Source organism: Mytilus edulis, chromosome 11 (assembly GCF_963676685.1).
Source record: "Mytilus edulis chromosome 11, xbMytEdul2.2, whole genome shotgun sequence".
NCBI lineage: Eukaryota > Metazoa > Mollusca > Bivalvia > Mytilida > Mytilidae > Mytilus > Mytilus edulis.
In genome coordinates, this window is record NC_092354.1 from 6,789,782 (window position 1) to 6,861,870 (window position 72,089).

Consider the following 72,089-nt stretch of genomic DNA (forward strand, 5'->3'; position numbering starts at 1 on the left):
GAAGCAGCTAAGAAGGAAAGACGCATTCTTAGTGAGCAAATAAATAAGAAGGAATTATTTCCGAATCTACATGGAGCTGTTATCGTTCCAAGAGACCATGAAGCATATATTTTCCAGATGCCGAATATGAAGGGAGGGCAGGTATTGCAGTTAAAAACGAAACCTGGATGGTGAAAGACATTTTGGACTGTTATTGTTTTGGACATTTTGCAATTTATTTTGGACTTTAAAAAAAAACGAATTTTATTTATTTTAACAATGTATATATATATATATAGAGAGAGAGAGAGAGAGAGAGAGAGAGAGAGAGAGAGAGAGAGAGAGAGAGAGAGAGAGAGAGAGAGAGAGAGAGAGAGATAAGTAGAGAGAGAGAGAGAGAGAGAGATATAAGGGAAGTTGTTAACACCCATTCTGCTGTGATTAAACAATTCCTAAATTGAATTGAATAGTAATCATAGGTGTTTACTGAATTGTCTAGTAATTATGTGCAATTCCTAATTTCACCCATTTACTGTGTCATAATGGTAAGAGCAAAATATTTGTTCCAAAAATAGGTGTTTCATATATGATACAGTGGGAATTTATATTTTATCATCAAGGCGGGTAATCACACTTTTTATAATTTATGCAAAAAATGCATACATTTGCGATTAAAAAACTGTTAGTTGATTTTAAAACAATAAATTACTTTCATAAAGGTAACTTTTTTCTTTCTAGAAAGATAGAAAGCTATGTATAAAATGTATTGAAGAGATAAAAGGAAACAGCAGTGACATAGACAGAAATATAGAAAGTTCTGGTGATGAATACGACATAACAAACGATGATGATGAAAATAGAAACTTTCTGATGAATATAGTTTCTATAATGGACCACTTGTTAACCTTAAAAACTAAATAATTTATAAGGACCAATGGTGAGGCTGTTAATGTTTTGATATTGAGTGGCCGAAAGAACGCAGTGCATATTTCCAGATGGTTTTACTTTATTTAGTCCTCAGATTCATTCCATGACCTTCAGACAAATAGTATTGAGATTAATTAAAGTCCAATGTTCCACAATTACCCATTTACAAAGACGATAAAGATATAGATATGTTGACTCATAACCTTGCAGCAGACATACAGGCAATATATTGTATGCCTAGAGACGGACTTGCATTATTCAGCTCAATGTTACCAGTTTATGTTGTTGGAGATGGAAAATGCCTCCCTAGGTCTGATAGTGTCGCCTGCTTTGGCAATGAAACTGCCCACAAAGAAATAAGAGCGCGTTCCGTGGTGGAAATATGTTTGTATAAGCACCAATATGTTGCAGTCAGTTACAAGATGGAAAACCACCCGAACTCCAAAATCTGCTGTTCGGAAGGAAAATCCATCCAAAGCAAAATGAATTGTAACCCCATCCACTGACGAATTGGATGGACATGCCATTCATTACCAAATGGATGAAAATCCCTTCCAAAATTCAAGTGCTCTTTTTGGGAGGAATTTCCATCCAGTTCTTGGAGATTTCACATGTGTAAGTCCATATTTTACATTAACTAACTTTAACTTCATTTGTGATAATTCTTTAATGTTGTGGAACCTGACATTACTGAAAGGATAATTAAAATTAAATGGTCAGTAAAAGGGTACCATGCTTTTCGTCTAAAACCACATTCAGACATATACCTAAAGGTTATTGAGGAACCAAATATCCCATACAGTACAGATGCTATGAGTGTTGTAATGCCATCATAAGTAAATATTCCAGCATATCTACATAATTGTGAGAGTGATTTTGCAGGTCAACATGGTGGACAACAAATGAGAAATATTGCAGGTTATCTTGTTCTAAGTGATATATAAATATATAAATAAGAAAATGGGGTAAACTACCAATTAGACAATGCTCCTACAAAGAAAAAAATGACGTAGAAGTTAATCAACAGTCACCGTATAGTTCCAACAATAACATAACCCATACCGCATACTGTAAACCAACTTATTTTCGCGACTTTCGCGAGTAGGAAAATAACGCGAATATAAATCGTCGCGAATAAGCTTTATCTTAGATCTTTCCTTATTAAACTATATCCAGAAATTAGAATATCGCGAAATTAAATAGCCGCGAAATAGCGAGAAAGGATAAAACGCGAGTGAATAAACTCATCATAGATACCAGGACCAAATTTAGAATATACGCCAGACGCGAGTTTCGTCTACAAAAGACTCATCAGTGACGCTCGAATCCAAAAAAGTTAAAAAGGCAAAATAAAGGAATGACAAATTTTCCCCTTAAATTGTTTTGAATTACTATGAACAAACATATTCAGTAAATGGCACTGTCAAGCATTTAATCATCATGAATACTAGCTTGGATTACTTTATTTATCAACAAACATATTCATGATGTTATAATATTCAATTTGCAGTTGTCAGCTGATAATACTTTTTTTAAACAGAAAGACAGATTGGTAGGGTCCAAGCAAATTTGTGTTCAAGTTATAAAAATATACTCCAGAGAAACCTAGTTATTAGGATGTTATGCAAGATTACAGGTCCACCACAACTCTTTTCAAATCCACCGTCACATCAAAGATTTCAGCAAAGGAACAATCCTCGTGTACGAGATAGGCCTTGTGGTGGAGCTGAACTCCAATGTTCATATTATATGTACATAAAGAAAGAAAGATTTGAAGATGCTATGGAGGCTTGTGTGTCCTTTGCTGAACTAGATGCAAGAGTCCATACATAAATATGTAACAAGAGTGCACACGCTGAAATGTCTCTCCTTCAATACTAATCATTGATATTATGTTGATAGTCTTAAGTATAAAGCTAAGCTTTAATACAACTATCACATAAACTTAACATTAACCAAGATAACTAAACAAAGACCAATGAATCTTGAAAATGACGTCACGGTCAGATGAACCATGCCAGGCAGACATTTACAGCTAACAATGCTTCTATACAACATATATAGTTGACCTATTACTTACAGTTTAAGAAAAATAGACCAAAACACAAAAACTTAACACTGTACAATGGACCGTGAAAATGAGGTCACGGTCAAATAAAACCTGCGCGACTGACATAAAGATCATAAAATATTTCCATACAATAAATATAGATGACCTATGGCATATAGTTTTAGATAAAAAGACCAAAACTCAAAAACTTAACTTTGACCACTGAACCATGAAAATTAGGTCAAGGTCACATGACATCTGCCCGCTAGATAGGTACACGTTACAATCATTCCATACAACAAATATAGTAGACTTATTGCATATAGTATGAGAAAAACAGACCAAAACACAAAAATTTAACTATAACAACTGAACCATGAAAATGAGGTCAAGGTCAGATGACACCTGCCAGTTGGACATGTACACCTTACAGTCCTTCCATACACCGAATATACTAGCCCTATTGCTTGTAGTATCTGAGATATGGACTTGACCACCAAAACTTAACCTTGTTCACTGATCCATGAAATGAGGTCGAGGCCAAGTGAAAACTGTCTAACAGACATGAGGACCTTTCAAGGTACACACATATCAAATATAGTTATCCTATTACTTATAATAAGAGAGAATTCAACATTACAAAAAATCTGAACTTTTTTTTCAAGTGGTCACTGAACCATGAAAATGAGGTCAAGGACATTGGACATGTGACTGACGGAAACTTCGTAACATGAGGCATCTATATACAAAGTATGAAGCATCCAGGTCTTCCCCCTTCTAAAATATAAAGCTTTTAAGAAGTTAGCTAACACCGCCGCCGGATCACTATCCCTATGTCGAGCTTTCTGCAACAAAAGTTGCAGGCTCGACAATAAACCGAAAAAAATCAGTGCACAACCCTTTATTTCAGCAACATTGTAATATATGTACAAATTGATATAAAAAAAAGATCAAAGAACTAGTGTTTTTGCTTAATTTAAAAGAATTATTGCATAACGTTAAAAATGCACAAGTTGGGCATAGTTTTAACGATGACAGGATGCACTTTCAGGAATGAAGTCGTAAAACAGTGGCGATCCAGGATACAGGCCAAATACCTAAATACGGCTTTCAAATTTCAACGACAATATTATTTTTTATAACATGGATTACATATATACAGCTAATCTTATGTTAGTGGTGGACATTGGATCCATACAAGTGAGACTATTCGAGCTGTAAAACAAGGTTCAATCTACCATTTTCTGTACCAAGTCAGGAATTTGACAGTTATTGTCCATTCGTGTTGTGAGTTTTACCGATGATATCAATTTAAGATTTACAATGTTTCTTCAATAGAACCCATAGTATATTATATATATAGAGAGGTAAGAGTTGAAAGAAGAACGGAAATGCAAACATAATCACTTCGTGGTAAATATATCACAGCCAAACTAATCATTTTGTCTCTTGTTAAAATGTAATAGTTAAATGGAAATTCATAATCACCAGAGCTACTTTTTAAAAAGAAAGAAAATGTTGACTTATTAATATCAGATCTATTTAACGCTATATAATTGTATGATACTTTCTTTAAATGAATAATTGATTGATCGATTTCTTGTTAAATTCAACTTGGGCAATGATAAAAGAGTAAAGCAATGAACATCTTACATTTGGACAAATTTTTCAATATTATTTTTGTAGAGCTTGCTGCAAAGGAAATATCGGAAGAAATATCAGAAACTAATGGAAATCGTCGAAAAGGTTAGTTAATTCAATGAAGGTGTGGATGAAAATTCCAGCAAAGAGAATAATGGGCAAATATATAAAGAATAGACAATTATGGACCAATAAAAAACAGTTATTTCAGTCGGTTATATTCCTAGACCGACAGATTTCAAGAGAAGCATAAGAAATAACTTACATCACTATTGAAAAAGATTGGATTGCCATGTATTTCATACTTTAAAAGTATGATTATATACAGGGGCTATGTTTTTTTTGGGGGGGGGGGAAGTTTGTTTCCAGTGTTTGGAGAAAAAAAATTTGTTTTTGATTCTGAGAAAAAATTGTTTGTTTCACCCTCAGCTGCCACTATATGTAATGCTAAAATTGAAAGAAAAAATTGTTTTCGACTTGTCGCCAAAAAAATGTGTCCAGAAAAAAAAACCATAGCACGTTGTGGTGAAGTAAAATAACGTTTCTACAACGTTATTCCTGACATTACAACAACGTTTATATCCCGTTATCACAACATCATACATTAAAGTTGTGGTGACGTAAAATTACGTTTCTACAACGTTATTCCTGACATTACAACGTTAATATCACATCAGGGATGGGGTCGATTACTTTAAAATGTAATCGATTAAATTACAATTACTTTGCTAATAAAATGTAATCGATTACATTATAATTACATCCTATTTTATATGTAATTGATTACATTAGATTACTTTTCTTCAAAGTAATCATGATTACTTTAGATTACTTACGATTACATTGTATATTGCAATATCAAAGTCTTTTTTATAACTTTATCCTCACAAAAAGCTAATTTTGGTGATTTTTTTTCAAGCCTTAATTAATCCATCTTATTCAAAAGAATTTATAGACAAGTACAATACAACATGTGTAATTTGATAAAATAGCTATAGACAAGTGTCCTTTCTCTATGTAAAAGATACAACTTTATTTTTTTCTACAAATTTTAACCAACTGCCTAATTAACAAAAAACCTAAACAAATAAGGAAAAATTAATTAAATATAGTTTTATTGTCTGTTGGGATATAATTGACACATCCATTGTTGTTTTTACAGGTATTAATCACTAATTCCATTTTTTTTAAACAAACAATAGGTGAGCTTGGGTATTAAAATTTTATTGTCTTAATAACAATATCAATTAAGTTATAAGTGGTTGATTGTCATTATTTGTTTGAAAATTTGTAATACTTGATCTAATTAATAATTAATAGAATTATTGCCAGGTGAAAACACAAAACAACTTTGTAACTTAGGAAAGTATATACATTTCTCTTTAAATTAAGTAACAGTTTATTGTAATAAAAGATATTTTGTATTGATGAAATTTCTGACATCACTTATTGTTTACTATGCACATTGTTTGTAATATTATGCGATATGTATACCATGTATACACTGCACATGTACTTGTTAATAGTGATGAGCCGTAAGTCTCAAAGTTAATAAAGAATAAAAATTAGAAAGAACATATTATACACAAATTTATGGGAAACAAAATTTATTAAATTTGTCAATAAATGAAATCTGGTTTGAACTTCCATTTTGAATTAAGTGGGCTCATATATTTATGTTGACTATCAAAGTAGTTATGTAAAAATATTGGGTAAACTTATATGAAATTGGAGTAAATATCAGAAGTTTTCAATCAAGGGGGGAAAATGCAATCAAGGCATATTCTTGTATCATAAGAGCTCAATCTCACAATAAAATATTGGAGAGGCAATTTCCTTCAGTAAACTGGTTATACAAATTTGTTATATAGATGATACAATTTATCCATTAAACAAGGTCCCATCACTGTGAATACTAGTTTCATGATTTTTCATTCAAGCTTTACATTTTTTTATTTTCATCTTGTCTATCAAAAACTATTTTCATATATATATACAAGATTTGTAATCAGCAAGTAATCATATAAATGTAATCTTAAAGTAACCATGATTACACCTGTTAATTGCAATGTAATCGATTACATTACGATTACTTGTAATAAGAAATGGCATGATTACTGATTACAAAGAATTACACTACAAAATGTAATCGATTACATCTGATTACGATTACGATTACCCCATGCCTGTATCACATTATGTCGACGTAATATACTTGCACTTTAATATTATGCTATATGATTGGCCCAAAAATTATCATATATATATATATATATATATATATATAAGTACGTCTGAGTCAGTGACAACCCTACAACAGATGTATCCATCGGATCGCCATCAATGATGGTGATACATGGCTGTGTACATAATGTATATACAACTCGTCTAAACATCAACCCAACAATGTTAGATCTGTAAATTTGCTTTCGCAAATTTTTGGTTCTTCCCTCGCCGGGATTCGAACCATATATATATATACATAGTATCAACTGTGTTTGAGACCATGAGGTGACCTCTAGATGATACATTTTGGTGTTATTCTCTGAAGGAATTCGTATATTCGGCATCATCATCATGTTATTTTGTTTGAAGCTTCAATCAAATTACCGATTCAGTAATTGTGATATAACAGAAAGGAATCCTAGAGCCATCCATAGCTGAGTCGCTGCCTATTCGTATGCAGTTCTTGATAGTTAGTGCTTGTAAAAATAATGTGAATTTATCGTATATAATACTTTATAAGGGAGATGTTGCCCCTGTCTCTTTTAACCAGTCTTTATTGCTGCCTATATGATATGGGATTTTCCCATTGTTGAGGGCCGTACAGTGATTTCTTTAGTTAATTTCTGTGCCGTTTGGTCTCTTGTGGAGAGTCTCATTGGCAATCATACTCAGTACAGTAGATACTGCGATCAACTGCTAAAAAAAATTGTTAAGCATTTTTCTCAGATTTATGGAAACGATACCATCGTATTTAATGTACATGGACTTACACATCTGGCAAATGATGCAAAAAACTTCAGATCACTGGATAACATTTCTGTAATTCCTTTTGAAAATAATTTGATGAGAATTAAAAAAAATGGTTCGAAAACCTTCATTTCCATTACAACAGATAATCCGTAGACTTTCAGAGAGATTAAACAAGTCTAAAACAAATGAGGCTTCATTATTGTGCCCCGAACTGAAAAAAAGAACATCAATCTGGTCCAGTCCCTGCAGGTTTCAATGGTTGCACTGAGTGAAACTATTCAATTTGATAAATGGGTCCCAAGTTTGAAGCCACATGATAGGTTTTCCCGTGTAAACAATCAGATATGTCAGTCAGAAAACATCCTTTTTAAAGATAAAAATATTTATCTTGTTTACAAAAGATTTATATCTATGCAGAAGTTTTTTGACACACCATTAGATTCTGACTTGCTTGGTATCTATTTCGTTTGTGACATTAGTGAGGATATTTTGTGAGCAAACTGATATTGATATCCAATCTAAGTATATAGTTATACCGTTCAGGGATGAAACTATTGCTATGCCTTTCACAGATGGTGTTTGGTAATTCGTATAGGGAGGATTAATTTCATCTATCAAGGACAAATATCTTGCCAAAATTAAAATAGAATAATGAATTTTAAAAGTACTTAATTTGAGACTTTGTTTTCCTGTAGGGATGACAGTTACAACTTTTATATGGTGGAGTTTCTAGAACTGGGAGAAGTAGCCATAATACCATTAAATTGGCTCAGAGGGAAACATTTCTGTGTTTGGCCTCTATTGAAATCATCAGCAAGGCTGGAAAAGGGAGTAAAGAACATGGCAGATGATTCTTTCGAGATGTACAAGTTGACGAAAATCATGTATAAGACAGGTAAATATAAGTACCATGATATAAACAAAATATTGAAGAAGCTAATATCAATTTTGCATTGTACAATATATTAGGTATATATTTCTGTTTTAAATGTAAGAAAATTACTCAATTTATAAATAATGTTTACATGTATGTCATACATTCATTTCTTGTATGCAGTCTTTTAAGCTATATTTAAAAGTAGAGACCGAGTATGATTGCCAATTGTACAACTCTCCACAAGACCAAATACACAGAAATATCCACAAGACCAAATACACAGAAATCTCCACAAGACCAAATACACAGAAATAAATAAGATATGCCTATTTCAAAAATGAAAAAGGACAGCTGCAGTGGAATAAGAAGAAAAATAAAATATTCGAATAAAATATAATTAAAAGAAAAAAACAATTGTAGGATAAAAAACACAATAAAATATCCATTCTAGAATATATTTACCAAATCCAAGTGAAGATATTATTAAACAGATAATGAACTTATGTATAAGTTTATTTGGAACTAACCAGTTCATAAAGTGAAAAGTGATTAATTTACATGCTTTTATAAATGCTTTGAAATGTACTTGGTTAAGAAGAATTTTTAAAAACGATTGTAAATGGCGAAATATAATTTTGTCATGTGTTGATAAAGATAGATTCTTTAGTTGTGGTTATAGCTATGTAAAGCAACTACAGCAATATATTAATAATAAATTTTGGAAAGATTACTGGGTGCTTGGCAAATGGTAATTGAAAAAGAAATGAATTTGCACGACTGGGAATATTTTCTTTCCAGTCCAGTTTGAATGAATAACCTATTCCAAATTGACAACAAACCAGTGTTTTTCAAAGACTGGCATATTAAGGGTATTCTATATGTAAATGATATTGTTGGGGAGAATGGTACCTTTCTAAATTTTTATCAATTTCAGGAGTGTTTTCAGATGGATAAAGACATCATGAAATATAATAGCATAATTTCAATGATAACTAAGACTTTCAAAAAAATTAATAGGTGAGATTATAAATTAGTATCTCCTTTCATACCATCAGTTATACAGACCATTCTCACAAGCAAAAAGGGATCTAAAGATATGTATGTGTACTCAATGACACTTCCAGATTCTATCCTTTACAAAGATTTTAATAGTGGAACTGAATTTGTTGACTCTAAAATGGAAAATATAGAAGTGTATTTAAAACCAATGGTTCTAGGTTCGGATGCAAAATATTTGTACAAGGAAAAGTTATTAAGATATATTCGTCTTGCCAAATATGATAATACATTCTTTGTTAAATCTGAATGCCGAGCTCAAGGACAGTGTCCTACAAAATAGATGTTGCCATAAATGAAAATGGGAGTGTAGATGAGTATCAATGTGAATGTGCAGTGGAAAATGGGACCTAGTGCACACTGCAAGCATGTATGCTGCCTTCTTTTAGCACTGCATAATTTTTCAAGCAACGGTGACATTGTATCCGAGGAAACATGCACACAGAGGCTACAGACATTCCACCACAGTAAACCGTATAAAAGCTCCCCTATAAAAGCAAACAGTCTGCCCCTGGCAAACAAAAAGGGAAGTGAAGTTCAGTTTGATCAAACCGCTGGATCTATATTTACGTCGACACCTTAACTAAACATTTCAAAGTACACTATACAACAGTAAAGATTTTACAGAGATTTTAAACTAATATATTTCATGTATTTGTAGATTGATGGAGCTGGCATGTCAGTTAACTGCTAGTAGTCTGTTGTTATTTATGTATTATTGTCATTTTGTTTATTTTTCTTTGGTTACATCTTCTGACATCAGACTCGGACTTCTCTTGAATTGAATTTTAAATGTGCGTATTGTTATGCATTAACTTTTCTACATTGGCTAGAGGTATAGGGGGAGGGTTGAGATCTCATAAACATGTTTTTTGCGCCTGTCCCAAGATAGGAGCCTCTGGCCTTTGTTAGTCTTGTATTTTTTAAATTTTAGTTTCTTGTGTACAATTCGGAAATAATTATGGCGTTCATTATCACTGAACTAGTATATATTTGTTTAGGGGCCAGCTGAAGGACGCCTCCGGGTGCGGGAATGTCTCGCTACATTGAAGACCTGTTAGTGACCTTCTGCTGTTATTTATCTATGGTCGGGTTGTTGTCTCTTTGTCACATTCCCCATTTCCATTCTGAATATTATAATTTGAATTAATGAGGTTCTTTGTTATGTATAATATAAGGTACATTCTAAGGGACCCTTTTCAGTGTATATTTGGGGTTTAATATTATAGATTAGAACTAACTCTTAGTTTGGGACTTAATCCAAGATTTACCGACTAACAGCTAGTCACAGGCAATAGGTAACAAATATTTTTTTAAGTACGTCACACAGGTAAATGGAAATAAATTTGTCGTTTACAGTATAAAGATAACAATTAAACGACTTGTAACACTGGTTTTCTATTTAAAGATCAGAACGAGACGCATTTTGACCAAAATATGTTCTATATGCACTAATTTAAGTATGTTAGAATTTATCAGTTTCTAAGCACAAGGTGCAGATGTGATATATATCAAAATATGGTAATGCATGTAGGCAAATAGTATTGCAACAGGGTGACTGGGGAAACAAAATATGGTCACTTGATCTTTTCCCGACCGACAGTAACCGCTTGCCGAAGTTGGGCGTTCGTTTATCTGTGCGGGATGTATAGAGTTCACAGTCACGTCCGGTCAGAATTGGGACGTAGAATCCGATGCCTCGTGTAATGAGAGTGCTACACTCTTTGAACGTCAAGAACCCTTGCAACAATTCTTTGAGAGGTTCGTATGTGGCCGGTTGCAAGGTATAATTCATGTCCTATCCAATATACCCTCATTTTCCAGTGGCAGTCCTAGTTTCCCTGACCATCACCCCGGATGTCCTCTTTGATGGCAAGACCTACCTATTGTATTTATCGTTAACTTGTTTTCGTCCTGAACATGGATGAAATATTTGCCACTGGACGTTAAGCAACCAACAATCAATCATAAAGTATTTAAATACGACAATGTTTGTAAAACAAGTAAAAAAACATTTATATTAAAACAAAGATAAAATTTCAAAAGACAAAAATTTGACGCTACGTTACAGTACCCGAAAATAACTACCCTGTTACAAAGATATTATTTGTTTGTATTTACATGCAATATATTTTGATTTTGTCAAACACAAACCTAAGGTTTCAATTGAAGACCTATTGCAAACAGTTGTTCTGCTACACTTAAAAAAAGTCGTAGCTGTATTCTGCAGACAAACTGATATCACATTGTTCTAGTGCAATGTTTGACTCTATATAAATGTATTTTCAAATAAATCTTCCGACTCGACCAGATAAGTCAAAGTCTTTATTTTTTTTATAAAACTTCTTACTCTTTTTGATGATTTCTCCAACTCTTGTGTTTTAGGTTCCAGGTCTTCAGTTTGGCTGTTTTCTGTATCATTTGCCTCTTCCTCAGTTATAATATTATCCATGTAAGTTGTTGTTGGCGCTGTGATCAGATCTTCCTCTTTGGTGTCTTGAGAGGAAAGATCAACTGTGAGCATGGGATTTGAAGTGAAAAACTTCGATCTCATCAAAATTATCAAATACTGCAGCAAAATGTTGGCAAGGCAAGTGTGATCGTCGACATTGCAAACAGGCTTGATGGCCATTTAAAAATAATCTCCAAGGTAAACATTATGCATTTCCGATGACTTTGTTTTGGATTTTACTTTTTAGGCAGTTAAGCTGCCTTATGCGAGCACCCTAGATTTGTGTTCTACCCAATAAATGCTAAAATATGTGCCATTGTTATTATCTAGCAGGATGTGATGTTATTTATAACTAATTGGACAGTTTTTTCATACTTTTAATTCTTGATTACAAAAAATATGACCAGATAAACCTTAAATGATCGTCGAATTATCCAAAAGTTTTAAAGTTGCGCATAGGAAGTAGGGCACGTTAGGAATCTTTATGTAGTTTATCACCAGCCCAGTAGTCAACAATTCGGTGTTGACATGAATATCAATAATGTGGTCATTTTTATAAATTTCCTGTTTACAAAACATTGAATTATTCGTAAAACTAAGGATTTTCTTATCCCAGGCATAGATTACCTTAGCCGTATTTGGCACAACTTTTTGGAATTTTGGATCCTCAATGCTCTTCAACCCTGTACTTGTTTGGCTTTATAAATATTTTGATATGAGCGTCACCAATGAGTCTTATGTAGACGAAACGCGCGTCTGGCGTACCGTCTGGCGTACTAAATTACAATCCTGGTACTTTTGATAACTATTATTATCCCCCGAGATTTTGGCTAAGCTGTCAAAGAACAAATGTATGAAATGTTTAATCGCCGAAAATCTCTAAAGACAAGTAGTTTAGATTTCTCAAATGGCAAAAGTCGTAGGAATATTGTTTGTCGTCAATACGTAGTCAACTACGTCAGTAGTCTTAAAATAAGTTCCACTGTTCATGCTGTTGGCGGCAATTTTAAATTATAAGACGAAATTTGTGTATCTTTTCAATTTGGAGGCAGGGGTTCAAATTAGCGGATGTCCGAGGTCTGCGACCTTCCTCTTTTGAAGTCGGACTTTCGACTTCGTTACTAGCTACGCTCGAGAGGAAATAAATAAATAACTTTGTAAACCTTTTTACCAAAGTCTCCTAATTAACGATCTCAAAACTTGTTGTTAGCATTATTATTCATGACAGCGATGTTCATTTTGTTCAACCGCTAGCTTTATACAGAAAATCGCCGACAAATAATGTGTAAATTCGAGTAAAATCGTATCTGACAAAAACAACATTGAAAACAAAATGGCTGACATGAGAAGAAAATTACAATATCGGATCCGATTCCGGAAGCGGATATGGGTAATTCCGGGTTTTGGCGATCAACTATTAAAAAAATCAGACAGATGACAAAATACATCTTTGCATGGTAAATAAATATAAACACTAGAATTGAAAGCCAAAAGATATATGTAAAAGAATGAAAAAAAAAAACAGAAAATATTTTGTATTTATATTGGCTTGATCAATATTTCGATTTGAGCGTCACTGATGAGTCTTATGTAGACGAAACGCGCGTCTGGCGTACTAACTTATAATCCTGGTACTTTTGATAATTATTGTACTGAAACTCAAAAATCCAATACAATGCGAGTCTTATTGACAGCTGGGAACAGTTAATCTAACAATATATATGGTTCTGGTGAGAGTATAAATTTTCTTTATCAGTAATAAATGTTGGTTAAGCAAAATAGATGCTTTTAAAGTGTAAACATATTATAGTGCGGTGACTGAAGGCAGATTTTTTTGAATTTAATCTCCCCACCGAACACACACCTACATAATATATCATTGGAAAGAGGAAATCGTGTAATATAATAATATGCCTGTCGTCAGGATTTGATATGGTCACATTTTTTTTAAATTGAGGTCAAAGGTCGTATGTAAAAATCTGTGAAAATTTGGGAGGGTTTCAATTTTGGCATTTTTTTCTATTTCTAAACTCTACCTAAATACAAATGATACTGTTTTGTCTTTAGTAATGTTTGTTATTATACATAAACCTTAATCATTGAAATTTTTTTATCAAAACGACGTTTTATAAATAAAACTTCAAAAATCAAGTTTTCAACCTATAAAATGTTTAGAGCACCTTAACCTTATGACAAATATCAATTTCAGGTAAAAATCAAGTGTCATGTAGGACAATACTTTAAAATTATTTTTTAAACTATCATAGTGGGTGAGGTATCAAACCAAAGCCATTGAACACTACAGTCAAATATGACCTCATATTGAATTTGCGAATACTTCAGGTTTTTTTATAGACTACTCGTTGCTTTTGGTTTTTTTTTCACAATTATTACTGCTACCATAGTATTATCTTTTGTAATTGTGTATTTAACTCTGGTTAATGTCTTTTACATTATAGGTTTTGTAACTATATCCCCCCTTTTTTCCCTTGCAACGTACTACAAACTTCTAAAGTATTCCATATAAAAAAAGAAGATGTCATATGATTGCAAATGAGACAACTCTACAAATGAGACCAAATGAGACATAAAACAATTATAGGTCCCGTACGGGCTTCAACAATGAGTAAAATTCATACTGCATAGTCTTTAATTTTCGAAATGAATGTAAAACAAACAAAAATCTAACGGCCTGATTAACATGATTAATGTACAAAATAAATAAGAAAGAAACAAATATAGTATAGAGAAACAAACGACAAACACTACAGTACCGTCTCGTGACTTGAAACAGACACATACAGATAGTGGCGGGGTTTAACTTTTTTAAGGGCATGCTAACACTCCCCTAACCTCGGGTTTTGAACCATGTGTACCAGTACAACAAGCTTTATACCAAATCAACCGTTATCTCCATCATCTTCATTTTCATCAACCGTCACAAGACGTGTTTTAATATTTCTACACATTTCACTCATGGCTACAGGTCTGCAAATGAAAGGTTCTGCTGAAAGCGAACACGTTATTTTGAGTTTTTCTTTACAAGTACAGACAAGATATTGTAGGAAGTCCGAAGACATTTGTTCCTAAAAAATACCAGCTTCACACCATCCCTAGGCTATCAATTCATCCAAGATTTAACAGAGATCTAAAAGGGGGATTAGGAAGGTGTGATGACATCCATATGCTTGTCTGCAAAGATGCTGGGGAAACATTATACGAGACGTACACACTATCTTGAATTCGCTCAATTTCATGGTTGGCAACATATTAGATAGCATCGCACTTTACTTTAAGAAGCATACAATCCTTTGGCACACAATGTTTCAACAAGGTGTTTTGAACAAAACTCATGGTACATTTGTAAAGCCAATCCTAAATGAAAAGGAGTAAAACAAAAACGATTGCCTCAACAATTGCATTTCCACAATTTCTCTGGTGCCATTTCCTGAGAAAAATCTTGGCTGTATGCAGTTTCATTGAGAAACCATAGAATGAATTGCAATAACTACGAAGGCATTGACTGAATTAAGAAGGAAGAGACAATTCATCCGAAGTTGGGTAGTCTCTTTAGAGTTTCGATGCCTTTTCTAAGTAAACTTGCAGCGGAATGAAATATCTGTCCGTTATATTTGTATCTATTACAGTTGACATTGAGATTTTGAGGTCAGTTTTCAATTGACTAGAAGCTTATATGGCATCATAAATAGTTATTTTGCTACTAAATATTACGTTATATTTGCCTTGAACTTGTTAAAGTTGTTTGACAACTGAATTTCTATAGAAATGAATGAGTTTAGACTGATTTTACATTTAGAATATTTTAAATTAGAATCAGCCGGAAGAAATGATCTATATTTATCAAGTAACGGTGTCACGAGGAATGACCAATAAATCGTTGTCAATAGCCAAAATAAAAATAATAAAAGTAGGATCGTGTTCTGAGATATCTGCTTCCACGGGTTTGGATTTTTTTTATTTCGTTTTTAGCAAATAATTTGTAATGCAACCAAAATGACAGAGTGCTTGAAGTTTAAAAGATGGACGGGAAAGTATTTCAACTTTAACTTTATCTGACACGGATGAAACATTTTTAATACGCTCATCTGATTCAAACTTCAATAATTTTAAATCTTTCTAAAATGTTTTGTTGCAACAAAATATACAAGCGCTCCATTTGAACGACTGCATTCTAGAACGTGTACAAATATCCGAAACTGAGGGACAATTAACAGTCAGATAATTGTATGTCGTCATTAAATATCAGACTAGAAGCTTCTAAAAGGGGGAACACATATGTTTACTTGTTTAAGTTTTGTAGTATGAACGATGATAAACTGCCTGCACGAAGTTCTTTAAATTAACAGATATCCAGGATATGGCATGAAACATCTTGATGTTCACCTCATCCAATCTTTTATGCAATGCAGATACACAAATCGACTTCCCTAAACTGGTAAATTGACTCAAAATTTCAATCGAGTTTTTTTTTTTGGCATATTATGCACTGCATAAAATTTAAAGACTTTTGTCTTTTCTTTGGACTTAATGGAGCAAGATGCAAAGGACTTGGCATATCACGGAATATTTACTGAAACTATCCGTCAATTATTTTGATTTTACAATAAGACTTTTCTGACAAAGTATATTTGATGTTTTATAACGAAAAAGCATAGAATATAAACATATACAAACAAATTATGTGGCATATATGTGCACTTTAATTGAAAATATGTGTATATAATAGCGAAAAAGGTAGTTATTTCATATATCATTTGAGAGCAAATTATCGACTAATACACAAAATGTGACGGAAGGCAAGGGATTGAGTTCCGTGTTGAAATTGAAAATTTTTACTCCATTCTTTTTCCATTGATTTCTTAAGGGTTTTTTCATATTTTGGTTCCGAAATTTTTATCACTTATTAGTTTTATTAGATACTGTATGCTTAAAATATTATGGGATATTTTTTATTAATACTATGAAGAAGAAACTAAAGTTTGAGTCTGAATTTGCAATTAAAGTTACCTCAATTTTAAATAGTCTAAACTTCGCAATTTTTGTTGATTATAAGGAAATAAAATACCGAATAGAATATTTTGACATATAAGAATAGCTTCAGGAAAAACTATTTCAATTAAATGTAAGCAAACATACACATTTTTTCATTTTGAAAAAGGGGGGTTGAAACTCTCCAATATACTACCAGTCATAAAAACGACTTTTTAGAAAAATGTGACCGTACAAAATTCTGACGACAGGGCAAAAACTAAAGAAGACATATTTGTCTTTAAGTTAAGACCATTTTTAGCCGTGTGTTATTTGGGGAGATTAAACTCGCGATCTAGACGACTTTTTACACTTCTGTCACCGCACTATTACTGCAATTTCAATGGGTATTTTTTTCTCAATTTTGATGGGTCAGTTAAAATAGCTGGAAGTTTCTTATTTTACACATATAGTGCAACTAGATTATATGATACCTGAATGTAAGCAAATCATATGATATGTATGTGGAGTCCTTTGGGGCACTCTATCCCCTCCTGTTTGAAAACTTTGAAACGGATGAGATCCCCACCTCTCAACCATATACATTCATGTATGGGACTATTTAACTAATCAAATGAAATATAGGTGAAGTCCGTAGGGTCACCCACCACCTCCTGCTTTAAAACTTGGAAACAGTCGAGATCCCCACCCCTAAACCATATTTATTCATGTATGGGACAATATAACCAATCAAATGAAATACAGGGGGAGTTCCTAGGGTTACCCCATCCCTCCTGTTTGGGAACTTTGAAACAGTCGAGATCCCCATCCCTAAACCATATATATTCATGTATGGGACAATATAATAAATCAAATGAATTATAGGGGGAGTCCCTGTGGGTCATCCCACCCCTCCTGTTTGAGAACTTGGAAACGGTCGAGATCTCCACCCCTAAACCATTTATATTCATGTATGGGACAATACAACAAATCATATGAAATATAGGTAGAGTTCGTGTGGCCACTTTACCCCTTACTGTTAGAGAATTTGAAAACGGTTGTGATCCCCACCCATGAACAATATATATTCATGTATTGGACAATATAACAAATCAAATGAATAATAGGGGAGGTCCCTATGGTCACTGCATCCTTCTGTTTGAAAACTTGGAAACAGTCTAGATCCTCATCCCTTTACCATATATACTCATGTATGGGACTAAATAACAAATCAAATAAATTATAGGGAGAGTCCCTGCGGTCACCCCACCCCTCCTGTTGTTTGAAACAGTCGAGATCCCCACCTTTAAATTAAAAAATATATTTTCATGTATGGGACTAAAGAACTAATCAAATGAAATATAGGGAGAGTCCTAAGGGTCACCCTACCCAATCCTGTTTGAAAACATGATAACGGTCGAGATCCCCACCCGTAAACCATATATATTCATGTATTGGACAATATAAAAAATCTAATGAAAAATATGGGGTAGTCCCTAGGGTCAACCCACACCCTCTTGTGTGTGTTTTGAGAACTTGTAAAAGATTGAGATACCAACTCCTAAACCATATTCATTCCTGTTTGTCATTTCAAAAAGTTTGAATGACATACAAGGTCAATCTCGTAGGAGTCACATATGCATATAACTTTGGTAGACCTAACACCTGTCATTGTATTCCAAACGTATACATCATGGACATTTCAGTTAGACCTCACCATTGATCCCTGTAGTAGTAAACATTTGTCTGATTTGTGTCTCATATCTTTTGTACTGTAGAACACAAACTAAGTTTTCTTTCCTGGGAAGCAAGTCCATTCATACTTCTACAAGCTTGTACTAAAGTCAACTTGAACTAATAACAGTCAACTAAAACGAACAATTACGATTAACCAGAAGAACTGCAATCATTGCGAATTTGTACCACTGCTGACTCAAGACTTTCTTATCCCAGGTATAGATTACCTTAGCCGTATTTGGCACCACTTTTGGAATTTTGGATACTCAATCCTCTTCAACTTTGTACTTGTTTAGGCTTTATATATATTTTGATATGAGCGTCACTGATGAGTCTGATGTAGACGAAACGCGCGTCTGGCGTACTAAATTATAATCCTGGTACCTTATTTTGTATACATAATCGCAATTTAAATGAAGGAACATTATGTTTGAGAGTACATCTTATAATATTAAGAATACTCACTATGTCTTTCAACAAGGTCATGATGATGGCCGTAGAAATATTCATATCAAGCAACACAAAGATAATACTTGAGGAAAATTAACTTCGAAATTTTTTTTTATTGAAATTACACAAATCTCACAAAAATATTCTTATCGATAGTATCTATTCATTACAACCGATTATGAAACACGCATGCTGTTTTATTTTGTAAATGAGATTGCACTTATAAGACTTTGCGTGGTGAAGACATTGATTAATTATGTTTTACGTACAAGAGATGTCAGGAAGACTTCTAGTTTATTGTTCTGTGAAAGACATTATGGCAACAGCTAATTGGACATGTGCGAATACATTTTATAAGTTTTATAACAGGGAATTTAATAATACTGGCAATAAGGACTTTGCTTCTGCAGTTATTAATGTTTGATCTTTATTAAATGTTGCATTTGTATGACTTTGTTTTTAGTTTGTGTCTACACTTTAAACAAGCTAATTTATTACTTGAGACCGAAGGCGAAATATGAATAAGAATGTTCCTTCATCCAAGCATATCTTGGATGTGCAGGATGAAGGTCATTCTTAGAATATGAGCCTGAGGCTCGAAAGTAATTAATTCCCACCCTAGGGATTATCAGTCAGACCCACCCTTTTCAAATGGGTTTTATATTTGGTCGACACAAACTTGCTTTAAATTATGACAAGTTATTATGAAACAGGTGCTTATATACTAGGGTCAAGGTCACTGGCTATCTATGGTCTATGGTTATAGTTTGTTTCTTTAAACAGAGTTATTACATGTTAACTTCACCCCTCACAAATGTTTTGTGTAAAAAAAGCCCCAAAACATCCAAAGACATATGTTGACTATACGTTGTTGTTACTAACGAAACTTTTTTTTTTGATTTTTTATATATGCAGAATTGCAATTTAACTGAAGAATATTATGTTAGAGAGTAAAATTAATATTATTAGTATATCACTGTTCTTGGGTTCCTGATGATCTTGAGACATATGTACTAGTATATCACTGTTCTTGGATTCCTGATTATCATTGGACTCATCATCTGAAGGAATCATATATCTATCAAAACAATCAAAGTCAATAAGGGTGTTAATGACCCAAGGACTCATTGATTGAATGGCGTCATGTCCTTGGGCATTTAACCTCCCTACAACTTGATCGAAGACTTTGTCGCAGTATATAAATGCCTCATGTTACGAAGTTTCCGTCAGTCACATGTCCATTGTCCAGACTTCTTGACCTCATTTTCATGGTTCAGTTACCACTTGAAAAAAAGTTCAGATTTTTTTGTATTAAATGTTGAATTCTCTCTTACTATAAGTAATAGGATAACTATATTTGGTATGTGCGTACCTTGCAAGGTCCTCATGCCCGTCAGACAGTTTTCTTTTGACCTCGACCTCATTTCATGAATCAGTAAACAGGGTGAAGTTTTTGTGGTCGTCCACATCTCAGATACTATATATTCGGTGTATGGTAGAACTGTAATAAAATTAACGGTACCAATTTTCTTGCACCAGATGCGCATTTCGACAATACATGTCTCTTCAGTGATGCTCGTGGCCAAAATATTTGAAATCCAAAGCTTATATAAAAGATGAAGAGCTATAATCCATAAGGTCCAAAAAGTATAGCCAAATCCGTGAAAGAAATCAGAGCTTTGCATGAGGGAGATACATTCCTTAATTTATAATAATTTCTATCATTTTGTAACAGTAAATTTTAATAACACAAAAAATCCGTATTTTCATGCCAGTCCCGAAGTACTGGCTACTGGGGTGGTGATACCCTGGTGTAAGGTGTACATGTCCAACTGGCAGGTGTCATCTGACCTTGACCTCATTTTCATGGTTTAGTGGTTATAGTTAAGTTTTTTTTTCTCAAACGTTATGCAATAGGTGTACTTGGTTCATTGTTCAGTGTTTAGTTTTTGTGTTTTGGACTATTTCTCTTAAACTATAAGCAATAGGTCAACTATATTTGTTGTATGGAAGCATTGTTAGCTGTACATGCCTGCCTGGCATGGTTTATCTGACCCTGACCTCATTTTCATGGTTCATTGATCAATGTTTAGTTTTCTTGGTTAATGTTAAGTTTATGCGACAGTCGTAATAAAGCTTTATATTTAGGAGTATCACCATAATATCAATGATTAGTAAAGAAGGCGACACATTTCAGTGTGTCCAGTCGTGTTTTCCTTTCTGTAGAAGGTGTAAGAATAAACAAACACCTGAATTACTTTGACACTGTCCATTCAGAAATACTTTTTAAATCACCTATAAATATGAGGATACCTATTGCCCATGTCAATTAAGGACACGCATAACAATACACACCGGGTTTTACCTGAGGGAGCATCTCAAAGTTGTACAACACCACTTAGTTAATTTTCACACCTTATGCATGAAGAAGAAAACAAACCGCCCATCAAAATTGAAAAGAGATTTTATCTTTCTGAAACACAATGCATTTAACTTTTATATATCTAATGGATGCCAGGCATTAAAACTTGTCCGTTTGACTTTGGTATGATGAACCTTAAGGTTGATGACCCTTTTTGTGGCCTGTCAATTTCTAAATTTCCAACGTTTGAAACTGCAATAGTATCAAAACAGCAAAGATAATGAATAATAGAGATGAACCATTTTGAATATATACCGAGGGGAAACAAAATGCAGTTTAACTGCATTTAGTAGAATGGAGAATTTGGTGAAAATAAAACCAAGATTTTTGTAGAGAATCAATAGAATTTACGACAGAGATTTTGTTTTATTATTCCAAACATAGATTACTCACTTGATTTCAATGACAAGCTAGCGTTTAAAGTTTACTAAAAGACCTTAACAACCTTTAAATTCTAAAACACCTCGTGCTGAGCCACTTACGTCGAGCGCACCTTGAAGGTGTACTTGACTTGGTCCATATTTATATTTGTTTTAACCAATGTCTAAATTGATAAATTTGTTTTAAGGAAATCATTGCTAGCACTGCATGCAATAATTATTTATCAATGAAGCATCCAATTGTCAAATTTGAGAATACAAGGGGAAGAGCTGTTCTGTCATGGTGGAATGATGTTTACAGTGGGGAAACTGTTCTCTTCTTGAAGTATGTCTGTATTCCCTTAATTTCTGTGGAGGACATTCTGGTCACTACGACCAGCATAGCCAGCTCTCCAAACAGTGGGCTACCTTCCTCAGTGCAGGCGGTTACCCAGTTGAAATAGAACAAAATAACCGAGGCTCTTTGATAGAGAAGGCGATAAATGCTCAACTGTATTGTTTACTACAGTAACAAAAATATTAAAAATTAATATACACAAATAAAATGCTAAATATGGATCTTTTTTTGTCAAATTTTGATTTCTTCATTAACCTTTTTACTGTTTGTACTGCTTGTTCCACTTTTCCATTACTTTGAGAATACAATGCAGATGAAGTGTCATGTTAAAATTTCCTAAGTCTGGTAAATTTTCGAAAATCTCCACAGTCAAATTGTGGACCGTTGTCCGTAAAACACACATCGCCATGATCGGGTACTAGTATACCATGCCTTGCAAACCGAACTCTTAGTTTTTCTGATTACTGTTAGCGCAAGAGTATCTTCAAGATAATCGATTTCCCAGTAGTTAGAATTGTAATCTACTTTCACTACATAATTCTTACTTTGAAATGTCAGTAGATCGTTTCCTCCTTTTGACGTTTTTTAAAGTAAGTTTCCGAAGCGGCTCGCAAATGTCACTAAGTTTTGGTAAGAACTTACTTAGATATGCGACAAATCCTGTAATTATAGATTATCGTTGGTCATCTCAACGAGATTGATTCTCTCGCTTGAGCTGGTACAGCGAAAGTGAGAAAAGCAATCGAGTTGAGATGACCAATGATAATCTGTTTATCGCTATTTTACCTATGACGACGTTGTCAATTTCATGTCAATTTCGTTAGCAACGCCACGTGGTCTCCTTAGTTTCTAGCGATAATTTTCCATCTCAAGCGAGAAGCATGATATGAAAATTATCACAAAAAAAGATCAAAAGAAAATGCACAAAATAGCGATAATTCTTCTTACTCCGAAAACATGTCAGTTTTGGCATATCCACTACGGCTCGAATCTTTTCTGGATCCGGCTTCAAACCATCGCTGGTTACTAGATGTCCTATGAATCGAACTTCCTTCAATGTTCACTTCAATTTTTTAGTTTTAGGTTTCTTTCCCCATAAATAAGAATAACAGCTACTATTCTGTGTACAACAGTTAGGTCTTGCCTTCGTTGATATTCTTCTGGTGCAGAAGATAAACCGAACGGCATTCCCCTTCTATAGCAGGTTAATAAATTTGGTCGATTATCGGATAGTTTGCTTGATTGAATTGTTTTACATTTGTCATTTTGGGCCTTTTATAACTGACTATGTGGTATGGGCTTTGCTCATTGCTCAAAGGTGTACAGTGACCTATAGTTGTACATTTCTCAGTCACTTGGTCTCTTGTGTAGAGTCGTCTCATTGGCAATCATACTCATCTTTTTATAATGATTGACAATCAACTAGACACCAAGTGATGACATAAGCTCACCAGGAATAGCTCTTTGAGCTAGGTGACCTTAAAAAAAGTAAGGTTTATAGCAGTTTAACCTGAAACCCAAGTATTTTAAATGTCCTTTATATTACCTGTTTAATCTTAAGATGAGGCAAATACTTCGACCACATTAACATAAATGAAGATCTTTTTAACTGTGTCTCCTTTTCATTTTCTTGATGGTACTGTTCATAAATTCTGATCCTCCGGGTTCCATATGGCAGTAAAGCTGTTTGGCTATCTGGCATTCTATCAGCTCTGAAAGTAGCATACTCCTCTGACCAAATCAGAGCATTGATGAATTTATCACTTCTTTTTCAATACTTTTTTCTATCTAATGTATATGAGGACCCTTGTAGATATCTTCTTCTAATACTATAGTATGCATTCTTATTAAGTCCAAACAAAGCAATAAATGTTTTTGTGGCATATCCTACCAATTTCTGTATTGAAGACAAACTGCTAACTCTCCTTCATTTTATCCAGAGTACATTGATGTCTTTCTAACAAATTCTGTGACCAAAACCTTAATGTCATATCTTTCATCTGTTTTATTGTAATACTCCTGCTCCCCAAGGGTGACTGGGGTATAGAAGTATGGTCACTTGGTTCTTCTCCCGACCGGCCGTAAAACGCTTGCCGAAATGGGGCATCCGTTTGGCTGTGCGGAATGTATCAAGTTCGAAGTCACATCCGGTCAGAAGGGGGGACGTTAAATCCGATGCCTCGTGCAAAGAGAGTGCCACGCTCTTTGCACGTTAAGAACACTTGCAACAACTCTTTGAGGGGTCCGTATGTGGCCTGTTGCAAGGCAAAATTTCTGTCCCTATCCAATATACCCTTCTTTTCCGGTGGTAGTCCAAATTTCTCAGACCACCATCCCAGATGTCCTCTATTGTATCAACCTACCTATTGTATTTATTGTGAACTTGTTCTCGTTCTGAATATGCATGAAATATTTGCCACTGGACGTTAAGCAACCAACAATCAATCAATCATGTAATACTCCTGGCACATTTTCTGACACAGCAATTCATTTTCTGACACTGCAAAATGGATATTGTTTTTGTATACCTCAGCACCAATTTGTTAGCTGTTAATGTTGTATCTGTAAAAGACTAATTAATAAGTTCAAACAAAATCATCTTTTCTTAGTCTCCCCAAGGGTGACTGGGGAATAGAAATATGGTCACTTGGTCTTCTCCCGACCGGCAGTAAAACGCTTGCTTAAGTGGGGCGTCCGTTTGGCTGTGCGGGATGTATCAAGTTCGCAGTCACGTCCGGTCAGAATGGGGACGTTAAATCCGATGTCTCGTGTAAAGAGAGTGCCACGCTCTTTGCACGTTAAGAACCCTTGCAACAACTCAATGAGGGGTCCGTGGGTGGCCTGTTGCAAGGCAAAATTTCCGTCCCTATCCAATAAACCCTCATTTTCCAGTGGTAGTCCAAATTTCCCCGACCATCATCCCAGATGGCCTCTACTGTGACAAGACCTACCTATTGTATTTATTGTGAACTTGTTCTCGTCCTGAATATGCATGAAATATTTGCCACTGGACGTTAAGCAACCAACAATCAATCTTTTCTTAAGAGTACTTAAGTTACATACATTTAAGTTCTATTATTCTGTGTATTTGTTATAATTATACATGTATATCAAAGTGGCAGTTTCTGTAGGAGCATCATAACCCACATGACAATTTTGGGTTTTACTACCTCACCTTTTTCATATGATTTAGACTTTTAAAATGTATATACCTTTCCATAGATTGTATAGGTAAATCCTCCTGTTCTAGTTGAACTTTACGTTGAGCAACTTCTTGCTCCATTTCTGCCTTTTTACGTGTGGCTTCCTGTTCCATTTCAGCTTTTTTGTGAGCTGCTTCCTGTTCCATTTCAGCTTTTTTGTGAGCTGCTTCCTGTTCCATTTCAGCCTTTTTACGTGTGGCTTCCTATTCCATTTCAGCTTTTTTGTGTGCTGCTTCCTGTTCCATTTCAATTTGTCTGAACAGGGCATGTTCCTCTAACATTGCTTCCTGTTGTAGGATAAGGGCATGTTTTTCTACAAAGGCTATTTTAGACTTGGCAGCCTCTGCCTTGGCACGCTTTTTCCGTGCTAGGCTTGACATGTCTGACACGTTAGAGCTACCGCTGCGTGAGGTTTTCTTACCTTTTGAGGTCTTTGTTTTGGTGGATTTTGCCTTTGTTAGGGCGAGGCGATGCTCGTGTAGTTTTTCCATAACCAGTTCCACTTTGGACAGGCGAAAATCCAAAGAGAGTTTACATGCATCAATTTCTTTTTGACTCTCCAATGTTCTGGTCCTTTTCAGAAAGTATAGGTACTCATCTGTGAGCCTACGATAATTATTACAGGCTTTAACAAGTTTGTCCTGGGCTGTTAGGAGTTGCTTGAGCTCGTTAGGAGGCGTTGTGACTTCCAATAACTGGGATTCAATGTCTGTCCAGAGAGCCTCTTGGTCCTGACAGAACTTGTCACGTTTTTCAGTGAAAGCTCCTTTTCCTTTTTTCGTGGTCACGTACTCGCCTAGCCTCGAGATTTTCATCTGACTGTATTGTATTAGACGGATTTTCTAATAGTCCAGGGACATCTCCATCTGGGGGCTGAATCTTTTCTTGTTGTTCCACATGACTGGGATCCATGTTGACTCAACGTTGTTGGGTTGCTGTCGAGTACACGCAAGATATGTAGTCCACTGTCAATGTAAAGGTATGTACGTTGCTACGTTGTCGTTCCTTGTCTGGATATGTAAAGACAGGTTGTCGTCAATTTACTATGCTGAGCCTGACTCGGCTAGTGTGACGAATGACTTTGGGACGACTATGCATTAACAAGGGCGAAGTCAGCAGTTACTGTCCCCTTTCCTATTTGAACACTAAACAACGAAACATTGGAATTAAAAGGTACAGTTACAATTTCTTTATCTGACTTAATTCTTTCCTTAAACTTCATCGTATTAAAGTTACAGTGAGGTTAATTATTTGATAACTTGCATTATTTCGGATTCCAATTCAAGTAGTTAGGCACATCTCTGACTATTTTATAAACTGGCAAATGAGTTAACTTGTATGAAGAATCTTCAGCGTGAGATGTAATAACAATATAAATGGTATTTTTATGGTCATCGGGTACCGTAATATCTTCATTGAGATAAGATATTATCGTTTCATTACTTGACATCCCTTGTTACTATGATATGCTCAATATGGCACAGTCCAATAAAGGTCGACTCATCCAGGGTTGATACACCCTCGTTACTAGGCAATATAGGATAATGGTATTGTCCAATAGTGGTATATCCCAATCATTCAGGGGTATATAAACAGCCGTCAGAAGTCAGTCAGGGTCGGTATTACAATCAGATCACACGTATAAGTGATAGGATAAATATTTACCTGCTTATTGTTCCAAACATTTGATTCACTGCTCAAGTCTTTCCAATAGCAAAAGTATTACCTTAAGTTATAAGTGAGCTGCATCGAGAGAAACGGAAGAGTAAGAGAGCTTCGTCGGTTAGGATATAGCGTAAAGAGCAACAATATTACGAGCCGGTTGAGCTATCTATTTTATATAGAAATATTGTGAGCCAGTTGAGCTACAGCGCTAGTGAGTCTGTTGAGCTAAGAGCTACAGAGCTAGTGAGCAAGTATATCTTGCTATATAATTGAGTCGGTAATACTTCTATTGAGTCAGTTGCTATATAATTGAGACATATAGAGTCAGTAAGCCAGTTGGGCTGAATAAGTAATTGAGTTTGAGGAGCTTTAATGAGAGAAAGAGTTAGACAGGAATTATAAACAAGAAGAATATATATATATATATATATACAAGTCTCAGATCTCGAGAATCAACTCGGGTACGAACCCCAGACACGTTACACTAGTATAACCATGTGATTGTATCGCAATCTCGGCAAATTATAAAGAATAACAACTTGTGTGTGAAGATTGTAGATTATAATTCCACCAGAATTGGTACAGGAGTTTTTACAGAGTGTGTATTGTTTGGTAAACTGAAAGAAAACTGTCCTTGAGGTATATCACATCTCGTCATCGTCATTTACTTTTACTCAGATGTTTTGAGAGAGATGCGACGAACGGGCAGAGAGAAAAATGCCTAATCCAATGGATGTCATGTAAACATCTTCGGAAGCAAGTCTGAGATAAAGAATTGACATGTATATTTCCTATATACATGATATAACACTACAACTTTTTACAAATCAAGGTAAAAAGAAATTATATAGCCTAAGAAGAGATTAATAATAAGTTATCAGATTAGCTGGGGTCCTGCAACACAGGTAACAAGAGGCACTACCCTTTGGTTTTGAAGAAGAGAGAAAAGAAGAATATTGAGATGAACAATTCTTAAAACATCATGCAATTCATTGTTTTCAGTTCTACTATTAATTCATCATTGATGTTTGAAGCAGGCTCGTCATCAAGCCAGTATACTCAACAAAAGTAACTATTATTTTATATATACCATGTCATGACCATTACTGATGTTTCAAGATTTTGCCTCGATATTGACATATATGTTATATGTTATATGAACTTTCATATTGACTATTGTATGAAGTTAGGTAATTTTGTAATCATCAATGATAGATCCATTAATTATTCTTAAGCTAAGATTATTGGGACCGAGTATCCATAGACGACAAATGGATTCTTTGTCAATTGTGTTCTCCAATTCATTTATATTGTAGTCCTGTGGTGTTGTGTTGTCATTTTGATGTTATATTTCACATGGCCATATAAGTGCGAGGTTTGGCATGCCACAGAACCAGGTTCAACCCACCATTTTTTCCTTTAAAAATTACCTGTACCAAGTCAGAAATATGGCCATTGTTATAGTATAATTCGTTTCTGTGTGTGTGTTACATTTTAACGTATGGGGTTATAGCATTTGTTCATGTGCACTGGCCTGGGTCCAGTATTCTCATGTTTAGTCGTGGATTTTTGCAGCACATATGTCTTTATTGAGAAGACATAGTGCTGCCAACCAACAAACTCAAAGTCACTTTGGTGGTGGACCGTAAACACTGGCACACTCCTTCTGGTGTCTGAGCGCGGAGATGATGTTGTTGCAGTACTAGTCCCTGGAAGCAAAAAGACGGCCCTGGGTCTGTGTTCTCTGCTTGCGCTGGTACCTTTGGGGCTTGCCTTCAGACACTAGCTTAAGCTGTAGAGGAATATCGAAGTCTTCCTTAAACAGTTCGATAACCAAGATATAGAAAGGCACTGGTCCTCTGGTGCAGACTGGTGTTGACACTGTTGTGCCACCCCTATTTCTCTTTTCCGTCCCATGGAATTCATCACATACAACTATTTAGTCAACATTGTTTAGGATGGGTCCATTTTCACTAGTCAGTGCACCAACTGCTTAAGTACTAGTTACATATATTTTTATCGAGAAGATGTATATAATGTGACGTGTACATGTACTCTCTTGTAGTCCAAGTTCATTTGAATAGTTTAAACACTCACGTCAAGCATGATGTACATTTACACTACAGTTATAAAAAAAAATATTAGAAACATTATTTGTCATTTTCATTATAGAGTAGAACACACCCGCAAAATCGCGGGCATTGAGAGCTTAGTTGTAAGTATATAAACTGTTGAATGGAGAATTGTTTTTTTTTTCAAGATTTCATGACTGGAAAATTTCAGAAAAAATATCAAAATCTATAGGACCATGTACTTGGAACCAGTTTTACCCCGCTCCCTTGTTTCCAAAGTAACACCCCAAAGGTGACTGGGGTATATGAAATATGGTCAATTGGTCTTCTCCCGACCGGCAGTAAAACGCTTGCCGAAGTGGGGCGTCAGTTTGGCTGTGCGGGATGTATCAAGTTCGCAGTTTCGTCCGATCAGAAGGAGGACGTTAAATCCGATGCCTCGTGTAAAGAGATTGCCACGTTCTTTGCACGTTAAGAACCCTTGCAACAACTCTTTGAGGGGTCCGTAGGTGGCCTGTTGAAAGGCTAAATTTCTGTCCCTATCCAATATACCCTCATTTTCTAGTGGCAGTCCAAATTTCTTCGACCGTCATCCCAGATGGCCTCTATTGTATCAATCTACCTATTGTTTTTATTGTGAACTTGTTCTCGTCCTGAATATGCATGAAATATTTGCCACTGGCCGTTTAGCAACCATCAATCAATCAATGTTTCCAAATAACGTTATTTTTTTGTTTCTGTCAAATTCATTATTTTTGCGTTTCCGTATACTACGAACATCTCAATGTTAAAACTGTTAGTCATGTCCAAATTAAAAGTCGGTCTGATGACTGAACAATATCCGAACATCTTTGTTTTCGTTTTTCTCCCAAAAAAAACCAAACTGATCGAATAGTCCTAAGAATTGTTGACAAATGCGACTATGGATGGTACCTATACATGTACATGCTATAGGACACAGAGACAAGATGATTAATTTATTGTGAGAGGAAGAGAAGCAACACAGTAAATGAGGTCTTCTCGTTTAATAGTAAAGAATGTTGTTGATTAAGATAAAAATGTATTAAAACAGAAGAGGTCAAGAAATGAAAAACTTTATGTACAAGAATCATTGGTTGCTGTCATTACATACATGTATCATGTATATTCGATGATTCCTGTACAGCTGTAACTAAGTCATGCTAGCATGTACATTGTATCTGCATTTTGCTTTTATAATGGTCCTATATTGGTCAATGAGTTTAAGATATTTTTTAATAGTTCTTTTATGTACATTTTTAACATGTCTGATTCTGGAAAATATTAGAATCGGAGAAATCCACCTGTACTTATTTAGCTTGTACTTAGTTATATCTAATGTTGTAATCAAGCTAATTATGCACAACATGCACAATATCGGAAAAAAATACTAAGTGCAAACAATATGAACAATGAAATCTACACAAGTAAACCTTCTGAAAATTTCTCTCCCTTATGACATAATTTGGATGTTTTTAAAAATGGTTATATATATATTTATTAATATTTGTGAATTTCAGCTCACAACTCTAAAGCCTTTTACATATATGCAATTTTATTACATGGTGCTTTGAAGCATTTCCAAAGATTAAATAAAATTAGTAACCTTTTTGTTTCATTTGGCTTCTAATATTTTAAATCTACAATACAAGAACAATGTCACAGAAGGATCCAGGGGGCATCTGTCGTAAGAAAAATGAGGTTGGTTACATGTACATGTATATATATTGGGAATTGCAAACGCATGACTGGAGCCTCCCCCTTTTGAGGTCAGTCAGTGGGCTCCACTACTTATGTCATTCAGCATCCCCCTTTATGACACCACTTAATGTACATGGATGTAAATAAATGCCTTGTATGAGTGCTTCGGCTTCTGCTTTCTTGCTTGCAGCGGAGACAAATCAGAACCTGGCTTGTAGAAGAACATTTTACCATTTGAAGTTAGCTCCACTGTACTTTCATCAACGAAGATAACATTTAAAAATTTCTCCTTTATGGACAGCACTTGCATGGCATAATGTCTGTTTTTTTTGTTGATATGCGATATCAGCTGACAATATTTAACTCTTTTAGCTGTCCATCCTAGTTTTCTACGGATCAATGACACATACCCCTTACTAATCTTTGTCGAAAATGTTTTTCTTAGTTTGTCCGCGATTGCATTTGCATTAAGTTCATGGTGTCTCTTTAACCACTGATCAATAGCCTTAATGTGTAAATCGGCATATGAGTATCTTGAACATCTTTTACACGTGATGCTTACATTGACTTAAAAGGGGGTCGACCAAATGACAATAGAAATTATCTCTTTGATATGACAAGGGATGATGAAGTAAACAATTTCATTTGTACATTCTACATGAATTCAGACGGCAATATAGTAGTTGTTATATGTTCAACATATTAATCTTTTCAAATATTTTTTTTAAATATGCTGATTCAGAGTTTCAGGACTTTGAACCACTGAAATTAGTGTAGATTCCTCTCATTTAGTTACACTAAGCCATTGTATTTCAATTTAACTTCACATTAATTATTTAGCTAAATAAAAGCAATCTCAAAAATGCTTGTTTTTTAGTGCTAATTCAAGTTTTAAGAATTAACCATTTTGATTGGGTTTTGTTTCATTCATAAAACTCATAAAACAATCCCTTGACAATAAACTCATCATAAATACCAGCACTAAATTTAGTATATACGCCAGACGACAACATTCATTTCGTAAGTGTTGTGTCAAATATATAATCCCTATTCACAATCAGAGCTGTATCAAGCTTGAATGCAGTGTACATTCTTGCCCCATTTATCATGTTTATTACAGGACCATTATTAACTTTGCCCTAAAATAATCTAAAATCTTTCTGAGAAACGGCAAATATAGTTATAATACATTATTATTAAAATTACCATTTCATATCAAATCCATCAGTCCTAACTATGATGTTTATTAGATGGTTTTCCAATGTTGAGTAATTTTGATTCTGTGAGATCTGTCTTCTTGAATTTGTGATTGATGGAGCTCAAATGTTAACCGATGACAGGTTTTCACTTTGATGATCAAACTCAAGTATTCCAAAGTATATATCTGTAGACCCCCACTTCCAACAAATGCTTCATACTGATATTGATGTCCTTCTTTTCTTCAATTGAATCTAAATTCACCCAGTTAGTTGTGATCCTCTGACCTGTTTTAAATGAAACATGGACCTAGTTTGTTATCAACTTTTACTCTTAGATTATTAAAGTGTATACATGTGTTTAATTAACCGATAAAATTTACCCCCAATGTCTGACTTATAGGAAAATATTTAATTACATTTTTGAAAAAATATCCAAATAATGCAGAATTTTTTTTTTCTTCGAAAAATCACATAATACACTACATACTAGAAGATTAACATATGCATTATATTGAGCAGAACAAAGCTACTGGCCAAATAACCAAAAGTCTTGCAGTTACAAAAGACAAATAGTCCAGAGTATTTTAAAAATGTGCCATTATCATAGTGGGCACCAAGGTCTTAGTAAAATTGTCAATAAGATAACTGATATATATATTACTGGAAAGCAATTGTGAGTGATACAACTTTGCCAGAAACAAAACAAGAAGGCTAAAATTGCAATTCCAGAACTTTATATTTGTCCCTGTTGGTAGTTGATTTGATTGTTGGTTGCTTAACGTCCAGTGGGAAATATTGTGTGCATTTTCAGTACGAGAACAAGTTCACAATAAATACAACAGGTAGGGCTTGGAATAATAGAGGCCATTTGGGCTGATGGTCGGGGAAATTTGATTGCCTCTGGAAAATGATGTTATATTGGATAGGGACAGAAATTTTGCCTTTCATCAGACCATCAAAGAGTTGTTCTTAACGTGCAAAGAGCGTGGCAGTCTCTTTACACGAGGCATCGACCAATTGCCTGACTTGGAACAGGACATTTTAAGAAAAAAAATGGCGAGTTTAACCTGGTTTTGTGGCATGCTATAAACGACATGACATCAGGTGATTGTGGCCAAGTTTGGTTTAATTTGGCCCAGTAGTTTCAGAGAAGATTTTTTTAAAAGTTTACGACGCAGGACGACGGTCGCAAAGTGATATGAAAAGCTCACTTGGCCCTTTGGGCCAGGTGAGCTAAAAATGAAAGTAAGAGTTGAACAGTGTTCAATAAAATACATGTACATGTAACTAATAAAAATGTGACATGGCAAGTTTAAATAAGAATTGTTTGTCTGGTTAATCAATAAATGTGTATATATCTAACTTTTATTTTATTTTAGCAACACGAGTAGTGAAACAAGGAGTCTGAGGAGTAAAAGGTTTCAAAGGAGTGAGGCTAACATGGGTAAAGCCTGTAAAGGTCATGAAGATGATGAAAAAGTACAAAGTACGTTTTGTTTGTACAAAAATACTATCAAAAAGCTGAAGTTGACAAAAAGCTTGTGTATTTGCATTTCTATGTGTATACTGTAAACCGGGAAAGAGGCAGTTTTATTTTTGTGATTTTCGTGTCAACACTGCCAATGCGAAAAAAAACCTGTGCTAACTAACATGTAAAATCCAGTGGACAAACCGAGAAATGAAGACAGCAGAAAAAAATCACAATTTACAATATCTAATAGGCAATAACCTGTTTTACAAATCTGTTTTGTGGAAGTCTGCCTATTATATCTTCTCCAATACTCCAATTGTCCTACCTAATGTCGGGTGTTTACTCCAGCTTCATCCATCAATAACAACTGACTTCCACGAAATAGCACGATTGTGTTGAAAGCGGCGTTCAACACCAATTATTATCCATTAAAACTAATAGATTTGCTAGAAAATTATTCAAAATGATTCCTTACAATTGAACAGAAGTCTTGTGATATAGTTCTGTAACTAGCCATCTCGTTTTGGTTGTCATTAGTAGATATTGTTTGTCAGGCTAGGTCAATGAAAGCAAAGAAATAATGGCTGACAAAAAAACTCTTTCATTAACAAAATTTTACAATAGACACACGTACATGACCTCCATTCATGATAATTATTATAATAACACTTATTATATTTTTTAGTTGACAACTCAGCTGCATTGCCAGAGGATGGTGCAACAAATTCCCAGAACCTGTTTGATACCCCTCCAAGCCAGCCACTTTCCCAACTGGATCTTATTCCACTCATCAGCCATTACCACTACTACCGGCTGTAAATATCCAGGTGCCATGCCCAGCAGCTGAGGTAGTTGAGTTGGGAAATCTAACAGCACAGAAAGCAGTAAATCCAAAGAAGAGGAAAGCAACTGCTGATGATGTTAATGAGCTACAGGCAAAATTTCACAATTACATTTATTTTAGAAATAATCCAGAATAATTTAATAAATGACTCGGTGGATAAAGTTCAAGACCGTCATAACTTCGAAAGGTAAAAATCAATTATCAAAAAAGTATGAAAAGTCTACCTTTTGGGTCCCCATCGATTGGTTTCTCTCTTAGGCACCGTGCTATAGGCAATGCTGTGATACCGTGAATCGATCTTAAATAACATTTTATCAACATTTTATTTTCAAATCTTGCAATTTTCATCATTATGACAATCTTCAAATATAAATAATCTGAATGTATGGTCTTCCAGAGCATGTCCAACAGGTCATACATTATATCTGGAAATCTCGATTTCATGCAATACTTCTGTAAATTCCACAAGAGTTATACGAGGTATACAAACACATATAAAGATAGACATATTGTTTAAAATATATCAATCTACATGTATAATTTTCATTTCAGGTAAAGTTTGAACAGGTAAAGTTTGAATGGAGAAATGACAAGGCACACTAAAGAGATGAGGAAATTAGATCTACAGATAGAGTTGCTGTAAGAAATGAAACGAGACAGAGAGAATATGCCACCAACATTTTCTCAACTTTAAATTAATTAAATTATTAATTATTCTTATCAATTAACAATTCTTTGCCAGAATTTTCACTTGACCTCGACCTGAACTGAACAAGTTTAGGTTTTGGTGGTCAAGTCTATCCATATCTCCGATCTATGATATGCTTTCAATAGGTCTAGTATATTCGGTGTATGGAAGGACTGTAAGGTGTACATGTACAACTAGCAGGTGTCATTTGACTTTATCCTCATGTTCATGGTTCATTGGTCGATGTTTAGTTTTCTTGGTTAATGTTAAGTGTATGTGACAGTTGTAATATAGCTTTATATTAAGGACTATCATCATATCAATGATTAGTAAAGAAGGCTAGGCATTTCAGCATGTGTACTCTTGTTTAAATTCTAGCTGCATTTATTGGGTATGTTTATATTCATTCTGATCGTGTGATTTTATGCTGACAGTTAAATTTTTTATTTTATTAATGGGTGGTTATGATTTTAACAATTGACTTTCTTGTCGTTACAGATTTGTGGTTCTTCATTCATTGAAAACTTACATCGTTTGATCAAATGTGATGGAAGACTTATTAAATCTGAAATTGGCTATTCAGTCCAACAACAGAGAACATGTAGATTGATTGTTGGTTGCTTAACGTCCAGTGGCAAATATTTCATGCATATTCAGGACGAGAACAAGTTCACAATAAATACTATAGGTAGGTGTTGAAATAATAGAGGCCACTGGAAAATCAGGGTATATTGGATAGGGACAAAAAATTTGCCATGCAACAGACCACCTACAGACCCCTGAAAGAGTTGTTGCAAGGGTTCTTAACGTGCAAAGAGCGTGGTGATTTTTTTTCAGAATCTACATCAGGAAGAAGGAATTTGTGATGTCTGCTCAGGGGAACAACCCAATTTTTTTGGTAAATATATTTGCCATTTATAATAACTTTAGGTTGTCAGTTTCTTAAAGAATTTAAAAATAAAAAATTGATTCTATTTTTCTTTGAAATTGTTATACGATGATGACTGATGTACCCATATTTTAACTACTTTATTTATTGTGCGTGTCTGTTTATTTAACGCATCAATGTAAATATAACGGAATTTGATGATTGATTGTTGGTTGCTTAACGTCCAGTGGCAAATATTTCATGCATATTCAGGACGAGAACAAGTTTACAATAAATACAATAGGTAGGTCTTGTCATAATAGAGGCCGTTCGGGATGATAGTCGGGGAAATTTGGACTGCCACTGGAAAATGAGGGTATATTGGATAGGGACAGAAATTTTGCCTTGCAACAGGTCATTTACGGACCCCTCAAAGAGTTGTTGCAAGGGTTCTTAACGTGCAAAGAGCGTGGCACTCTCTTTACACGAGGCATCGGATTTAACGTCCCCAATCTGTCCGGACGTGACTGCGAACTTGTACATCCCGCACAGACAACGGACGTCCCACTTCGGCAAGCGTTTTACTGCCGGTCGGAAGAAGACCAAGTGACCATATTTCTATTCCCCAGTCACCCTAGGGGGTCGGAATTTGATGAGACTGTCATTAAAGTGAGAGGATAGCGCTATAGAACCAGGTTTAATCCACCATTTTCTACATTTGAAAATGCCTGTACCAAGTCAGGAATATGACAGTTCTTGTCCATTCGCTTTTGATGCAATTTGTTATTTGATTTTGCCATGTGATTATGGATTTTCCGAATTGATTTTCCTCTAAGCTCAGTATTATTGTGATTTAACTTTTTCCAAGACGCGAGCCTCGGCTTCTGCGGCTGAAGCTTCTATTTGTGCTTCTAGAATGTTCATATTGTAATCATGTTTGATTTGCAGAGTAGAATACTGGAATACAATGTATTTATCTTTGTTGATATTTGTTAACAAAATAATTGTATTCAGTCAATCACGAATGTATGGCAGTATGACTAGTCTTAGACTAGAGTATAAATAAATGAACTTGTAAATTTTATCCTTTTCATAATTTACAGTTGTACATCATTGTTTTTATTAATTTCAAGCTGAATATTTTATCAAAACAAAACGTTTGTTTTTATTATTAATCCACCAAAAGACAAGTATCGCAATAATCAGTGAATTGAATTATTTTGTCATTGAACAATTAATTATTATTATTAAGCCATAAACTTTTAAATATTTCAATATTTCAATAAATTTCAAGACTATACATGATATGTATACCATTCTGCCATAGAAATATCTGAATAAGTTAATTCAACTTCAATGCCCTCAAATATTGATATTTTTATAGTCATAGTAGGGCGAATGGACTCTATGGGCGAACGATCCTAGGGCGAACATGTTATTAGGGCGAACGGTCCCGATACCTTTTTTTTTGGGGGGGGGGGGGTGGGGGGAGGTACAAATGTAGCAAGAAAAAGAGTGAGAGATTTAGTATGGTACTAGTGAGGGAACCTTATAGTGTTGGCCCACTGTTTACTCTCTTTATAAGTTGATATTATAACTATTTTTTTTTATTTTGAACCTCACCTTTAATATAGCGGTTAGTCCATAGTTAATGGAGGCTGTTGCATGATGCAGTTGGAGAGGCAGGCCACACTTGCTGCATCCTGAAAGTGCATCTGCTAGCACACCCAACTCAACAATCTGCCTCCCGACCCTCCATGGTTGCTCTCGGGCACTTAAAACTTTCTCTTCCACAATTAAGCCTTCTTCTACAATGACTGTTTGCTCTGGTTCGCGGTATATTTTATTGTAGTTATCGTCATTATGAGGTTGGTTTCGCTCATACGCTTCGTCTGCAATATCTTTATCCTTATTGAAATAACGTATCAGACCCTCCCTTGCTTTCCCCATTCTTAATTTCACCAGGCTTCTTTTAAAATGTGATTTCTTGTTTACCTTTCCCATGTTTGTTTATGTTGTCGTCTGCAGTGTGATGAAAATGGGATCGACTACGTCATATACGTCGTAAAACATTTAATTTTTTTTCAATGTTATTCAGATACATAATCTCATCAGTTTCATTTCTATTAGGTCTTATTGATTACAAATAATGAATAAAAATGTCGATACTATCTTTTAAATGATACTGAACGTTTACGTCTTTTAAAAAATCAGAAAGAGTTATCTCCCGTACATCGTGCCGATTTCTGACAAAAAAGCTCACCTAAGTACATCCTTAATTTCACTTTTGACTTTTTGAAAATTACTCATAACTGGATCTCTTCATTCTGTAAGCAACAAGTATATTTTCCATAACCTTTTGAGAACTATTGGTAAGTAACCAAGTGCAACGATCAGCAACTTACGAATACGTCAGTTTATTTTAGATTTATGAGTTTGACTGTCCCTTTGGTATCTTTCGACCCTCTTTTGAGGATATTTCAATAAAATTTTTAAGCTGTCAAAAAGCAAACTCTCTTTCACCGACAAGTAATCTTCATGATGTTGGATGTTTTAAACTCTTTGTTATGAGTGAATGCGGCAAAATTATCTGCAACTTTTAAAACTTTAGGGACGTGTCTCTAACGATCGTCTTTTAAGATGATCGTGTTTAAATATCTGACGAATGCAAGCAAGTTAAATAGAAGACATGAAGTGACAATTGTTTGTTTTTTACGTCACACAGGTAATGGAAAATAATTTTGTAGTTTACAGTATGAAGAAATGCATAAAAGCTGTGTCGGAAGTGTTTACTAGAAGTTATATCGCACAGCCACTACGGGAAAATGAACAAGTTTATAGCATTCAACATTGAAAAAAACAAATATAGTATTTTATTTACATGCACTTTTTGATTTAAACATAAAAGTTTCTTGTTTCAGAAATGCACTTAAATAGGCTAACATTGTTGGATACAGACCTCGGATTATGGATCAAGGGGAAAACTGCATGGCTCACCCTTTCTACCATTTGTTGATTATACTGATATAATCAAAGACAATTTGTTTCAATTTATCCTTGCAATTGAAACCCTCTACACTAGTCATGCTGATATTAAGAATTCAGGTAGTGATTAAAGATCAAGCACTAACATGTGTACACGAATCAAGGCTACGTTTCTTTCTTTTCCAAGGTCATGTACATAATGAGTAAAGGATTGTGAGTTATGAATGTGGACAAAATTTACTTATCAAATAAGCAATAAGTTGACCGCAAAAATAACTTGAATACTATTGTGATATGTGTTTCTTTCAGTATAATAGCATGATGCTTGTTAAATACAGCAGTTAGTCACAGCTTTGATATTTTATAACTTTATATACATGTATTGTTTTATTCTTTATTGATGAGAGAAGTCCACAGGAAATCTTCATTTGGCTTGAAATGCTTATGAGTAGAAACAGAGCAGATGTCTTCCAAAATGTCCTCCAATAAATCTAACATATGGGCCAGATGGATTTGGGAATCTGTCCCTTATAGCCCAAACACAGCAACTTGGAATAACTTTTCCGTTCCCAGCTCCAAGATATCCATGGAACATAATAGCGGTATGCAGTATGTCTGTGGCACCTATTGGAGTCCTGGTCTGGAAGCTCATCAATCACGTCATTCCTGTATCTCATTGCAACATCCAGAACCAAAGGGTCCAATACAACATTGTATTGTGAAAAAAAAATGAATACGTGGACATTGTAAACATACTTGTTTGATTTTACCGGGTAACAAACTAAAACTGAGGAAAACGTATCAAATATAATAGAGGCTACATTACTAGGGCTTGAAACTTCTGAGTCCATTGTTTGAGGAGCTGCTGACACTATCATGTTAGAAATTGGCTTAGCACCTGTTCCAGAAACATCACTTTTATCCGGAGATGCAAAATTTACAATTCAAAAGGTGACATCAGAAAAAGTGGAAAAAAAACATCAATAAAATTAATGTGAACAGCTCATTCAAAATTGAAATGTTAAGTTATGACTGGCCAGTAGTTGTGGATTTTACCATGTTGTCGTTGACAGCAACAATAGCTTAAAAGCTAAATTGACAAAAAAGTTAACAGCAATCTGAAACTGATGCTCACAACCTTGAGGAATATCTAGAATTTCATTTTGATCTTAAAAACTGTAGAATATAATCTTGACCTTATTTCATTTTATGAACTATTATTCATTCATTGACCTAGATTTAAATGGAAAGCTTAAAGCATAGAGATCTAAAAAAAAGTTAAGATTTCCAGATGAATGTTTGCCTTTTTTCTCCTTATTGCTCCGTTTCAATCCTTTCTTGAGCACATATTGACAATCTGATGTTAGTTTTTTTTAATTAACAGCTTCATAGTAAAACAGATGCTAGGCAACACCTTCACTATTCAAGTCAGACTATAAAAGGAAGCTTTTTTGTTGATAGCTGAACTTGTAAGTAATCATATCTTATTTGTATATTGTACATATTAAAGAAGAAATAAGAAATAATTTTCAGAATATTAAGGATTATGGGTAATCTTATTGTTTGTACACCAAAATGAAAATAATATTATGTCATTGTTTGAATTTCTATTGTTTTAGAATATTTTAAACCAACCACAACGATTTGGTGTACGCTTTGAAAATATAATACAAAATGCACGTATTTATATTCTGAAAAGTTGAATTAAACAGGCAATAATAGAAATGATTAAAATGAGGGATAAGGTATGATTACCAATGAGACAACTATCCACCAAAGTTCAAATAAAGTGGATATAAGCAATTATGAGCTACAGAAACGAACTAAGCATTAGACAAAATCCGATGCGAATAACAAATATAACATCAAAACTAAATACATGAATTTGGGATAAAAAAGTAACTAAACACTCTTCCAGTTCTGTAAAGTAGGCACTCTTTCTTCTTACCATTACCACTCTATCTATTGTGGTCTACAGTATCTTTGTATGCCTTTGTAATGTTTTTCCACTTTTGTTCACACTATGAACTGGCAAACTAAAAATTAGATTTGCTCATGTCATTGCCAAACCTCTTTCTTCTTAATAGAGGGTTTTTGGAAGAGATTTTGGTATTTTACATGAAGCTCAATCAAAGTATTGGTTGCTAGTTTGGACCATAAACTTGTCTTTGGTGCTTTTATCTCTACGTCTGACCTAAATTGGTCCGCACTCTGGTCAACATCTGAAATTAGTTGTTTTTCAAATATAGAGAAAAGGAAGTATATATCTAGGTTATTTAATCCTTAGCAAATAATACCCTGTCACACGTACTACAAAGCGTTGCTGCGGAACCGTAGCTCTTAGGTCCTTATGTTATTTTTTTTACTATTTGCGGACCCAGAAATTTGCCTGAATTTCGCTCTTACATTTTCATAAAAAAAAGTCCCTAGATACCGACCCAGGGACTTCCCATGCTCAGTTAGTGTAGAAAGTCGCTGACTGACCCTAATTTGGCATGTCTCTGTCATTGCGGACTTTAATATATTATTACTATCTACCATTATATTATTCGTTCCTCCAGTCAGAACATTTGAATCATCAACGATGTCCAGCTTTATACCTAGAACTACTTTGTCTTGACATATTCGTAGTATATCTATATGATTATTTATGTTGATTGCAGATCAACCGTTTGCTACATCTAAACATGTATTTAGATTTCTGATTATAGGCCCCGTTTTCAAGTTGGTCCAAATTGGGGTCCATAATTTACCTTTGTTTGATTTCAACAAAAATTGAATCTAACCATGAATTTAGATGTTTGATATTTGGGCCCGGTTATCAAATTGGTCCAAAATTGAACTTTATTTGATTTCATCAAAAATTGAATTCTTGGAGTTCTTTGATATGCTGAATCTAACCATGTATTTAGATTTTAGATATTGGACCATCATAGGTAATGTCCAATTTGAAATTTAAAGTTTTTAAGTTTAAGTTCTTAGACCACATTCATTCTGTGTCAGCAACCTGTTTTGTGTCAACTATTTAATCACAATCCAAATGCAGGGCTGTATCAACCTTGAATGGTGTGTTCATAGTTGCCCCAATGTTCAGGGTTCGAACTGTGCGGTTGTATAAAGCTGCGCCCTCTGGAGCATCTGGTTTCATTTGTAGACAGGGATTGAAAATTATTTCGAACTGTTGTCATAATGTCCAATCCTGATATGCAAAGCATTGAACAGCAAACCTCTTTTACTTTCATATAATATGTTATCAAAATATATAGAGTGGGTCAATGAGTTGCCTTTGCAAGATTCTGACTTATGTTTAACCAATGCTAAACGGTTGTTGGTTGATGTCCCTCAGCAATCATCCAGCAATAATATTCATGTTTGTTTTGTCAATGTATTTGCCATAACCATAACCAAAATTGGTTTTTGTATGTTGTGCAAATAAAGAATTATAATTATATAATAATAAGAACAAACATAAATGTCTTACACATTGGACACACAGATGAATTCGGTGATTCCTTGTACCCTCCAAGAATTCGATAACAAGTATACCGTTAATAACAAAAGACTACTTTACAAGGAAGCTATTAAACCAAGAGTTCCAAAATGGTGAAGTTGAAATCGTCCCTTCGTAAATTTTACGGACGCCATCACGAGTTGGTTGACCGTTATGGAATTATCGTTTCACAAATGATATCGGATATGTTCCTTACGTCGTAACTACAATCCCCTTCTCTTTCATGAATGTGACCTACCGAATTAAGACTATTTACAGGATTTGTTATCACATAAGCAACACGACGGAGATCACCCCTAGTTTTTGGTGGGGTTCGTGTTGTTTGTGTCATGTGTACTATTGTTTGTCTTTTTCATTTTTAGCCATGGTGTTGTCAGTTTGTTTTAGATTTGAGTTTGACTGTCCCTTTGGTATTTTTATTGTCCCTCTTTTAAGACTAGTAAGAAATTTGAAATATCAAAATTTATTAAGTTTAACCCTCTTTTTGCCCGTATTTTTTATGATTTCACTTCAAGTGCCAGAAAATATAAAAGCTTGCGTCACATGCCCAACAATGATGTTATTAGAAAAATGCTGTTATGACTGTTCCATGATTTTGGAACCAATGACGAAACTGAATCTTCACAATCATCATCTAATTTATTTGTAGTGATGAAATTAAAGTGTAGAGTGCGCATTTTCCCCCTGTCATAATATGCTTCAACAGTTTCATATTCATTAACGTCCGTCAAGTTAACATCTGTTCACTTCACATTGAAATTTGATAATGGACCCCTTGTAGAGTTTCCATTAGGGAAATATAAATGTGTGACAATATTTTGGACTTCTTTTAGTGTTGCACATTTAGCTGGCTCAATAACTTAAGGACCACCAGCCTTGTCCTTTCTTACTTGCTTATAGTAGTTTATGTCTTTCACGTAATGAAAATATCCAATATCTATAGTACGAGTATTATTTGGTACTTTTCCTTAACCTCTAGTGGCTCTACTGTGTTTGTCTTCTAAAGAATCGGATTCATCAGATGATTCTTTTACTTCGTTTTTACTTCCTGTACCTTTTTATAGTCTGTAGACTTTGCAAGTTGCCTTACTTTTTTTCTCAATCTGTCTTTTATAGATAATATTGATTTCCCCTTTTGAAGCACCATGCATCCCTGAATTACGACAAAATTCCTTTGCAGCAAGGCTGTCACCATAAGTAGGAATATACATGGTCATCATTCATCAGGAACAGAACACTACAATCAATATACAAAAGAATATACATATGTATTACAGTATTTCTGTCTTAACGGTTAACCAAAGGCCAGACAGAATTTACTTTAATACAGGCCATAATAATGCAGTTTTTTGGGAAAATTTATAAAATAATATAAAAAAAATTCATCAGCGCTAACTCAAAATATGGACAATTTTATGTTGAGGGGGTCTTTATAATTTTTTTCAACTACTTCTGAAATGCGATTTTTAAGCCTTTTTTATTTGGAAAAAAATACTCCTCAATTTTAAAATTCATGATCCTAATTTTTTTTAATAGTGTATTTTTATTTCCCTACTTGCCATTTTAGGCTAAAAACATGAAGAAATAAATTTGGAAATGGGCAATTAATTTCCCATATAACACTGTCCACACTAAGACAATTTGAAAAAGGCAACTGGAGCAGATGGCATACCAGCAAAAACAATTAAAGCAAGTAAATCTGTCGTTGCACCTCAGCTGACCAGTTTTATAAATTTGACTGTAGACATGGGCATATTTCTTGACAAACTTAAAGAAGCCCAAGTTACACCCTTACATAAAAAGAGCGACCCACTATTGAAATCAAAGACACATTTGGTTTCAAGACAATAACTGCTGTTCGAGCTAATGAATCTCTATGATATTTTTAAAAGGTTCAATAGATTTTTAACATCTTTGATCACATTTTTTTTGTGTCAGAAATATATTTAGTTAAGTAAACATTTTATCACAATCTAAATTTGCCCCAACTGTTCAGAGTTGTATTTGGCTGCACTCAGCAAAGCATTTTAATTTATTTGGCCCAACTCCTTCCAAAAACTCATAAAACTACTGGGCCTATTTTAACCAAACTTGGCCACATTCATCAAGGTTTTAAGGTTTGATGATACTTTTTTAATATCATAAGTTAAACACTTGTTGTAAATAATCCACATACACCTTTTCTTTGTCTTTTGCCAATGATTCCTCGTAGTCTTGTCTACAATGAATGCATTGACCTTCATTTACTGTGCGATGGCATTTTGGACACTAGAAAATGTAAACAAATTACATTTCTTGTACCCATCGCAAAAAACTTGCGGAGGATATAATGTTTTCGACCCATCCAATTGTCTTTCTGTCAGTCGGTCAGGTCGTCAGTCTTTTCTAGTAATCGCAACTGCTCACACACCACACAACAGAACTTCATGATACTTTCTTACGAAGCGCCTTTCCTTTCTCTTTTTTGAGAAAAGTTAAATAATCCCTTCTAAATTGACTGAAAGAAACCTTCAAAAACAGATGCACAGCTGAATTGTAAATGTCTATGTATATTTCACTTGAAAGGGTTATGGATTGAATAATATTATGAATATTGTCTGAGGATGTGTACTGGATGTTTTAATTACTAGTAAGTGTTTGAACCCATAAATCAAATAAACATTTGTCATTGAAAATTTCATTTGTGACATAGCTGAATATTTTTTTTCCATGCTCAGCAAAATTTATATGAGAACGTTTTTGTCTACATAAAGTTTCAAGTTTACTGAATAAATCAAAAGTTAAATCAGTAATGTTGGTTCTGTTTTCTTTTAGTCTCTTGTGACTGATACAGAGGGTTCTTCAGCTTGTGATGATCTTGCAGAGCTAGTAAAACAAAGGCTAAACTGTGAAATTCAACCAAGTAGTCGCAGCTTGGGGTTCGTGTTGTTTATTCTTTAGTTTTCTATGTTGTGTCGTGTGTACTATTGTTTTTCTGTTTGTCTTTTTCATTTTTAGCCATGGAGTTGTCAGTTTGTTTTAGATTTATGAGTTTGACTGTCCCTTTGGTATCTTTCGTCCCTCTTTTAAACAAAACCGACAAAATAATTCGTTTGAAGTCGTTCTTAATTCACTAAAACTTTTCTTTGTAATGATTACAAATTAATTTGATATCAAGTTATAAAAAAAGGAAAAACGAGAAGCAATTGTTAAATAATTCAAATATAGGTAATATTTATGTATCCTCAACTTATAACTATAATAAATTGTAGTATGCAAGTATGGTAAAAGTTGAGTATCCATGGTGTTTAATTGGATCTTGTACCAAAAATGGATCTTCATTTGCCATCAACCAAAGAAATTTAGATTTGTCATTTAAAGTTTTAAAATTAGTAAATTTTAATTTTTAAAATTAAACTGGACCGTTCAATTTTAAGTGATGGACATTGGTGTAACGGCTTCTAAATTCGATGTATTTGAATCTTTCATCAGAGACACTCATGAGCAAAAAGCATTTAGGTCTTGGAATAATCATACATACAATATACGGTCAGCCTTACAAGCAAATTGAGACACTTGGTTTTTATGGTCAACTAGCGTCAAGAACGGACATGTTGTATATGCTATACGTGCAACAGGTACTATGATATTATTATTAAACCGTATTATATTTAGCGATTTGTGATTCGTTAAGACTTGATGGCTACTCAGGATGCACGCTAATTCTGCTATATTCGTTTCGAAGGTCAAAAACAGCATATTGCACATAGCATACAGCATGTTACTCAAATTACATTTAAAAAATCCCCAATTGTCGTCATGTTTTTCTTGGCCAATAAAAACGACTTCCTGTGTAGACAGTTGCAGACGATCATGGCTGAAGGTAGATTCGCGTCCCTGGAACATGATGAAAGGGATGATATAACGGAAAATATAGAAACAAAAACACAAAAAGGCAGAACACCAAATCGAACAGTACACTGTGAAGCAACTGGACGATACATGGAACTCATTTTATTTTGAAATGAGAAGTAAGGAAAGAAACATTATACAAAGACAACTATGCACTTCTATAGACAATGTTTTAAACAGACAGTAATATTGGAACATAGACATTTGTAATGCAGATATATTAAATAAATCCTATATATCCTTCAAGGGTAAATGACTAAGAAACTCAAGCGCCTTGGGATTGCTGCAATTGAACACTCAACAAATCTGGGGTGCTCGCATAATGCAGCTTTACTGCTTAAAAATGACTGGTACAGTTGTCAAACTGCTGCCTATAGTGAGTTGGTAAAATTTGGCATCTGCAAGTATATGTTTGGCTGCCTTTTTCTTTGTTTCTTTGTTTAACTCTATTTATGTCAGTACAAGTCTTGTGGTGTTGTTGTCCAGGCTTATCAGGTCATTGATGGAGTCGCATAAGATTGTTGGCACCATGGTGATAGAGTATATAGTGTTTGGAACTGACGGAACAAATGACTTTGGATTTGTCTGTTTTCTGGTTGATGGTTCCTGGCTTGTTATAATGACGTAATAATTTTTGAACTGGACAAAATAATTTCTTCATCGCCCAATTTAATACTAAAGACCTCAAAGTAAAGGATTTGTCTGAGTAATAAGCTGGTAGATGTTTCTTGTGCAAAATTTCTTCTCAGTACCGTTTTTGTTCACCATACACAACCTATTGCGGCAGTAGATATGTAAATTAACACTACATTTTAAATTTCAGCTGATGGTGAAAAAATATGGTTGGACAGTATGTTGGGGTCGCTTATTCGGAAAAAAATGCTTTTGGGGAAGATCATTAGAGAGGAAAGGAAGGTCTGTTGTATGCAATACAATACAGTGAAATACAATACAATATAGTAGAACATGTTTTAAGAGTTCAAATTATAAATTGATGTATAAAACTAAATCAATTTCTCGTGGGGCAACTCATTTTGTAGGAGTTCAACTCCACGCGGTGACAATTACTCTCACGGTTTTCTTTCCAGAACATTTGTTTGCATGTGTAGATTACCAGCTCAATTAATTATAAGACACACCAGAATATCAAACAACTTTTACTCACATGTTTGACGTCACGTTATGTCATGGGTTAGTAACTTTTGATTTGCTCTAATTGTGTAAATGACTGTTCCATAGATAATATTGGGACCAAATTAATTCGAGTAAGAAGAGGACAAAGGATTAAAAACATAACAAGGAAGACTCCCGGTTTTATCTCTTCGTTTTTAAATTTGTTTCTTGGAGAAGTGGCATTTTATTTCTCGATCGGCAAACTCACTCTCAAACAAAGCAGAATATTCGGACATAATAAAGGATGTAGACAAACCGCCCGATAGATACCACAGCTTAGTATAACAAAAAAAGGAAAAGAATGTCGGATCCAATTTCAAGACTTGTGACAAAGAATGCAGCTTTGAAACCAAAAATTGAAATGGAAATGCTGATCTTGAGATTACAATATTGTGATTATAAGATGGTTAATGCGCCTGATGAGCCGGTGCAACCATCGTCAAGACAGCTGTCCAATATGTCCTAAATAGTCAAATGATATAGTTATCGGATAAACACCGATTGGACATCAATGTGGCAGACAAGCCAACAACATTATGAATATATGCAACTTTGCTAACATATAAATAAGACCCACAAAAGACAAAGAATCTATTAAATACTCGGATGACAAGTGTAAACCTCAAACACAAGAACATCGAAAAACGCTCTCAGTTCCTTAATATGACACCACCATCAGTCCAGCTGAACGATTCCACTAATTCAATATTTTCATTACTTAGTGTCCAAAAATGGCAATCCCATTTGATAAATACAGGCGTAGTCTTCCTTAACTGGAAAAGGAAATTACAATAGTTCAAACTGTTTTAATTCAAACAAGAATCAGGACAAGATCAAACATATAGTCCTTTTGTTACATGTATGGGACAAGTTACCACTATAAAAAAAAAAGAAGAATAACCATCCAGATTAGATTGCAAGCATGTTTTGTTTAAACCCATAAATCAAATAAACATTTGTCATTCAAAATTTCATTTGTGACATAGCTGAATATTTTTTTTCCATTCTCAGCAAGATTTATGTGAGAAAGTTTTTGTCTACATAAAGTTTCTAGTTTACTGAATAAACCAAAAGTTGCATCAGTAATGTTGGTTAAACTTTCACGCTCATTCTATTTTCTTTTAGTCTCTTTTAAACTTTCTGGATAAATTCTAGAATTCAATAAGACATCATAGGAGGAACAAAGAGAAAATAATATGTTCATTTGATCTTGAAGCTTTGCTATTTTTGATTCTGATCCTACAGCAAACAATGATGATGCGAAACAAAATTCATATATAATGAATTATGATGCTAATAACCTCTATGGTTGGGCAATGTCACAACCTCTGCCAACAGGATTAATGTGTTGGCTAGATGAAGATGAAATTAAGTTTCAATTTGCAAAACATTTCCACAGATGCAGATAAAGGGTACATGTTGGAGGTAGACCTGGAATATCCTCATGACTTACACGACTCACATAACTCCTATCCACTAGCACCTTCAAGCTATAGCAAAAATCTGTATCAGAAAACGACAAAACACCACCAAATTGATACCAACATTAGAAAATAAGAAAAATTATATCACACATTACCCTAATTTACAACTGTATACAAACTTGGGAATGAAAATGACTAAAGTCCATAGAATATTGGAATTTCACCAGTCTCCTTGGTTGGCTACTTATATTCAATTCAACACGAGCAGAAGGCAGGAGGCAAGGACTGATTTTGAAAAAAAAACAACTTCAAATTAATGTGTAATTCCGTCTTTGGAAAAACAATGAACTTGCGAAATAGAGTAAACATAAAACTTGTAAACAACGAATCCAGCCTTAAAAAGTGTTTCCCGGCCTTCCTTTGAGAGATTTCAAATCTTGGTGTTGAGAACGAACACATTAATCTACTACTAAACAAACCTGGATGTCGAATTTCTCAGAGACATATGCAAAGGTAATCTCACCATCAAATGAAAACTCACAGGTTTCTCAATATTTAAGGCTAACTTGCTAAATTTCCCGTAATTCCTGTGCGACACAACACTTCAAGTATACACTACCGACACCGATTTATTTTTTCGTGTAGAAATCGTTGGCTGCAGCTCTTCATACCATAAACGACAAACTAATTTTCCTTTACCTGTGTGACGAAAAAAAATCACTCCCTTTCCTGTATATTGCAGATGTAACTGGAGTAATTCTCCTGTCTTGCTTTTCTTGTAATTATTTGTACCTGGCATATATTTGTTTTGGACTTGGATCACTTAAAATGAAGAGTTTCCAATAAGTATTGTTTTATGATTTAAAATTATCTTTTTCAAAATGATTAGACCATGCTTGAAATTTATAGTCTGAACTGCATATCGTTAAATGCAAGCAAATTTCACCATATTATTAGTACACAATGTTAACTACTGTACCCCTAGTTAGGACCTTTTACTCTAATATGTCTATGTGTTCAGTCATCGGTGTCGGGAAAATAATAGGTCTTATCCATTCATTTTATGTATCTGATCTTTTTTGTCATATTGGGATTATGTTTTATAATTCCTGAGGGTCCGTAGGAGGCCTGTTGCAAGGCAAAATTTCTGACCCTATCCATTATACCCTCATTTTCCAGTGGCAGTCTAAATTTCCCCGACCATCATCCCAGATGGCCTCTATTGTATCAACCTACCTATTGTATTTATTGTGAACTTGTTCTCGTCCTGAACATGCATGCAATATTTGCCACTGGACGTTAAGCAACCAACAATCAATCAGTATAATTCCTGATTGGAAATAATTTTGTTATTCGTGGTACAGAGTGCTTAATTTTGAATGACAAACGCAATCTGAGGAAAAAAACGATTTATGATTATAGACTGACATTATTTATCGTTTCCACAGGTTGCTCAATGCAGAAATACTACCGTAACATATCGGCACAGAAACATTTTTGTCATTGCGAGTTCAGCGGAAAGCATATATATCCGCTCAGAGTTTTGAGAATTACTTGTACGTGACATTTTTACCTCATAGACTAGAAGCATGTGTCGTAATATTAATTTCAGAAAAAAGTGATGCAACATTTTGAAGTCATGATAAAAAACTTAATGTCTTAAAGTTTTAAATTAATATCCTAATAGGCAATAACTCTTTTATGGATTTGCACAAAAAATTTACCAAATGTAGATCATCACGAAAATTGCACAGCAGATAGATTTTTTAAGCTACACCCAGTAAGTTGCTATAGTAATTTGGTATTACCTTGACACATTACCCTGGAAAAAAGTACCAAACCAAAGCTTTTGTGGTCACCAGTGAAAATAACTATGGTTGCTAAGAACTTTAGTGCTAAATAAGCCTTTTTGCTAAGGACAAAGATCACAGACAACCTTTGACCTTAGATCAAATTGAACCCCCTTTGATACTGAAAAATTTCAATCAGCATATTTACTCTATAGTCTCCTGTCATTTTGAAGTCATGACCAAAAAACTTAATGTCTTAAAGTTTTAAATTAATATCCTAATAGGCAATAACTCTTATGGATTTGCACAAAAAAAAATCACCAAATGTAGATCATCACTAAAATTGCACAGCAGATAGATCTTGATGTAGTGAACACTCTTTCATTTTCAGAATTCCGAAATCTGCTTTTGTTTTTGCGTTATATGCGAAAACCTGACCCCTATGTTTTATTTTTAGTAATTTTGAAAAGGAGGAATGTTTGTAAAGAACATGTCATAAAACATCCCAATAAAGTTTTAAGTAAATTGGTTCATTGGTTTGAGAGAAGATTTTTGAAAAAAATTTACAGAGTGATGCCAGACAATGGATGCATGATGTGATGGCAGTGTGAATAAATTATTTGTAGACAAATTGAGAGATGAGTAGAATCCAGATAATGTCGAGGGTTTACAAAGGGCAACCCAAAATGTCTGCATTTTAACTTTAATGCAGATTTACATGCAAATAAAAAAAAAGACACAAAAGTACAGCGCACATACATACATGATGAAACACAAAATAGCCTGCAAACACATCTGGACATGCATCACAAAAATAATTGAGGAAAGGATTTAAACAATAGGGTCTAATATAAAGCCTGTACGAAAGAAAAATATGTTTTGCAATGCCTGAATCTGTTTTGCAATGCCTAAATCTAACAATTATAAAAGATGACTCCTTTTAAAAAAATAATAAGGTGACTCGTACTAATAAAACAAACAAACTTAAAGACCGGACTGGGGGTATAAATAGAATCCAATGAGAAATATTATGGCTTCTTGGGTTTTCTTTGCAGTTTATAAGTGTAAGGACCATTTTTTCAGATATCTCAACTAATAATGTTTTGTTTCCTTTAGGAATGGGCAACCAAGTAGGAACATATATTATCTGCATTTTGACAAACTTTTGTTGAAAAAAATTCATAAATATAAGAAATATTGACTGTTCAAAAACTCAAGTGGTCAAATTTACAAAATTTGAATTTCCTAGACTGACAGATAAGGCGGAGCTTGCATCAGCTGTTTTCTGTTTTTGTTTACATAAATACCACATGCACATGCTGATAAGTGAAAAATTCTTACCTTGCATGTGTACAGCTTTAATCTAAACTTTATTCCATTTCACAGTAATGACTTTTAAAAATTCCATTTGTTCATAATAACCAGTCAAGCTTAATTTTATTAATATGAAATTGAGTAATTTACTTTTAATGAAAATCATTTAGATTTGGTAGAAACTCCAATGTATACTAGAATAGGGAAGAATGTAATAATAAAAAAACTAATCCCATTTGTGACCCATATATTCTTGACATGATGGATTTGGGAACAATTTCCTAACCAGTTCAAGGACACATTTTGGTATTAAATCTCTCCTGTGATACGTATATTTTCTCCTTGGTCTGTCCCTTTTAAGTGCGTCTCTCTTTCTCCTTAAATATCTTGGGTCGTTCCACACCCCTCTATGAAAAAGGTTTGTCCAAAAACGTTTGAATTTATCTTTCTTAGAAAGAATTTCTTTCATGAGGTGCACAATTTTCATTTTCCCACCACACTTGTCTATTTTGTTCATCTGTTATACACGGGCGACATAAACAATAACTTTTTGAAACGGCTAGCGGCACTGAAAAGAAACAAATTACCTATATTTACGTACATGATTTAGTTTCGAAGGGGACACTTGGTCGCCAAAAACTCGTATACTCAGAATTGCCCATCATCCCTTTCAACCGTGATATATCATTTTGACAATAAATATAATTTGATTTTTTTAAACTTTACTTTTTGAAGTTTTGAATACATAAATCAAATATGACAAGAAAAATTCTATGAATTATTGATATCTTTTATTTTGAAATCAAATTCCAGATCATGGAAATATCGCCCTTTGAAGTGGACGAAACCCACATTAAGGCGCTAATTGCGCCAACCCCAATAGATTTGGGGGATGGCGGCAAAATTGGCTTGTTTGTTCAAGACACACTAGTTACCATTTCAGGATCATTGGTTAAAGTAAGTATCGTAATAAATTTGATATATCTGTAGTTTATAAACCACCAATATATGATTCGTTTTTTAATGTTTAATGTGCAGTAACTGATATTTTATCTTAACACATGATATTTTAATACGTAGTTAATGACATCGACGGTTTAGTAACTGCGATTACTCCTTAGATCTGTACGAAGTGGATATAGTTATCAAAGGTACCAGGATTATAATTTAGTACGCCAGACGCGCGTTTCGTCTACATAAGACTCATCAGTGACGCTCAATAAATACCCTACCATATTCGTTCATTTTTTATTTATTTTTTGGTTTAGATTCCTTTGTATCGATCTGATGAATTAAACATTTTTCGATTGTTTCTATAGCACTTTTGTTGTCCTGTTTCTATAGCACTTTTGTTGTCCTGTTTATCACTGTATCGGGTGTGGGAGGATTTGTAAGGTTGAGCGCCCGCAAACATGTTAAACCCCATCATATTCATTAATCAGTAGCATGTACTTCGATGGTTGTCGTTGTTTGATTGATTTCTCATTGTTGAAGGTCCTAACCTAATTGTTGAACAACTCCTAAACAAATAGATGAGAGCTCTGATGAATCCATCCAACCTCAAAACAATAATGAAAACATAAATCAAAACAATAACTTTACCAATACCATGAATACAGAAAGTGAAAATCAACAAGTTGTATATGCCTTTCATTCACTTGAAAACAAACTGATAGACTGCCATCTACAATATAGTGAAAAAATAGACCATTTGGCAACACTAATAATAATAATGGCAGAAAAACTAATATTACAGGCTAAGGAGCAGGAAGAACTTAGAAACAAAAATATGGAGCTAAGTAAAATCAATAAAAGGCTTGCAAATATTGAAGAACATATAAACAAAAACTCTATTGATATAGCCAGAACAACTAACACCATAGAGAAAAGTGTCTCTGATATTAGAAATCCTGCATATGATAAGGAACAATCTGAAAAATTAAGTAATATTCAAGATACTCTTACAAAAGTGGAAAAAATCTGTGCAACTGTAAGTACAAATACAGTTGAAGATCAACAAAAACAAAACAAAACAAATATATGACAAACCTAGTACAAATCAAAGTCATGAACAAATTACAGAAGTAAACAGAGACGAGATAACTTTCAAGTAACAGAAACCCGTGACCAAGATCAGAGTAAGAATAATCCAAAAGAGAGCCACTCAATTAACTTATGGATTGTAGGCTCATCAGTGGTGAAAGATCTGCGAAAAAATCGAATATACAGATACAAGAAAACCAATATTACTACTCTGCATGATAAAACCATTCGAGGTGCAAGTGAATTTCTATTAACAGGAAAGCTTAAAGCAAACAACATTGCTTTTCAAGTCGGATCAAACGACCTAGAAGAAAGTACACCTGAGGACGTGGCTAAAAATATGGAAAGACTTATATTAGATACACAGAGACTTGTCCCAGGGAGCAACATCATAATAAATGCCTAGATTTTATAGAAACGCACATTCAAGCAAAACTTATGAATCAAAAAGATCCAAATGTAACAGCATGCTTTCGGATCTATGTAATGAATATAGTCTTAAATTTGTCAAACATGAAAATTTCGTACAATTTCACTTCACAGACGGCATCCATTTAAACCAAAATGATGGTATCCCACTATATGTAAGACATTTAAAACATGTAGTAAACACACTACTGGGAGTAATAAATGATCAACAGAACTTTGAAAATTATCAATTTCCTAGGCAACGTAATCAACAGTTCCGTAGAGAAAATGGTAATCACTTCTACAAACATCCAAATCCATATGATGAACGTCCAAATCGATATGACGAAGAAAACCATCAAAGTGCTACTTACAATAGCAATAATTTTAATGAAAGAGAAACAAATCACCAAAATGCTTCACATGACAAACACAACAACTATTACCAAAGCTATGATGACAATTTAAGCAATAATGGCATAAACATGCGACTACTCAAACTAGCACTTGAAGGTTTGAAATAGAAATTCTTAATGTTGCTATGAATTTACATTTGAAATTTGAAACTGTATATGAATTTTGTTTACTTATAATTAAGGAAACTACAAGTTATATTCATTTTATTAATACTGATATTATAATTTTTAATTGACCTAGATAAGGTCTTGATATTCACCCAACAACACACATGTGCTGAAAAATGTACACACATGTAACATCTGACATGTTCATAAATTGTATAACATTCTAATTTCTGAAACAAATAGAGTTATCTTTCTTTGTATAGCTAATACATAAATACTATAATGTGAATATTTTATTTTCTGGTTTTGATTTTTTTTGTTATTTTTTTATATATTGTTGTTGTTGTTTTTTCCTTCTATAGCTGTATAGTATGTTAACATGATACAATTACTAGATTTCAAAATATCATAATAGTTATTTAAACATGTTTTAACTTGAAATGAAAAAGAAAAGAATAATTTTGAAACAAAATATCTTTAATACTCAATATATTGATTTGCATCAGTTATCTAATTTTTTTCTGCTCATTGAAAAAATATTGTAATAAATGAAAATGAATGTTGTTAACAACAACCAAATTAGCATATCTGCATGGAATATACACGGCTTAGGCGATAAGACAAATGATGAGTTCTTTTTAAAACAAATCAAAAGTGACATTAATATTTTACTAGAAACTTGGAAAGGTGAATCCAAAGAATATACCATCCCTGGCTTTAACACTATAAGCAAAATACATAAAAAGAATAAACGTGGAAAAAGATATAGTGGGGGCATTATAATATTTTACAAAAATAGCATACATCAAGGTTTAACCTATGTTAAAAATGGATCTTTATCAAATAATAGACTATGGTTAAAACTCGATAAAAACTTCTTTGGATTGTCTGACGACACATATATATGTGCTGTATATATTCCTCCTGTTAGTTCTACTCATTATGATGATGATTTTTTACAACTTGAAAAAGAAATAAACATTTTTTCTAAAAAAGGGAAAGTTGTACTTTTAGGAGATTTTAATTCTAGAACTGGAGATAAATTAGACTATATTAAAGATGACAGCCTAGACATAAATAATTTTGCTCAAACTAATCTATTACCAGATGAATATAAAATAGATAACTGTTTTAATAGATATAGCTGTGACAAAGTTGTCAACGGACAAGGTGTCAATTTACTTGATTTATCTACATCGTCAAGCCTACGTATATTAAATGGTAGATATATTGGTGATATAATGGGAAATTTTACTTGTATGACAAGCAATGGTTCAAGTGTTGTAGATTATGCTATTGTAAGTGAGAGTCTCCTTTCCTCAGTTGAATATTTTAAAACACATGAGTTTAATTATCTATCAGATCATGTAAAAATTGAGATTTTCTTGAAATGTATGCAAAGAGAATAGAATTTTGATAACTTTGAAAATTCAAATTGGTCTAGCTATAAATCGTTCAAGTGGGACTCGCAAAAATCAAAATTAAAATTGCTTGACCATTTATCAGATGAAACTGTTCTGAACAATATTTTAAACTTTGAAATGCAAACCTTCAGTAATGATCAAAGAGGTGTTGATGATGAAACAAATAAACTAACAACTATTTTATGTAATTTAGCTGAAAATTCATGTGTAATTAAAAGAAAAAACTTTAAGAAAAGTAAACCAAAAAATAAACAACCGTGGTCAGATAATGCAATAACAGATTTAAAACATCAAATAAATGCTATCGGCAGAAATATTAAAGCAAATCCATTTGATAAAACATATAAAACTATATATTTTAACCTTCTAAAAACTTTTAAAAAGATGATAAAACAAAAAAAAGCTAAATATAAAACGAATATTTTTAAAAAACTTGAAAACTGTTTTAAAAATAATTCAGAGGAATATTGGAAAATTCTTAAAGAAATGAAAAAGACCACAAAACATGAAGATAATTCTGAAGAAATATTTAAAAACTTAGAAGAGCTAGAAAAACATTTTCAAAACCAAGGAAACTGCTCTTCTGTCAACAAAGAATTTAAAAAAAACATAGAAACAGAATTTAAAAACATTGAAGATAAAATGTTATATTTAAACACCACTGACAAACCTTTTACAATATCAGAGGTTAAAATTGTTATAAATAAACTAAAAACAGGTAAATCTTCAGGACCTGATAAAATCTTAAATGAAATTATTAAATTCAGTAGCCCTGTTACACTTAAAACTTTTACAAAACTTTTCAATGCTATACTAAAATCTGGATGCTATCCTAAACTATGGGAAAAATCATATATTATTCCAATTCATAAATCAGGAGACAAATATGATTTAAATAATTATAGAGGAATTGCTCTAATGAGCTGTTTGTCAAAAGTATTTAGTGCATTGTTAAATAATAGACTAAATAAACATATGGAATCCAAATATAACCACTCACAGTTTGGATTTCGAGAGAATCATAGAACTTCTGATAGCTTATTTATTCTTAAATCTATTATAAATAAATACCTTCATAAAAATAAAAAGAAAATATATATTTGCTTCATAGACTTTAAAAAAGCCTTTGACTCTCTTTGGCGGCTAGGACTAATGTATAAATTGTGTAAACTAGGAGTTGGTAAACACATCTTTAACATTATTAAAGCACAATTCGATCATACTCTTGGTTCTTTCAAACATAAGAACTCAGAGTCTACACATTTTATTATAGATAAAGGTGTAAGACAAGGAGATTCTTTAAGCTCCACTTTATTTAATATTTTTATTAATGACTTAAGTCAGATATTTGAAAAGCCAAACTCGACCCCTGTAAAACTTATAAATTCAGACATAGGAAGTCTTCTATTTGCAGATGACTTAATCATATTATAAGAGAGCGAAACCGGTCTGCAAAATAGTTTAAATAATCTCTCTGAGTATTGTGATAAATGGCAATTAACAGTTAATACAAAAAAATCTAAAACCATGATACTACAAAATAACCCAAGTAAAATAAATAAATCCTTTTAAAGGAAAATACCTTGATAAAGTATATGAATATAAATACCTTGGATGTGTTATAACATCTAATGGCAGTCTAACTAGTTGTAGTTCAGATCTAGCAAAAAAAAGCAAGAAAAGTTTTATTTGCTATTAACTCTTACTCATCAGGCTTTGGACAACTTCCTGTGAGAGTGTCTTGCAACCTTTTTGAAACTTTGGTCAAACCTATTTTAACATATAATAGTGAAATATGCTATATGGACACTTATATTCAATTTTATAGAGCTAAACTCCGAGCTAACAAAAATAGCTCAACACCAGATGCTATTCATTTTATTGATAAAACTGTTTTAGAAAAAACCCAGCTACATTTTATGAAACAAGTACTGGGGACAAAAAGAAGCTCAACAAATCTAGCTGTTAGAAATGAACTAGGACTTTTGCCATTAGAAACTTTCATAAAAACCCAAACTATGATGTACCTATCTAGATTAAATAATGAATCTAAACCCACTTCTTAATGAATCCTTTAAATTAACTAAAAGTTTAGATACCAAGGGAACATACTCTTGGTATACTTTTTCAAAAAATGTGTCACAAGATATAAATATTGACATTAAACTTATTGAGGAAACTAAAACTTTAAAACAGACTAAAATGTTAAAACCCCAATTAAAAAAAAGTTATATCTAACTATTATCAAACTCTTATTGATGATAGAATAAATAACTTAAATGAAAATAATAAAATATATCTATATAAATTTCGTAAATCTAATATAAATAACCAAATGCAATACTACCTATTACACCCAAGTAAAGAGACAAGAAAAATGTTAACCAAATTTAGAATAAGCGAACATTGTCTCTTCATAGAAACTGGACGATATACCAAAATACCACGAAATGAAAGAAAATGTAAAATATGTAATATCTTAGACGATGAATTTCATTTTTTCTTCAACTGTAAAATAAATAAAAATATAAGAGAAATCTTTCTAAAATATTATATACAAAAATATGTAAATTTTAATACACTTAATTTTACTGATAAACTCGTGATAATAAATAATCCATCAACACCAAATGATGTAAAAGCAGTTGTTTCTTTTATTAAAGAGTCATTAGAACTGAGGAAAGGGGAACAGTAACTCTTTTTATCATATTTCTTATAATATTGTCGAGTTTTCATTATGTTTCATTATGTTTGTTTGTCAATGTATTTGCCACAACCAAAATTGGTTTTTGTATGTTTTGCAAATAAAGATATATATTTAAAGTAACATTTAATTGCATTATCCAAAAAGTGGTAAAATTTACTAAAAATTTGGTGCAATTTCATAATAATTATGTGGTTGGTTCAAGTTTACTTCTTATACAATTGTCAATACATATGAGAAAATTGTCTTGATCAAATAACCGATTTAAGGTAACATCAAATACAAGTATAAAACAAGTCAAATTTACTGTAAAATGTGCTAAAATTATGAGTATACCGATGGTACGTTAGGTGTACTTTCTATGCAACTATTATTAGAATATGGTCGAGAAGGTGACATCTAAATGCTATATCCAAAAAGTGGTAAAATTTACTGAAAAATGTTGCAATTTCATAATAATTATGTGGTTGGTTCAAGTTTACTTCTTAAACAATTTTCAATATATATCAAAAAATAATCTTGATCAAATGACCGATATAAGGTAATATCAAATACAAGTATAAAAAAAATTGTCAAATTTACCGTAAAATGTGCAAAAACTTCAAAAACACCAATGGCAGATTAGTAGTACTTTCTATGCAATTATTATTAGAATATGATCGATTTAAAGTAACATCTAATTGCATTATCCAAAAAGTGGTAAAATTAACTGAAAATTTGTTGCAATTTCATAATAATTGTGTGGTTGGTTCAAGTTTACGTTTTATACAATTGTCAATACTTATTTGAAAATTATTTTGATCATATGACTGACCGATTTAAGGTTACATCAAATGCAATAGATAAAAATTGTCAAATTTACTGTAAATCGTGCTAAAGTTATGAGTATACCGATGGTAGGTTAGGTGTACTTTCTATGCAATTATTATTAGAATATGGTCAATTGAAAGTAACATCTAAATGCACTATCCAAAAAGTGGTAACATTTACTGAAAAATGTGGCAATTTCACAATAATTATGTGGTTGGTTCAAGTTTACTTCTTATACAAATGTCAATACATATCAGATTATTATCTTGATCAAATGACCGATATAAGTTAACATCAAATACAATTATCAAAAACAAGTCAAATTTACTGTAAATTGAGCAAAAATTACCAATACATCGAAGGTAGGTTAGGTGTACATTCTATGCACATATCTATAAAATATGTTCGATTTAAGGTTGCATCTTAATGCATTATCCAAAAGTGGTAAATTTACTGAAAAATGTTGCAATTTCTTAATAATTATGTGGTTGGCTCAAGTTTACTTCTTAAACAATTGTCAATACATATCAGAAAATTGTCTTGATCAAGTAACCGATTTAAGGTAACATCACATACAACTATCAAAAACGTTGTCAAATTTACTGTAAAATGTGCTAAAAATATGAATATACCGATGGTACGTTAGTGCAATTATTATTAGAATATTATCGATTGAAAGTAACATCTAATTGCATTATCCAAAAAATGGTAACATTTACTGAAAAATGTTGCAATTTCATAATAATTATGTGGTTGGTTCAAGTTTACTTCTTATACAATTGTCAATACATATTAGATCATTATCTTGATTTATTGACCGATTATAGGTAATATCAAATACAATTAACAAAAAAATTGTCAAATTTACTGTAAAATGTCCAAAAATTACCAATACACCGAAGGTAGGTTAGGTGTTTATTTATGCACGTCTATAAAATATGGTCGATTTAAGGTAACTTCTAAATGCATTATCCAAAAAGTGGTAAATTTACTGAAAAATGTTGCAATTTCATAATTATATGGTTGGTTCAAGTTTACCTCTTATACAATTGTCAATACATATCAGAACATTATTTCTGTCAGACTCCAACATAGCACCACACACCAAGTTACATGATAGTTGGCCTCACACGTTTCTCGATTCTAGCCGAACAAGCAACCTAGATAAAGGATCTAAATAGACACATAAACCATCATTTCATTTTCATCAATACTTCTTATGAACTGGTCAAGCTCTACTTTACAACTTTAGCAGGGATGCTCAACCAATGCTGATTTGAATGATGAAATCATCTCCCTATTAAATTTCAGCACTGGCACCAGAAAATCAGCCCCAGTCCTCTCCTCTTCCATGGTACTATAAACTTGTTTTACAGCCTCATCTGAAGTGCATCTATCCATCTAAAAAAATTTTTTATTATTATTCCAAGATGAAACTGATAATACTTAAATATGAATACAAGTTTTTATTTGCTCCACCATTCACAATCACAGGCAAATATAAAATTCCTTTATCATTTGGCCAGTTAAACTGCACACTTAACCTGAAAACAAAATCGGCATGTATGGAACATTAAATGATACCTTGCCATATTATGGTGCAAAAAAATACATGGTCATCTGAGACCAAAATATTTCTACACAAAATCATATTAAAAGTGTGAACAGATAAAGAGCAACTTCTGAGCATTTTAATTGTGTAAAATTTTAGTTTCCATGGGACGGATCGACAGCCAAACACTCAAATGCAGAATTTAATATGTGACAGGGTATAAAATATTTCAACAATATTTCTGCATAAACCATAATGAATTTTTTGTTACCTGATTTAACTTTTCCTTTACCATATCTGGAAGGTCATTTATGTGGAGGCTTTTGATACATCCCTCCAAAATGTAATCAGTAGCTGCCTCTGAAAAAATGGGAAGACCAGGTCCATCTTCTAAAATGGACAGGGCTACAAGTTGTCCCATATGGAAGAATGATCTTTTTTTCCTTCCCATATAGTTCTTTCGGAAAGTTACAATTCCGGGTTTTCCTGTAAACAAAAAATGAAACAATAATTTTAACCTTCTTAAACAGATAGCCTCATTGGTATGTAGTGCAAAAATCAGCACTGAATGATGAAATATACTATTTTTGCCATGATTGGATCCTCAATTACTGGCAAGTACTGGGAAATATGATTTAAAAATATAATTTTCTTTTGTAAATGTGTTTAAAGTATAACATTTAACACTTGTGAGTGCTGCACTAAACAACAGTTTAATATACATGTATGTTTATATGTTTATAGTATATTAGGCACATAAAAAGGACTTTTCTGGGTTTATTCCAGTTGTGACGGCTACCAAATTTCTTTGAGAATAGCTTTGATGATGTATTCGCTGACGGTGTCTCGTACAAGAAGCTCGGGTCATTCTTCAGACAACTGACTTCACGATGAACTCAACGAAACAGCTGAAAGGAGGAAAATTAATGTAACATTGTGTTGTTTCTTGTACTTCACGGCATGATTTCTTCATTTCTCCTGAATATCATATGGTAGTTTCTGAACAATTGGTAGTATGCCAGATGATGAATCGTAGAATGATAGAAGTTGTCGGAACTGCTGATCTTCTTTTACTGCCTCGATTTCATATAGAATGTCCCATAACTCATAGAGTTAACTCTCAGTTTAGGAAAGTTTTCAATTTTATTACGAAGTGCTGCGTCTATCATTTCTGGACAATCGTACCTCTCAAACAATCTTTCCCACAGTCTATAGAGTCCCATAGGAGGAGTATGTGCGTTTGCTGATCTTATACTGTGTGCATACGAAGATGATTCCGGACCTAAGTATTTCACTAAGAGATCAAGTTCCTCGGACGGATTAACTTCGAGCTGTGGTTGTTTCAATTTCACTTCTAACACATTTGTCAATACATATAAAAAAAATTGTCTTCAAATGACCGATTTAAGGTAAAATCGTATACAATTATCCCAAAAAATGTCAAATTACAGTAAAATGTTGAAAAATTACCAATTAAGGTCAAATCTGATTGAATATTAAAAAGTAGAAAAAGTTACTGAAAAAATTGTACTGAGAAAATGGTGTAATTTTTAAATAAAGCTGTGGTTGTTTCAATTTTACTTCTAATACATTTGTCAATACATATTAGAAAATTACCTTGATCAAATGACCGATTTAAATTAACACCGTATACAATTATCCAAAAAAATGTCAAATTAACAGTAAAATGTTGAAAATTACCAACAAAGGTCAAATCTGAAGGAATATCAACAAGTAGAAAAAATTACTGAAAAAATAGTACTGAGAAAATGGTGTAATTTTAAAAGAAAGAGGTGGTTGTTTCAATTTTACTTCTAATACATTTGTCTATACATATAAAAAAAATTGTCTTCAAATGACCGATTTAAGATAAAATCGTATACAATTATCCCAAAAAATGTCAAATTACAGAAAAATGGTGAAAAAATTATCATTAAAGGTCAAATCGGAATGAATATCAAAAAGTAGAAAAAATTACTAAAAAAATGTTACTGAGAAAACGTTGCAATTTTTAAATAAACCTGTGGTTGTTTCAATTTTATTTCTAAAATATTTGTCAATAGATATTAGAAAATTGTCTTGATTAAATGACTATTTAAAGTAACACCGTATACAATTATCCAAAAAATGTCAAATTAACAGTAAAATGTTGAAAAATTACCAATAAAGGTCAAATCTGAATGCATATCAAAAAGTAGAAAAAATTACTGAAAAAATAGTACTGAGAAAATGGTGTAATTTTTTAAATAAAGCTTTGGTTGTTTCAATTTTACTTCTAACACATTTGTCAATACATATACGAAATTCATCTTGATCAAATGACCGATTTAAGGTAACATCGTTTACAATTATCCAAAAAAATGTCAAATTTACAGTAAAATGTTGAAAAATTACCAATAAAGGTCAAATCTGAATGAATATCAAAAATTAGAAAAAATTACTGAAAAAATAGTACGGAGAAAACGGTGTAATTTTTAAATAAAGCTGTGGTTGTTTCAATTTTTCTTCTAATACATTTGTCAATACATATTAGAAAATTACCTTGATCAAATGACCGATTTAAAGTAACATCGTATACAATTATCCCAAAAAAGTCAAATTAACAGTAAAATGATGAAAAATTATCTAAAAAAGGTCAAATCTAAATGAATATCTATAAAGTAGTAAAATTACTGAAAAAATGTTACTGAGAAAACGTTGCAATCTTTAAATAAAGCTGTGGTTGTTTCAATTTTACTTCTAAAACATTTGTCAATACATATTAGAAAATTGTCTTGATCAAATGACCGATTTAAAATAACATCGTATACAGTTATCCATTAAAATGTCAAATTAACAGTAAAATGTTGAAAAAATATCTATAAAGGTCAAATCTGAATGAATATCTATAAAGTAGTAAAATTTACTGAAAAAATGGTGTAATTTTTAAATAAAATTGTGGTTGTTTCAATTTTACTTCTCAAACATTTGTCAATACATTCATTTGAGAAAATTGTCTTGATCAAATGACCGATTTAAGGTAACATCGTATACAGTTATCCAAAAAATATCAAATTTACAGAAAAATGTTTAAAAATTACCATTAAAGGTCAAATCTGAATGAATATCCAAAAAATAGTAAACTTTACTGAAAAAATGGTTGTAATATTTGAATAAAGCTGTGGTTGTTTTAATTTTACTTCTAATACATTTGTCAATACATATTAGAAAATTGTCTTCATCAAAAGACCGATTTAAGGTAACATCGTTAATAGTTATAAAAAAAAATATCAAATTTACAGTAAAATGCTGAAAAACTACCAATAAAGGTCAAATCGGAATGAATGTCCAAAAAGAAGTAAAATTTACTAAAAAAATGTTACTGAGAAAATGTTTCAATTTTTAAATAAAGCTGTGGTTGTTTCAATTTTACTTCTTATACATATGACAATACATATAAGAAAATTGTCTTCATCAAATGACCGATTTAAGGTAACATCATATACAATTATCAAAAAAAAATATCAAATTTACAGTAAAATGTTGAAATATTATCTATCAATGTCAAATCTGAATGAATATCTATAAAGTAATAAAATTTACTGAAAAAATGTTACTGAGAAAACGATGCAATTTTTAAATAAACCTGTGGTTGTTTCAATTTTACTTATAAAACATTTGTCAATACATATTAGAAAATTGTCTTGATCAAATGACCGATTTAAAATAACATCGTATAAAGTTATCCATTAAAATGTCAAATTAACAGTAAAATGTTGAAACATTACCAATAAAGGTCAAATCTGAATGAATATCCAAAAAGATGTCAAATTTACTGAAAAAATGTTATTGAGAAAATAGTGTAATTTTTAAATAAAGCTGTGGTTGTTTAAATTTTTACTTTTAATACATTTGTCAATACATATAAGAAAATTGTCTTCATCAAATGACCGATTTAAGGTAACATCGTAAATAATTATCAAAAAAAATATCAAATTTACAGTAAAATGTTGAAAAACTACCAATAAAGGTCAAATCGGAATGAATATCCAAAAAGTTGTCAAATTTACTGAAAAAATGTTATTGAGAAAATAGTGTAATTTTTAAATAAAGCTGCGGTTGTTTCAATTTTACTTCTAATACATTTGTCAATACATATAAGAAAACAGTCCATATCAAATGACCGAGTTATGGTAGTATAATATACAATTATCCAAAAAAATGTCAAATTTACAGTAAAGTGTTAAAAAATTATCTATGAAGTTCAAATCTGAATGAATATCTATAAAGTAGTAAAATTTACTGAAAGATGTTACTGAGAAAATGGTGTAATCTTTAAATAAAGCTGTGGTTGTTTCAATTTTACTTCTAACACATTTGTAAATACATAAAAGAAAATTGTCTTCATCAAATGACCAATTTAAGGTAACATCGTAAACAATATAAAAAAAAATGTAAAATTTACTGTAAAATGTTGAAAAATTATCTATAAAGGTCAAATCTGAATGGATATACAAAATTAGTAAAGTTAACTGAAAATTGTACTAAGAAAATGATTAAATTTTTAAATAAAAATGTATTTAGTTTAAGTTTACTTTTAATACAATTGTCAATACATATTAGAAATTGTCTTGATCAAATGACCGATTTAAAGTAACATCGTATACAATTACCCAAAAGTATGTCAAATTTACAGAAAAATGTTGAAAAATTACCAATAAAGGTTAAATTGGAATGAATATCCAAAAAGAAGTAAAATTACCTGAAAAAATGTTACTGAGAAAATGTTGTAATTTTAAAATAAAGCTGTGGTTGTTTCAATTTTACTTTTAATACATTTGTCAATACATATAAGAAAATTTTCTTCATCACATGACCGATTTAAGGTAACATCATATACAATTATTCACAAAAAATATCAACTTAACAGTAAAATGTTGAAAAATTATCTAAAAAAGGTCAAATCTGAATGAATATCTATAAAGTAGTAAAATTTACTGAAAAAATGGTGTAATTTTTAAATAAAATTGTGGTTGTTTCAATTTTACTTCTCAAACATTTGTCAATACATTTGAGAAAATTGTCTTGATCAAATGACCGATTTAAGGTAACATCGTATACAGTTATCCAAAAAATATCAAATTTACAGAAAAATGTTTAAAAATTACCATTAAAGGTCAAATCTGAATGAATATCCAAAAAATAGTAAACTTTACTGAAAAAATGGTTGTAATATTTGAATAAAGCTGTGGTTGTTTCAATTTTACTTCTAATACATTTGTCAATACATATTAGAAAATTGTCTTCATCAAAAGACCGATTTAAGGTAACATCGTTAATAGTTATAAAAAAAAATATCAAATTTACAGTAAAATGCTGAAAAACTACCAATAAAGGTCAAATCGGAATGAATGTCCAAAAAGAAGTAAAATTTACTAAAAAAAATGTTACTGAGAAAATGTTTCAATTTTTAAATAAAGCTGTGGTTGTTTCAATTTTACTTCTTATACATATGACAATACATATAAGAAAATTGTCTTCATCAAATGACCGATTTAAGGTAACATCATATACAATTATCCAAAAAAAATATCAAATTTACAGTAAAATGTTGAAATATTATCTATCAATGTCAAATCTGAATGAATATCTATAAAGTAATAAAATTTACTGAAAAAATGTTACTGAGAAAACGATGCAATTTTTAAATAAACCTGTGGTTGTTTCAATTTTACTTATAAAACATTTGTCAATACATATTAGAAAATTGTCTTGGTCAAATGACTGATTTAAAATAACATCGTATAAAGTTATCCATTAAAATGTCAAATTAACAGTAAAATGTTGAAACATTACCAATAAAGGTCAAATCTGAATGAATATCCAAAAAGTTGTCAAATTTACTGAAAAAATGTTATTGAGAAAATAGTGTAATTTTTAAATAAAGCTGTGGTTGTTTTAATTTTTACTTTTAATACATTTGTCAATACATATAAGAAAATTGTCTTCATCAAATGACCGGTTTAAATTTTTACAACTTTGATATTGTAAACTGTATCAATTCAAAACATATGCACCATACTTGTTATTTTAACTATTTGTGGAGTGATAGTCATTAAATGATCCCAGAAATCCTTACTTTATGAAGATTTTTACAATATTTTGCCAAAAAATGACTTTAAGATGCATTCTTATGTATTTTTTTACAACTTTGTTATTGTAAACTGGATCAATTCCAAACATATGTATCATTCTAGAGACATACATTTATGTAATGATGAGCACTTTTGACTCTTTCAAATAGAAAATTGTTTTATTATCAAGTAAAATGTGACAAGCTTGTGAATGCAATAAATTAGTACTCACATTATTAAAAATAAAAATCACATTTTGGTCTGAAATCCTGTAAAGTGTATGTTAAATTTCTTGATTTTCTGTAAATAAGGTATACAAAACTTTATCATGTTTTTAATAACTCCTTATACATGTGTTATACATGTTATAGGTGAACATAATCGCAGGCAATTCTTTCTGATTATCCAGAACATCATTGCCAGTATGTCTGTCACAAAAATTTGTGAAGATGACATTAAACCTAGAGTTGATAATATGTTTAGTTAGCAGGTACAACGAAGACATGTAGTTTTTATTTCACCCAGTGTATTTAAGTATTAGATAAAAAAATATATGCACATCATACCAAGACAATTGTAGAACTTACTTTCATCATAGAAGTAGGCTATTTGATATTTTTTCCAGCTCAGCAGCTGAATTCTCTAAGATTTTTATCAATTTGTCTTGTAGACTGTCAAACTGTTACTGTACAAAAATTAAGAACATTAGAGGATGACATCAAAAAAAATAAAAATGCCATTTCACAGCTGGCTGCAACAGGAAGAAATGGTGGAAGATGTTATTCAGCACTCCATCAACTATATACATGAAATGAGGGACCTTGAAGACAAAATGAAAGATGATCATTTCAAGAATAAACTTCTCTGATTATTCCAATATCGTTGCTGTTCTCTTTGACAAGAATGTAATACATAATACGAAACTTATCTTTTTTAAGTCTGGAAAATTCGAAAGTCGCATCAGCATCTGCGGTTTCTACCTCAAAATAATAGGGATTAAACATTTTCCTACTAGAGAGAAATTAGGCTTCAACACATGAGCAATGAATAAAGTGAAAGAAGTTTTGAAAATTACAAAAACATTAGGCAATTAAAGATCGTGCTATGCGGACCGTTTTAGCCGTAAATTAAGGATACAAATAACTTGTACATTTTAAGACACGTTTAACAAAAATTATATTGCTCTACAATTCCTTTATGAACTAAACCAATTTCATTTTACTTGTTATTCCCAATACCTCGGCAATAACACAAAATACGGAAACTACATATCCCGAATTATATTACCAGACATATCTTAAATAATCTTTATATTAAAACGCCGCATAAAAAAAAACAGTTCTCAATATGCGTTGTAAACTATTTTTTTAATATATTTTTTAATATATTTTTCAACGTTCAACATTGCAAACATAAACACGTACATAAAACAAAATGTAGCAGGAAACAGCAAAATACTTTTCAAATTAGATTTGGAAACAAATCTATAATATGCCTCGGGAAGGACTTCAAAAATAGGCCCTTCTGCATCAGGACTTGTTTCTTTATTACCATTTCTCCCTCTGCAATTAATCTTTTGTATTGCATGAAACATTTCAAATTCAGTATTTACATCTTTAATGAGGTCATTCGACTTAACGTGAGCACCTCTTTCATTGTTGTTGCCCCCAAGGGTGACTGGGGTATAGAAATATGGTCACTTGATCTTCTCCCGACCGGCAGTAAAACGCTTGCCGAAGTGGGGCGTCCGTTTGGCTGTGCGGGATGTATTAAGTATCAAGTACAATTTTTAACCAATTGGGCGTTAAAGGCTCACGAATTGGGCTACACTATGGAAAATCAGTAAAAATGTCGAAAAACATCAGAACTCATGTGCAGAGTATTGACAACACCTGTTCTGGTTATTAGGTCTGTCCGTCCGTCCGTAACACTTTAATTTTGTGTCCGCTCCATATCTAGAGAACCATTATGATTTCATACTTTATACTTTACATGTTTATCAACCACCACCAGAGGGCGTGTCATGATGGTGCATGAAAGATGAAGTCCGAGAAGTTCGAAAGTTTTCCCGTTTTAATAGATAGATTGGCAAGTTGTAGTTCTCAAAAACTGTTAAAAATAATCCAAATTAAATAAGACATTTACAGATGGCTAATATTCTACATATTTAAGATATTTAAGAAAAAACTTGGGGACCATTGGCAATTTTTTTTAGGCATTCAAATGGATAAAACCAGAGGATTCCGGAATTTGAAAAAAATTTCAAAACATGAAAAGTGAACTTCCTTAATCTATACAAAAGATTAATTACGTATCTTAAAGTTAAAAAAATCAAGTCTAATGTGCTTTCACCCCGTAGGAAACCCCACATGAAATAAATTCCAAATAAAAGACATTTTTTGACATTGTAGTTTTTTGGTCTCACACATAGATGTCAATTGGCATCTGAACACAAATGTACACACATTAAGTGTGTTTGTTTGAAAAAGCAACGGCGAGATCAGCTGTGAATATATTTATCTGGAATAATTATTCTCTTTAAGTCAGTGAAATGTTTGACTAAACTAAAACAAGGTAAGGAGATCTTTGAACAACCGTAACTAATATTATAATAACAAATTGTGATAAAGGAATTCTGCAAACGAATGAAAAAGTATTGTCGTAAATTTGAACTTGAATATTAAAACAATCTTTTTCAGACCAGTATTTCAATCAATCTTATTCAAAGCTTGTTCATACTGACATGAAGTGTGACTTATAGATATATATTGGATATCCAACAAACGCATGCGCAAATGATTCGTTGCATGAAAGATGAAGTCCGAGAAGTTCGAAAGTTTTCCCGTTTTAATAGCTAGTATATAAATAATTTGGTTACAGCAGTAAAATTTCTTACAAAATATGAATGTTTAATTACCTCTTGGAATAATAATATTATGGCAACAGGCCAGGGCCTATTTCACTAAGACTTGAGTTCTGTAAAGTGATAAAATGTGTTTCTATTTTTTTTTTGCACATATCGTCTATGTAGGACTATTATAAAATGATTAAATGAGTCATATATGAGTGATGGTTTTAAAAAATAATAATACCTTTATAATACCTTTATATAACTTGAAACAAATTGAAGTAAATGTTGACTTACCAGCAATTTTGCCAAGCACGGCATCAACTATTCCAAAGTTTGGGCATTTTGCCTTAACTTTCTGTCCTTCTGTATATTTTGAAAAGTCCAGTCTTGGTTCTGTTATGTTCGATAACTTGAGCACATTTCCTTCCACCGGATCGTCATTAACCCATATGAAAATAGCATATAGCGTATAGCGATATTTAGTCATCCACCCTGTTTGTACATTAACGAAATATTTTATTAAAATCATTAATAGCATTATGATACAACATTTAAACAATCTTAACTAAAAATAATACTACACAAGTATCAAATTATATGTGTTCTAAGGGGAGTAGATCTAGTGTAACAAATATAAGTAATCCTTTTTCATTATAATCAGCTAACTAAAATTTCACACTTATATTCTAAGCAAAAAACACATGTTTATGTACTTAGCTATACTTTGGCAAACATTAGTGTCTTCATTACTTAACAACCACATAAACTGAGAATCAAAATTGGTGGAATTAGTAATATGTAAATGAGGTTTTTTATTTTTTTATTTTAGCACAAATATAATACATGATTTATGCACTCATTAGATTGTAACTTTTAAATAAGTATCTGTTAGCGATGTGCCGACGTATAGTCATCAATGTACTGATGGATCGTCGTACAGTGTAGATGTAGGAAAAATCGTTAGCTGTACCTCTTTATACAGTAAACGACAAATTTATTTTCCATTACCTGTGTAACGTAAAAAAATTGTCATTTCATAAAAAAAAGATCTGGATTTATAAATGACGTAAATAGGGTGAACAAAACTTTAAAATCAAAATTAATATGGTCATCTGAGGATAATGTTATAATTTAAAAAGTAAGTTTATTATTGTGTACTTTATTCAAAGAGAGTAAATAAATTCTAGATAGAGTTAAGTCACCGGTAGTTTGTCCATCGATATTATATTGTAAAACTACATATGTATAGATATATATATATATATATCTTTTACACAAATTATTTGGGTGAAAAAGACTTGACTTTGTTTAATTGTTAAATAATCAATGAAATCAATGTGTAAGGCAAAATAGTGTCCTGGGAAATTGTGTCCACATGGACACTATTTCCTATAATTTAGATATTCAATACTGTCCATTGCCATTGATTATTGTCCCCTAAATGGACAGATTGTCATAGCAATATCTATGAAATAGTGTCCACTCGACTACAGAATGATATGAAATAGAGGACATTATTTCATGGTGGACATTATTAAATCCTACTATTATTAACAAATTATGTCCTCCA